A 72,089-nucleotide genomic window follows, 5' to 3' on the forward strand; every position below is an offset into this window, starting at 1 on the left:
TAGGTGTATCCCCTTGATCCTTTCCATGGCTTCATTGTACAGTTGATGACCCTGGATGGGCCATCAAACAGGCTAGGCAGTGCTGATACCAATAGATCTGGGGGTGTCACCAAGAAACAGAGTCCACAGTCTGGAATACAGATATACCCTATGTATCTATATCTCACACTACAAAGGTGATACAAACAAACAAAATGATCATACTTGGAAAATTATAACATCTTCCCTGACACTTAACATGGCATATCTAGTACAATTCATTGCAATTTTATCATATTGGTATTAATAATAAAGTAATAATAATATAAAGTGTCTCACAATTCCAGACAGTGTCACACTTAGTAAACCAGTGAATTCCCAGAACCAGCTGCCCAGGTCCTTGAAGATGCAGAACACTCTGCTTAGGAGGGATTGAAATAGCCACATATTTGCTGGGAACACACACAGACAGGCCCTGTGTCAGTCTGTAATCCTATGTTCACTCTTCTGGAAAATTATAATCAATTTTGTACACAGTATGGTTTGTGAAGCATCATTTGAAATTGCATAATTACTGAATATTATCCTCCTGTTAAAATGTGTAACAACACTGTATGTAAAGTGATGAGATTTTACTGTATGATATTACAAAAAGTTACAATTCTGGGGAACACCCACAGACCAGTTGCTCAGAGACAGCAAGGCAAACAGCTGGTCAAACAGCCCTTCGCTGGCAGGGGGAAGGTGTGAAGAAAACATTTACATTCCATCACATGAAACTCATATCTACAGCAGACAGCCTGGCACCATCACTCAGCTGAGAACTGAAGTTGTTTCTAACAGAAAGGACTGAATTATAAAAAGAGGTGAGGAAAGTCTCTCTCTCTCTGAAGAACTGAACTTGGGCAGCAGGGGCAGGGTAGAGGGAGTCCTGGCTGAAAGGAAAGCCAGCCTGTCTCAGCACATTTGCTTTGAATCCATTTTAGCTTGTTAACTTAGACGTTAGTTTGTGTTTTCTCTTGCATTTCTTTTGTAAACAATTCTGATTTTATGCCTCATTACCCACAGTCACTGAAAAGATTTTTTTTCCAACAGTTAATTTTGTTTTATTGTTTTACCTAACCAGTGTGTTTGGATTCAAGTGTGTTGGAAACTCCATTTGGGATAACAAGGCTGGTGCATGTCATTTTCCACTGATGAAATGACAGATATCATATGAGCTCCCATTGTTCAGTAGTGTGCTGGACAGGACAAGATGCACATGTCTGGGAGCAGAGAATTTTCTGGAGTTCTCTGGTGGGTACTGTCATTCGGGAGTCACTGACTAGCAGCACCCAACACTGTGTAGCTGGCAGTAAGTTACATGCTGGAGACTGCGTGTTAACTGCCCTGGAGTGGCTGCTCTCACAGTGGAGCAGTGTAAAAGGCACTCCAGCCTGGGGAACTGAGGGGACACAGCTGTTCAACACTCCAGATTGTATTGTGCTTAATGTCACAGACACTCAATTTCAAAGTCTCCTAAAATACAGAGCAAGTAAATCCACGTCCCAGAAATCCAAGACTCCAGAGAGAGGGCAAGTCTCCTTGGCTCTGCTTCTTGCTGACAGAGAGGTCCAGAGACAAAGAGAGAGTCCCAGGGAAGCTGGAAATAGTAACCATGGGCTGGTGGGGTTCAGTGGAGAAAGGAAGGGCAGGGATATTACTGAATTCAGAATCTCAGCAGTACTAGATGTCAGGATAGCACATTGTTTTCCAATGGGCTGCACTATCTCAATTATACATATAAAACAGTGGGGTCTAAATTATCTGTTTCCACTCAAGAGAGATCTTGGAGTCACTGTGGATAGTTCTCTGAAAACATCCACTCAGTGTTCAGTGGCTGTCAAAAAGCAAACAAAAAGTTGAGAATCATTAAGAAAGGGATAGATAATAAGACAGAAAACATCATATTGTCTTCTCTATGAAACCATGGTATGCCCACATCTTGAATACTGCATGCAGATGTGGTCTCCCCATCTCAAAGAAGGTATATTGGAATTGGAAAAGGTTCAGAAAAGGACAAAAAATGATTAGGGGTATGGAACAACTTCTGTATGAGGTGAGATTAAAAAGACTGGGACTTTTCAGCTTGGAAAAGAGACAAAGGGGGGATATGAGAGAGGTCTATAAAATCATGACTGGCATGGAGAAAGTGAATAAGTGTTATTTACTCCTCATAACACAGAGACTAGGAATCACCCAATGAAATTAATAGGAGGCAGGTTTAGAACAAACAAAAGGAAGTATTTCTTCACACAACTCACAGTCAACCTGTGGGACTCCTTGCCTGAGGAGGTTGTGAGGGCTAGGAATATAACAGGGTTTAAAAGAGAACTGGATAAATTCATGCAGGTTAACTCTATTAATAGCTATTAGCCAGGACGGGTAAGGAATGGTGTCCTTAGCCTCTGTTTGTCAGAGGGGGGTGATGGATGGCAGGAGAGAGATCGCCTGTTGGGTCCACACACTCCGGGGCACCTGGAGTTGGCCACAGTCAGTGGACAGGATACTGGGGTAGATGGACCTTTGCTCTGACCTAGTATGGACATTCTTATGTTCTTACGTTATATTGGACCTAAGCCCCAGTTTTACTTGAGCAAACAGGAGATATTTGACACTGTGAGATACTGCTCCTGCGTGCTGTTCCCAAAGTGTTCTGCAGCAGGGAAGGGTCTCTGGTAGTGTATGTGTCACTGGCTTATTGCAGGGATGCAGAAACAGGGCAGAGTAGGGATGGCATTGGGGGGTGGCATGAATCATCTCTCTTCATTTCCCCTTCCAAGAATCAAGGGGATGGGAATCCTTACCCAGCGAGGTCACATTCTCATGGTTCTCCTGCATGACGTCTCTGTCGAGGGCTCTCTGAGTGGGGTCCAGCAGAGCCCACTCTTCCCTGGTGAAATACACAGCCACCTCCTCGAAGGTCACTGGCCCCCGAAAGAGCAAGAGTCCAACACTCAGTACCTACTGCCCCACTCACACTTTCAATCAAATGGAAGCTCTGGTGGATGACAGTCAGAGTCCCACCCCAGCCCAATCAGAGAATCCTGGAAACACCAGGGTGAGGGGATGAACAAAGAGCCCCTTGTCTCTCCCAGCAAATCCATCACACACCTACTAGCCACAGACAGATAGAGGAGAGGGAGGCCCTAGCAGGGACCAGGGAGAGATCCCTGGTAGGAAGCCCAAAAGCCTCCTCATTGTGAGGAGCTGGATATGAAGGGAGGGGAATCTCCCCTACATCTGACTGGTGGGTGCCCCCTTCATATCTCACAGCAGCCAGTGGTTAGTCGGGTCAGGCTCCAGCACCAGGAGACTGGTCAGTTTTCCTAGCCCCATGTAGGTGGGTTATTTTCTGTTCCAGAATTAAGGGCATTTCTACCTCCTAATCTCATGGGTCTGCTCCTACAGTCTAGGATCCTTATTAAACAACTCCCAGCAGGTTTGTCACACTCTGTCCTCCTCCCTTCCCCATCCTGTGCATTTCCTGCCCTGCTCCAACCTCCAAACCAGACTGTGCAAACCTTCCCATCTCTGCTGTATTTGCTGTCCCTCTGCCACCAGCAGGAGCCCACCAGCAACCCCCCAATAATCCCTATCTGAGCTGGCTCCACTGCAGCCATTTCTCCTCCCTGTGTCATGGGAGGATGGGATGAGCTGGAGCAAAACATGGACGTCATTCTGCAGCCTGGCAGGGCGAGAAGGGCAGTTGTGGAGGTTTCAGAACAGGTTTTAGTTAGTTTCACATCACAATTCCCCCAGGCCCTTTCCCTGCAGACAGACATCCTAGATTCTGCCATCCTGGGAAAATGCTTGATCTCTTGATTATAGTGTAGACCTGACCCCTCCTGCCAGGCTAAGCCCAGAGAGAGATTTCTAATCTTCCATCTCCGTCCCTCCATCCCATAACAAAACCCTGGTCTACACTGGAGGTGGAGGTTGATCTAAGATACGCAACTTCAGCTATGAAAATAGCATAGCTGAAGTCGGCTTACTTAGATCGATTTACTGCAGCATCCGACTGCTGCTGCTAACCCATTGAGTCCGCATTCGCCCCTTGATGCAGTGGAGTACTGGAGTTGATGGGAGAGCACCACCTGCAGATCTGGTGGTAGGATAGACCTGCCCTTTGTCTCTGAACACAAGGCTAGAAAAGAGCAGAACCAAAGGAGTCACTCTGGGGGATTCCCTCAGACACTGACCCCAGGGCACTCACACCCCAGCAGGGGGAATATCCAGTAAGGAACTGGTTTTTCCTCTGTCTGATCCTTTTTTTGTTCACTGGAAATCTCCCCACCGACTCATTTCTCCCACTGCCCCTTTCAGTCTCTCCTTCCCCTGTCCTCTCTCTCTGCCCCTCTGGCTGGGAAAGTTCCATTCCTGGGGGCTTTGCTCTTCCATGGCTGGATTTTCTCCTGGCAATTGCTAATGGGAGGAGAAGCTGTTTATGCAGAGTCACTTTCTTGCTAGTCTCCAGCACTTTCTCAGAGGTCTTTCAGTTACCTGGAGTCTATGGTAGAATTTGTATTAACAGGGACCAGGTCTGCCCCAAGGGGCTAGTACAAGCTGGAGAAAGTCATCACCTGGGTCAGGCAGAGAAAAAGCTTTAATTAAGGTCACTTCCCAGCACAGAACCCCTGCTGGGGGAGCAGCAGCTACTAAGTCTGGTCTCCCAGATCACAATGGAGGCTGCAGTGTCTAACCCAGGAAACTGAACCCCAATATCCTGAGCAGAGAGGGACAGAGCGTTTGAGCAGCTTCCCTCCTTTAGCTCTCTGGGGAGAGCAGCTAATGAGAGCCCCTCCTCACAGAGAGAATTGAGGATCTCATTTGCCCCACTGTCTATCTGGAGTCACTCCTTGTCTTTCCATACAGTGACTCTGGATTATCATGGTCTCAATGAAACCAGATTTCAAAAAGAATGAGTCCAGAATGCTGTGGAAGAGACCATTGTATGGCAGTGCTGACCCCCTTCCCACCTCCCTCACCCCCCAGATCTAGGACAAAGACTTGGAGGGGGGAGGGGCACGAATTTTCCCAGTGGAATCAGAAGTTCCTGCAGTTTTCAAAAGGGGAGAAAAAAAATCTGTGATTTCACCTCACAGTGTTTGATAAGTGGATAGAAAGTTATCACGGTGACTGGGCCTGGCTGGGGAATGCTGGGCAGTGCTTGGAGCCAGGATTCTGGCACAAGCTGATGAGATAGAAGGAACATGGTTAGTAGCAACCCCCAGAGCCTCCATCCAGGGGCCCCCAAACATCCCCAGTACCCAGAACCCAGACCCCCCAGCCAGGGTCCCACCAGATATTCCCTGGGACCCAACCACCAGAATTCCTGGCCAGAGACCCCAGATACCCTTCAGAGCCCCACCAGCCAGAGAACCCCCTCCAGATTTTCACTGCCAGGCTAGGAATCCCAAAGGGTTCCCCCCACCAAGAGCCTCCAACAGCCAGGGACCTCCCCAAGGGGACTCCAATTGGGAACTCCCTGCCTGCCTGGGATTCCTGCCTGCCCTTCAGCAGAAAGATAAGACATGTCCATGCTCTGTCATTAGCAAATAGTGTTCACCATGGATCCATCCCAAGGTGGCTACATCTTAGCAATGTGGTGTGCGTCGCTATTGGTGGGATGTTCCCCTCTCAGCCAATCCCTGCAAACTGGAGGCTCCCACGGCCCGTGGCTGGGAGCTGGCGGCAGGTGTCACCCCCCGCGGAGTTCTCGGGTTGCAGGGCCGGGTCCATGTGCCAATTCTTGCCGCGCTGCAGGGCAGAGACCGGGAATGGCCCTGGTGCTGCGCCTGCTGCTGCTGGGGGCGGTAGCCCTGCGGGGGGGGCCGCTCCCGTGAGTATCGGGGTGAGACCCCGGAGGGGGAAGGATGTGGGCAGCCGGGCCGGAGGGAGGGCAGAGCTGGGTGTCGGGGGGCAGCCAGGCCGGGGGTGCAGGGAGGGGGCAGCCGGGCCAGGGGGTGTGGGGAGGAGGGAGCTGGGTGTCGGGGGGCAGCCAGGCTGGGGGTGCAGGGAGGGGGGAGCCAGGCTGGGGGCTGCGAGGAGGGAGGAGCTGGGACAGGGGGTGTTTGGGGTGCCAGGTGCTGCCAGGGGCGCTGCTGGGACAATGTGTGTAGTGGGTGGAGGGGGTGCTGAGAGCCACTGAACTGTAACCCCTTCATCTAATGCCAACCACTCCCAGCCAGGGGGTGCGGCACCATTAGGACCAGCACCTGTGGGTGCTGCACATGGTGACAAGCCCATAGCGGCCCTGTGAAGCTCCCAGGCTACAGGGAAATCCCCGGTTCCAGGCACTGCCCAGGCTGTTTCATTCCCAGCGTCTCAGGGCAGGGGATTCCTGTGTGCAGAGCTCAGGCTGCTGGCTACTGAGAGGAAGTAAATCACCCTCTTAGATAGACCAGGGTTAGGGTGCAGGGATGGTCTGTTGTTCGCCGTCCTGTCCCTGGATCAGGAGAAGGCGTTCGACAGGGTGGATCACGGGTATCTCCTGGGCACTCTGAGAGCATTTTGCTTCGGACCCCAGTTTGTGGGTTTTCTCCAGGTGCTGTATGCTTCCGCAGAGTGTCTAGTCAGGCTCAACTGGACCCTGACCGAGCCGGTCAGCTTCGGGCAGGGAGTGCGGCAGGGATGCCCCATCTCAGGCCAGCTGTACTCTCTGGCGATCAAGCCCTTCCTCTGTCTCCTCCGCAAGAGGTTGATGGGGTTGGTGCTTCGGGAGCTGGGGCTGCAGCTGGTCCTGTCGGCGTACGCTGACGATGTGCTCCTCGTGGTCCAGGACCCGGGCGACCTGGCACGGGTGGAGGCTTGCCAGGCTGTGTACTCGGCAGCCTCCTCCGCCTGGGTCATCTGGGTCAAGAGCTCTGGCCTGGTGGTTGGGGACGGGTGGAAGGCGAGCTCCCTCCCATTCGCGCTTCAGGCCATCCGGTGGAGCGTGGGTCCGCTGCTCTATCTCGACATCTACCTTTCTGCCACGCATCCGTCTCTGCTAAAGAACTGGCAAGGTTTTCAGGGCAGGGTGACTGAGTGGCTCCAGAAATGGACAGGACTCCTCTGGTGCCTTTCCCTTCGAGAGAGGGCACTGGTGCTCAATCAGCTAGTCCTGTCCATGCTCTGGTTCCGGCTCAACACCCTGGCCCTGGCCCCGGGTTTCCTGGCCGACCTCCTGAAGATGGTTCTGGAGTTCTTTTGGCCAGGACTGCACTGGGTCCCCGCAGGGGTACTCCACCTGTCCCTGGAGGAGGGAGGGCAGGGCCTGAAGTGCCTACGCACTCAGGTCCACGTCTTCCGCCTCCAGGCCCTGCAGAGGCTTCTTTATGGTGCGGGTAGTCCAGCGTGGAGATCACTGGCACGTGCCTTTCTGCACCACTTCCGAGGGCTCCGATATGACCGGCATCTCCTTTACCTCGATCCGAGGGGTCTTCCGTGACACCTTTCCAGTCTGCCGGTCTTCTACCAGGACCTCCTCTGGACTTGGAAGCTGTTCTCTGCGACCAGGTCCATGGCGGCCACCGAGGGGGCAGATCTCCTCGCGTAGCCCCTGCTACACAACCCCCAGCTCCATGTGCAGGTGGCAGAGTCCCCTTCGATGCGCCAGAGGTTGGTCCTGGCAGAAGCTACCAGGGTCAGAGACCTCCTGGACTACGACCGGGGAGACTGGCTGGATCCCCTGACGTTCGCTCAGTGTATGAGGCTCTCCAGACCTTGTACTCCCCAGCACGTACTACAGGAGGTGAAGGCCGCTGTGCCGCCCGCTGCTCAGACCTACCTCGATCGGGTCCTGCATGAGGGCACGCCCCGCCCACTCTCCGTACCGAGCCCTCCGGACCTTTTCATCGGGCCCCTGCCCCGTGGACCCGACCGGCCCCCCCCCCGCCCCTTCTTTGCAAGCCGGCTGCACAATCTGCAGCCGGTCAACTTCCAAACCGCGCCAAGGAAACATCACTACACGGTCGTACTCCACACCCTTCACTTCCTCACCCTCGTGTCCTGCCCTGACACAAAGTGATGGGACCTCCTGCCACCTCTGGAGGATGAGGAGCCCTGGTGGGCCAGCCTATATTCTACCCTGGTTCCAAGGCCCGCCGGGGATTTCAGTTGGCGGCTCCTTCATGGGGCCATGAGCACGGGTGTGTATTTGGCGAGGTTTACCCCTGTCCCAGACACCTGCCCCTTCAGCGGCATGAGGGAGACCCTGGCGCATGTTTACTTAGAGCGCTCCAGGTTGCACCCCTATACCGGCTCCTCACCACTCTCCTGTTGTGTTTCTGGCTGCACTTTTCCCCTCACCTCCTTCTCTATGCACTCCCTATCCGTGACCCCACAAAGTCGCGGGACCTCCTGGTCAACCTCCTCCTTGCCCCGGCTGAAATGGCCATCTACGCAACCAGGGAGAGGAGGTTGGCCAATGGAGATTCCTGTGACTGTGGGTCTTGTTTCCGATCATTAGTCCGTTCACGTATCCGGGCAGAGTTTCTCTGGGCAGCGTCCACTGGCTCCCTTGACACCTTCGAGGAGCAATGAGCGCTGTCTGAGGTTTTCTGCTCGGTGTCCCCGTCAGGCTCCCTTCTTATGACACTCTGACCGCAGTCCTGACCCTGTTCTTTTATTAGTTGTCCCCCAAAATCAGTTGGGTTCTGAGGTCCTGTAGATCCTCCTCTTAGGCTGGGGGGGACCCTTTAGCATTGGGCGGGCTTCTGCCTGCCCAGTTCCCAGAAACCCAATAGGTAGATAGACCTGGGTTAACTGAAGGGAAAAGGCTTCTTGGATCTCTGACCTTTAATGGCTCCCAGAAGGTTCTTCACGCTGGGTTTCAGCCCAGTGCCTGGAACTCCTGAGTGTGGCTTGACCTTGGCTACATAGGGCTGAGCTGTGACAGCCCCAGTCTAGTCGCACCCACTGTCAGCAATGGGTCATATTTGTAGTGGAAGCAGGTCATTAGAGGTGTCATCCTAGGGAGGTAGCAAAGAGTCCTGTGGCACCTTATAGACTAACAGAGGTATTTGAGCATGAGCTTTTGTGGGTGAATACCCACTTCGTCGGATGCATGTAGTGGAAATTTCCAGAGGCAGGTGTATATATGCAAGCAAGAATCAGGCTGGAGATAACGAGGTTGTTTTAACCTTATTCCCAGATTCTGGACCTTAGCGTCCAAAATATGGGGGTTAGCATGAAAACCTCCAAGCTTAGTTACCAGCTTGGACCTGGTACTGCTGCCACCACCCAAAAAATTAGAGTGTTTTGGGGCACTCTGGTCCCACTGAAAAACCTTCCCTGGGGACCCCAAGACCCAAATCCCTTGAGTCTCACAACAAAGGGAAATAATCCTTTTTCCCTTCCCCCCTCCAGATGCTCCTGGAGAGATACACAGACACAAGCTCTGTGAAACTACGCAGAGTGATTCCCCCTCTCCGTTCCCAATCCTGGAACAAAAGCACTTTCCTCTTCACCCAGAGGAAATGCCAAATCAGGCTAGCAATCCAACACACAGCTCTCCCCTTGATTTCTTCCTCCCACCAATTCCCTGGTGAGTACAGACTTAATTTCCCTGAAGTAAAGAAAAACTCCAACAGGTCTTAAAAGAAAACTTTATATAAAAAAGAAAGAAAAAATACAAATGTTCTCTCTGTATTAAGATGATACAACACAGGGTCAATTGCTTAAAAGAATATTGAATAAACAGCCTTATTCAAAAAGAATACAAATCAAAGCACTCCAGCACTTATATTCATGCAAATACCAAAGAAAAGGAACCATAGAACTTACTATCTGATCTCTTTGTCCTTACACTTAGAAACAGCAGACTAGAAAGTAGAAAGTACTTCTCCAAAGCTCAGAGGAAACAGGCAGACAGACAAAAGACTCAGACACACACTTCCCTCCACCCAAAGTTGAAAAAATCCGGTTTCCTGATTGGTTTTCTGGTCAGGTGTTTCAGGTGAAAGAGACATTAACCCTTAGCTATCTGTTTATGACACGCCCCCCAAATTGCAGACAGTGGGGAAGCTCACTGGCGGCAATTTCCTTCTAGAACTTGAAAATAAACAGATTAATACAACACATGCACCTTTACATATACTACTAAGTATATAACTAACAGACTTTTACATTTTAAGAACACTTTTTAACTACTGGATTCTGGGAAACTCTCACGGGAGAGTGCATCAGCAACTTTGTTAGAAGCTCCTGTGATGTGTTGAATTTCAAAATCAAAATCTTGGAGAGCTAAACTCCAACGAAGAAGTTTCTTGTTGTTCCCCTTGGCAGTATGAAGCCACTTTAGTGCAGCATGGTCAGTTTGTAGTTGGAACCGCCATCCCCAAACATATGGGCGTAGCTTTTCCAGGGCGTACACAATGGCATAGCATTCCTTTTCACTGACTGACCAGTGACTTTCCCTCTCAGACAGTTTCTTGCTGAGAAACACGACAGGATGGAAGTTGTGATCTGTTGCTTCCTGCATGAGCACTGCTCCTATACCACGCTCAGATGCATCTGTGGTTACTAGGAATGGTTTGTCAAAATCCGGGGCCCTGAGTACAGGGTCAGACATGAGCGTTGCCTTAAGCTGGGTAAAGGCTTTTTGACACTCATTAGTCCACTTAACGGCATTTGGCTGGGTCTTTTTGGTTAGGTCGGTCAATGGGGCAGCGATTTGGCTGTAGTGTGGTACAAATCGCCTGTAGTATCCGGCCAAGCCTAAGAAGGATTGGACCTGTTTCTTTGACCTTGGGACAGGCCACTTTTGGATAGCATCCACCTTGGCCTGTAGGGGGTTTATGGTTCCTCGACCCACCTGGTGCCCCAGGTAAGTCACTCTGTTTTGGCCTATTTGACACTTTTTGGCCTTAACAGTTAGTCCTGCCTGCCTGATGCGCTCAAAGACCTTTTCCAGGTGGAGTAGGTGTTCGGGCCAGGAGTCGGAAAAAATGGCCACATCATCGAGGTAGGCAACTGCAAATTCTCCCAGTCCAGCTAGTAGACCGTCTACCAGCCTCTGGAAGGTGGCGGGTGCATTTCGAAGGCCGAAAGGAAGGACATTGAATTCATACACCCCCGTATGGGTGACGAATGCTGACCTCTCCTTGGCAGGTTCATCTAGCGGTACTTGCCAGTACCCCTTGGTTAAGTCTATGGTAGAGATGAACTGGGCACGTCCCAACTTTTCCAATAGCTCATCAGTACGTGGCATTGGATAGTTGTCCGGACGAGTTACAGCATTTAGCTTACGGTAGTCCACGCAGAAGCGTATTTCCCCATCTGGTTTGGGTACCAGAACCACTGAGGATGCCCATGCACTGGTAGATGGGCGGATTATACCCATCTGTAGCATGTTCTGGATCTCCCGTTCTATAGCAGCTTGGGCATGAGGAGACACCCGGTAGGGTGGGGTTCTGATTGGGTGAGCATTACCTGTATCAATGGAGTGGTATGCCCGTTCAGTCCGTCCTGGGGTGGCTGAGAACAATGGGGCGAAGCTAGTGCACAGCTCCTTGATTTGTTGCCGCTGCAGACGTTTCAGGGTGGTTGAGAGGTTCACCTCTTCCACGCCACCGTCTTTTTTCCCGTCGTAGTAGACACCGTCAGGCCACTCAGCATCATCTCCCTGGACTGTAAACTGACAAACCTGTAAGTCTCTGGAATAGAAAGGCTTGAGAGAATTAACATGGTACACTTTAGGCTTTAGTGAGGAATTGGGAAATGCTATGAGGTAGTTTACAGCTCCCAGGCGCTCTTGGACCGTGAATGGCCCTTCCCATGATGCTTCCATCTTATGGGCCTGTTGCGCCTTCAAGACCATAACCTGGTCTCCTACCTTGAAGGAACGTTCTCTGGCATGTCTGTCATACCAGGCCTTTTGCTCTTCCTGAGCATCCTTTAGGTTCTCTCTAGCAAGGGCTAAAGAGTGTCGGAGGGTGCTTTGTAGGTTGCTTACAAAGTCCAGAATGTTAGTTCCTGGAGAAGGCGTAAACCCCTCCCATTGCTGCTTCACCAACTGTAATGGCCCCTTAACCTCGTGACCATACACAAGTTCAAATGGTGAAAACCCTAAACTGGGATGTGGTACAGCCCTGTAGGCAAACAGCAACTGCTGCAACACTAGGTCCCAATTATTGGAGAATTCGTTGATGAATTTTCTTATCATGGCCCCCAAAGTTCCATTGAACCTTTCCACCAGGCCATTGGTTTGATGGTGGTACGGGGTGGCAACCAAGTGATTCACCCCATGAGTTTCCCACAGTTTTTCCATGGTCCCTGCCAGGAAATTAGACCCTGAATCTGTAAGGATGTCAGAGGGCCAACCTACCCTGGCAAAGATGTCTGTTAGGGCCAGGCACACAGTGTTAGCCCTGGTGTTGCCTAGAGCTACTGCTTCTGGCCATCGGGTAGCAAAGTCCACTAAAGTCAGTACGTACTGCTTTCCTCTGGGCGTCTTTTTTGGGAAAGTGCCCAGAATATCCACAGCTACTCGCTGAAATGGGACCTCAATTATGGGGAGTGGCTGGAGAGGGGCCTTGACCTGGTCTTGAGGCTTACCCACTCTTTGGCATACCTCACAAGACCGGACATACTTGGCAACATCCTTGCCCATCCCTTCCCAGTGGAAGGACTTCCCCAACCGGTCCTTGGTTCTGTTCACCCCAGCATGGCCACTGGGATGATCATGGGCTAAGCTTAAGAGCTTCTCCCGGTACTTAGTTGGAACCACCAACTGTTTTTGCGGCTGCCATTCTTCCCGGTGTCCACCAGAAAGAATTTCCTTGTATAAAAGTCCTTGGTCTATAACAAACCGGGATCGATTAGAAGAGCTGAGAGGCGGTGGGGTGCTCCGTGCCGCCGCCCACGCTTTCTGAAGGCTGTCATCTGCTTCCTGCTCAGCCTGGAACTGTTCCCTTGAGGCTGGGGTCACCAGTTCTTCCTCAGACTGTGGACTTGGGCTTGGTCCCTCTGGAAGCGATGTAGGTGATGGGGTTGTTTCCGTTGCTGGTGAACCGCTCTCCGCTGGTGCACCTGAGGGTATTTCAGGCTCTGGCTGAGCCTTTTGGGTATGGCTGTCTTTTGCTTCTGCCAGTTCTGGCTTGCTGGCGCCCTCTGGCGTTGAGTTTGAAGATGTGGTTGCACTTGCTGGTGCTGGTTGCTGTTCCAGTTCCGGGCCTGGGACTGGAGATGCTGTGGCTGTTTCAGTGGTAGGCATGGAATCCGGGTCCACTACCTCTGTCTGGGTCTCTGGTAACACAGACGGGGCCTCTGTGGACGGCTCAGGAACAGGAATAGGTCTGGAAGCTTGCCTGGTTTGGCTACGTGTAACCATTCCCACTCTCTTGGCCCGCCTCACCTGGTTGGCCAAGTCTTCCCCCAGTAGCATGGGGATAGGATAATTGTCATAGACTGCAAAAGTCCACATTCCTGACCAGCCTTTGTACTGGACAGGCAGTTGAGCTGTAGGCAAGTCTACAGCTTGTGACATGAAGGGGTAAATTGTAACTTTAGCCTTTGGGTTGATGAATTTGGGGTCAACGAAGGATTGGTGGATAGCTGACACTTGTGCCCCCGTGTCTCTCCACGCAGTAACCTTCTTTTCGCCCACTCTCAAATTTTCCCTTCGCTCCAAGGGTATTTGAGAGGCATCTGGGCCTGGGGATCTTTGGGGTGATGGTGGTGTAATGAATTGCACTCGCATGGTGTTCTTGGGACAGTTGGCCTTGATATGTCCCAGTTCATTACACTTAAAGCATCTTCCATCTGATGGGTCACTGGGCCGAGGTGAGTTACTGGAGACTGGTGAGGTTGAAGAGTAGGGTATCTGTGGCTTTACTTGGGTGGTATGTAGGGTCTTTGGCTGTCCTCGGTTGTAGGGTTTATGGTCTGTGTGCCCCCTGAGGTAATCGTTCCCCTTGACAGTAGCTTTTTTGCTTTCTGCCAGTTCCATCCATTTGGCTCCAATCTCCCCCGCCTCAGCGATAGTTTTGGGATTTCTATCTTGTATGTACCGTGTGATGTCTTCAGGAACACCATCCAAGAACTGCTCCATTTGTATGAGGAGGTTCAGTTCTTCCAAGGTTTGAATGTTGTTTCCTGTTAGCCAGGCCTCATAGTTTTTTGCAATGTAGTAGGCGTGTTTGGGAAATGACACCTCTGGTTTCCACTTTTGGGTTCTGAAGCGCCGACGGGCATGATCTGGGGTTATCCCCATCCTGTATCTGGCCTTGGTTTGAAAAAGTTTATAGTCATTCATTTGCAGCTTAGGCATTTCAGCTGCCACCTCTGCTAAAGGTCCACTGAGCTGTGACCTCAATTCTACCATGTACTGGTCTTCGGGGATGTTGTACCCAAGACAAGCTCTTTCAAAATTTTCCAAGAAGGCCTCGGTGTCATCACCTGCCTTGTAGGTGGGAAATTTCCTGTGCTGTGGAGCAATACTTGGCGCCGGGTTGTTAGGGTTGGCTGGCACATGCAGCCCAGCTTTTGCCATCTCCAGTTCATGTTTTCTCTGTTTTTCCTTCTCTTCCATTTCCTTTTGTTGTTTTTCCATTTCTCGGCGGTGGGCCACCTCTTCTTCCTCTAGTTTTCTTTTGTGTGCTGCCTCTTGGGCTGCCTGTTCTCTTTGGAAGGCTGCCAGTTTGATGCTTTCTTCCTTTTCTTTTATCTCCATCTCTTTTTGTTTTATTTCCAGTTGTCGCCTGTGTTCAGCTTCTTTGAATTGGTCTTCGGCCTCCATTTTTGTCCTAGTAGACATGGTTCCTGTTTTCTTGTGTTGGGGTGCCCTCCGGTGTTTCTCTGTTGAACTGCAGGCTCTGTTGCCTCCTGAAGTCTGCCTAGCAACAGTGCTTTTTTCCCTTTCTCTCTCTAGCTAATGTTCAATGAAGGGAAACCAGAAAAACCACTTTATTTGCATGCATATAAGTGCTGGTACTTGCCTCCTAATGGGAGGGCTATTGCATGACAAAAGACCCTCAACAGTCTTCTCGCTTAACATGCAAACCACAAACTGCTAGAGAGAGCAGAAAAAAAAAATTCTCTCTGGTTCCCTTTTAAAACCAAACTGTTTCTCTCTGCTAAAAAGCCCTTAGCAGAGAAAAGAAAAATATAATATTCCTACTGGCTTCTGGATTCTGTCTATATCCCGCCGCTGCCACCAATGTTATAACCTTATTCCCAGATTCTGGACCTTAGCGTCCAAAATATGGGGGTTAGCATGAAAACCTCCAAGCTTTGTTACCAGCTTGGACCTGGTACTGCTGCCACCACCCAAAAAATTAGAGTGTTTTGGGGCACTCTGGTCCCACTGAAAAACCTTCCCTGGGGACCCCAAGACCCAAATCCCTTGAGTCTCACAACAAAGGGAAATAATCCTTTTTCCCTTCCCCCCTCCAGATGCTCCTGGAGAGATACACAGACACAAGCTCTGTGAAACTACGCAGAGTGATTCCCCCTCTCCGTTCCCAATCCTGGAACAAAAGCACTTTCCTCTTCACCCAGAGGAAATGCCAAATCAGGCTAGCAATCCAACACACAGCTCTCCCCTTGATTTCTTCCTCCCACCAATTCCCTGGTGAGTACAGACTTAATTTCCCTGAAGTAAAGAAAAACTCCAACAGGTCTTAAAAGAAAACTTTATATAAAAAAGAAAGAAAAAATACAAATGTTCTCTCTGTATTAAGATGATACAACACAGGGTCAATTGCTTAAAAGAATATTGAATAAACAGCCTTATTCAAAAAGAATACAAATCAAAGCACTCCAGCACTTATATTCATGCAAATACCAAAGAAAAGGAACCATAGAACTTACTATCTGATCTCTTTGTCCTTACACTTAGAAACAGCAGACTAGAAAGTAGAAAGTACTTCTCCAAAGCTCAGAGGAAACAGGCAGACAGACAAAAGACTCAGACACACACTTCCCTCCACCCAAAGTTGAAAAAATCCGGTTTCCTGATTGGTTTTCTGGTCAGGTGTTTCAGGTGAAAGAGACATTAACCCTTAGCTATCTGTTTATGACAGAGGTAAGTTCAATTAGGGAGGATGAGGCCCTCTTCTAGCAGTTGAGGTGTGAACACCAAGGGAGGAGAAACTGCTTTTGTAGTTGGCAAGCCATTCACAGTCTTTGTTTAATCCTGAGCTGATGGTGTCAAATTTGCAGATGAACTGAAGCTCAGCAGTTTCTCTTTGAAGTCTGGTCCTGAAGCTTTTTTGCTGCAGGATGGCTACCTTTAAATCTGCTATTGTGTGTCCAGGGAGATTGAAGTGTTCTCCTACAGGTTTTTGTATGTTGCCATTCCTAATATCTGATTTGTGTCCATATATCCTTTTACGTAGGCACTGTCCAGTTTGGCCGATGTACATAGCAGAGGGGCATTGCTGGCACATGATGGCGTATATTACATTGGTGGGCGTGCAGGTGAATGAACCGGTGACGGTGTGACTGATCTGGTTAGGTCCTGTGATGATGTTGCTGGTGTAGATATGTGGGCAGAGGTTTGTTGCCTGGATTGGTTCCTGAGTTAGAGTTACTGTGATGCGGTGTGTAGTTACTGGTGAGGATATGCTTCAGGTTGGCGGGTTGTCTGTGGGTGAGGATTGGCCTGCCACCCAAGGCCTGTGAAAGTGTGGGATCATTGTCCAGGATGGGGAGCCCTGTCCAAGTGAAATAGTTCTTCTTAATATCCAACCTAGACCTCCCCCGCTGCAACTTGAGACCATTACTCCTTGTTCTGTCATCAGGTACCACTGAGAACAGTCTAGATCCAACCTCTTTAGAACCCCCTTTCAGGTAGTTGAAAGCAGCGATTAAATCCCCTCTCACTCTTCTCTTCTGCAGACTAAACAATCCCAGTTCCCTCAGTCTCTCCTCGTAGGTCGTGTGCTCCAGCCTCCTAATCATTTTTGTTGCCCTCCACTGGTCTCTCTCCAATTTGTCCACATCCCTTCTGTAGTGGGGGGACCAAAACTGGACGCAGTACTCCAAATGAGGTCTTATCAGTGCCGAATAGAGGAGAATAATCACTTCCCTCGATCTGCTGGCAGTGCTCCTACTAATACAACCCAATATGCTGTTGGCCTTCTTGGCAACAAGGGGACACTGTCAACTCATATCCAGCTTCTCGTCCACTGTAATCCCCAGGTCCTTTTCTGCAGAACTGCTGCTTAGCCAGTCAGTCCCCAGCCATAGCAGTGCATGGGATTCTTCTGTGCTAAATGCAGGCCTCTGCACTTGTCCTTGTTGAATCTCATCAGATTTCTTTTGGCCCAATCCTCCAATTTGTCTGGGTCACTCTGGATCCTATCCCTACCCTCCAGCACATCTACCTCTCCCCATAGCTTAGAGTCATCTGAGGGTGCAATCCATCCCATCATCCAGATCATTAATAAAGATGCTGAACAAAACTGGGCCCAGGACTGACCCCTGAGGCACTCCTCTTGATACTGGTTGTCAGGTAGACATCAAGCTGTTGATCACTATCCACTGAGCCCAACAATCTAGCCAGCTTTCTATCCACCTTATTGTCTGTTCATCCAGCGCATACGTCTTTAACATGCTGGCAAGAATACTGTGGGAGACCATATTAAGAGCTTTGCTGAAGTCAGCATATATCACGTCTACCATTTTCCCCATATCGAGCGAGCCAGTTATATCATCGTAGAAGGCAATCAGGTTGGTCAGGTATGACTTGCCCTAGGTGAATCCATGTTGACTGTTCCTGATCACCTTTCTCTCCTCCAAGTGCTTAAAAATGGATTCCATATTTACCTTTTCCCAGTCATCCGGCACCTCCATTGATGGCCATGAATTTTCAAAGATAATGGCCAATGACTCTGCAATCACATCAGCCAACTCCCTCAGCACCCTTGGATGTATTAGCTCCAGCTCCATGGACTTATGCACATCAAGCTTTTTTAAATAGTCCTTAACCCATTCTTTTCACCACTGAGAGCTGCTCACCTCCTCCCCATATTGTGCTGCCCAGTGCAGCAGTCTGGGAGCTGACCTTGTCTGTGATGATCGAAGCAGAAAAAGCCTTGAGTACTTCAGCTTTTTCCTCATCATCTGTCACTAGGTTTCCTCCCCCATTCATTAAAGGTCCCACACTTACCCTGACCACCACCTCGTTGCTCACATACCTGTAGAAACCCTTCTTGTTACCCTTCACATCGCTTGCTAGCTTCAATTCCAATTGTGCTTTGGCCTTCCTGATTACACCCCTGCATGCTCAAGCAGTATTATACTCCTCTCTAGTCCTCTGTCCAAGTTTCCACTTCTTGTAAGCTTTCTTTTTGTATTTAAGCTCACTGAAGATTTTCACCTTTAAGTCAAGCTGGTCGCCTGCCATATTTGCTATTCTTTCTGCACATCGGGATGGTTTGTTCCTGTGCCGTCAATAAGTCTTCTTCAAAATAGAGCCAGCTCTCCTGGACCCCATTCCCCCTCATATTAGCCTCTCAGGGGATCCTGCCCATCAGTTTCCTGAGGAAGTCAAAGTCTGCTTTTCTGAAGTCCAGGGTCTGTATTCTGCTGCTCTCCTTTCTTCCTTATGTCAGGATCCTGAAGTCGACCATCTCATGGTCACTGCTGCTCAGGTTGCCACCCACTTCTACTTCCCCTACCAATTCTTCCCTGTTGGTGAGCAGGTCAAGAGGAGCACGGCCCCTGGATTGTCTGTGCACTGCTGTATTGCTCTCCCAGCACGTCAGGGTGATTGAAGTCTCCTATAAAAACCAGGGCCTGTGATCTGGAAACTTGTTAGTTGTCTGAAGAAAGCCTTGTCTACCTCATCCTCCTGGTCTGGTGGTCTATAGCAGACGCCCACCATGACATCACCTTTATTGTTCTCTCCTCTAAACTTAACCTAAAGACTCTCAACAGGCTTTTCATTAGAGAATGGAAAGTTACAGCAAAGTTCATCTGGGTCCATCCTGAACCCAGAACTTTCTCTTTTGTCCCAGTCCAGAAACTTCTCCTCCCTCCAACAGCCCGGACTTAGCCCCAAGGGGCCCCTCTTTAGTCATTTGTTCTTGTTCCTGCCAAACATTGTCTCCTGGCCTTGTCCTCAGCTCTTTGTTTTCCAGCTGGTCACAGCTTGCTGGCTTTCTGCAGAGGATGGGTCATCATGGTCATTAGTTGCAAGGTGCCAAATGTCTGGGCTGTTGTCTTCTGGGACTCCCCATCAGCATGGGGCCCAGACCCCAGATAGTGAGGCATCAGTCACACCTGGATCTCTGCAGAGCCATTAATCTTTTTCACCACCTTGTTAACCATGCAGCTCATAGTGGAAACCAAGGCACACACAATATTCATTCTAAAACATGGGGAGAGGTGGCTGATGGGTGATGCAGAGAGAGACCTGGTGATGATCGGAGAGGGGGAATCAGCACCAGAGAGCTCAGAGAGCAGGGCTTAGTTAACATAAGTCTAGTGCATGGCCCTTTTGGAGAGTGGGGGAGCTGACTCAGGGAGGCCAGGTGAATGTAGAGGGGAGGGTGAGGAGATGGGGAGCAGAGGGTTGGATGGGCCATTACCTTGGAAGCTGAAGTTCCCAAGGATGGGTGTGGGAGGCTGGAAGGGATAGCCAGTTGTGGGGATCAGACAGGGTGTGTGTAACTTCCCTGAGCTGTGTCTGATGTCAGTGGGACGCTCACTGGAGTGAAGGGAACAGGGGTTCAGTCTCTGCAGCACCAGGCCCTTTGTCTGGGAGCCATCACCCTTCCCTACCCCCTGCTTTGGCCCTGATCTTGCCTGTGGATGTGTGGTGTGAACCTGACTGTAGGGACGGGTGATCAGCATGTGAGCTCCATAGGGCAGGGCCTGTGCAGTGACTGGCACAAGAGGGGGCCTGGTCCCTACCGGGGACCTAGGTTCAGCCACAGCAAGAATAAGTGAAGTCTGAAGCAGACTGCGGAGCGTTACAAAGGGATCTCACAAAACTGGGTGACTGAGCAACAAAATGGCAGGTGAAATTCAGTGTGGATAAATGCAAAGTAATGCACATTGGAAAACATAATCCCAACTATACATATCAAATGATGGGGTCTAAATTAGCTGTTATCACTCAAGAAAGATCTTGGAGTCATTGTGGATAGTTCTCTGAAAACATCCACTCAAAAAAGCGAACAGAATGCTGGGAATCAGTAGGAAAGGGATAGATAAGAAAATATCATATTGCCTCTGTATAAATCCATGAGATGCCCACATCATGGATACTGTGTGCGGATATGGTCACCCTGTTAGAAGAAAAGCTCTATTGGAACTGGAAAAGGTACAGCAAAGGGCAACAAAGATGGTATGGAGTATGGAACAGCTTCAATAGGAGGAGAGATTAATAAGACTGGAACTTTTCATCTTGGAAAAGAAATGACTAAGGGGGTTCTAGCTGAGGTCTATAAAGTCATGGAGAAAATGAATAAGGAAATGTTACCCTCTTAACATAATGCAAGAACTAGGGGTCACCAGATGAAATTAATAGGCACCAGGTTTAAAACAAACAAAAGGAAGTATTTCTTCACACAGCGCACAGTCAGCCTGTGGAACTCCTTGTCAGAGGATGTTGTGAAGGCCAAGATTATAACAGGGTTCAAAAAAGAATTAGCTAAGTTCATGGAGGATAGGTCCATCAGTGGCTATTAGCTGGGATGGGCAGGGATGGTGTCCCTAGCCTCTGTTTGCCAGAGGCTGGGAGTGGGCGATGGGATGATCGCTTGATGATTACCTGGTCTAGTCATTCCCTCTGGGGCACCTGGCGTTGGCCACTGTTGGAAGATAGGACACTAGGCAAGATAGACCTTTGGTCTGACCATAGGTGCCAACTTCTCTTGGCGCCAGTGGGTGCTCAACTGCCCCCGTCCCTGTCCCAATTCCACCCCTGCCCCCCCTCTCCCAGCCGTGACCCTCCCCTATTCCAACCCTTTCCTCAAAGTCCCCGCTGCAGCTCCGTCCCCTCCCTACCCGTATTGGACTCCTGCCCTGGCTCCGCCTGCTCCCCTGAGCGCGCCGCGTTCCCATTCCTCCTCCCTCCTTCTCACAGCTTGTTTTGCGAGGGCAAGTGCTGGGAGGAGAAGTGGGGACGTGGAACGCTCGGGGAGGAAGCAGAGGTGAGCTGGGGCGGGGAGCTTGGCTGCCGTTGGGTGCAGACCACCCAACAGTTTTTCCCTGTGGGTGCTCCAGCCCCAGAGCACCCACGGAGTTGGCACCTATGGGTCTGACCCAGTATGGCCATTCTTATGTGCTTAATAAATTACAGAAAATGTGTGTGCACAGCTGGGGCCCTGGCTCCCACCTGAAGTTTGGACACATTCCCCCTGCCCCCCCCCCTTGTGCCCCCAGGTGCAGCCCTTCTCCTGCTCCGCCCTCCCCCATAACATCCCCCTCCAGCTCTGCCCTTCCTCCTGAGCCCCCTTTCCTTCTTCACACTCTTCAGCTTGTGTACCCAATACACTCCCCCGTCTGCTCCCCTACCCCTCACACGCTCCAGACCCCCTACCATCTCCCCCTCATTCCTCCTGTCCATCCTTGTCCCCCTTCTCCTACTACCCCAATCTCTCTTTCTCCCTGGTCAGGCCATTCTGTGAGCCCTTTCCCAGGTCTCCCTCCAACAGGAGCGCTCCTGAGGGCCAGCACCGCCTCTCGTGTATTGCCAGGGGGTCCATGGCAGGGTTGGTGCTGGTCTGACCTTCCTTCCCCAATCTCCCCCCCTCAGGCTTGCACTCTCGGCACGTATTGGACACGGTGGTGTCGGAGCCCGGCCTGGGGCTGCCCTGGTACAGCCGTGTTGGGTATGTGGACAATCAGATCATCTACATCTACACCAGTGAGAAGCAGAGGGTGGAGCCCCGCCCAGTGTGGATGGCGCAGAACGAAGGTTTGGAGTTCTGGCACGAGAGGACTTGGTGGGTACAGCACCACTAAAAATGGTACAACGCAAGTCTGGACACCCTGCGTGAGCTCTACAACCAGAGTGAGGGTGAGTGTGGGACCCGACCCAGGGCCATGGGGACACAGGGACGGAGCGGGGGATGGTGGTATCAGTGTGAGCGGGGGGAGGGGACGGAGGGGCTTACAGGGGCATTTTCTCACAGAGGGACATGTGAAGGGGAGGGGCTGCAGGATGGAGGGTCCATGCGAAAGCATTTTTAACACCCTCCAAAATGGGACTGTCATGCTGTTCCCTCCCCAAACACCCCAGTTTTCTGCTACCAGTCCCACTTGCAGCTGCCTCTGCCACCCTTCTGGGGACCCCCCTGCCCCTCATGTGTGGTCATTTCCCGGGCAGAGAAGCAGAGGTGCATAGGCCAGAAGGTCCCAAAGACCCTATAGCTAGAGCAGGGCTCTAAGATGTCTTGTCTCAACCCCGAGATGCCAAGTGATGTGGAATCCCAATATCGACAGCCCCAAGTGTTCAGACATGAGTCAGGCCCCCAAAATCCCGAGTTTGGCTTAAATGTTGTGAGTATTTTGGGAACAATACTGGAGGTTATTTTTATTTGCCTTCTGGTTTGAGCCTTTAGGGGACACATTTCCAGGGTTTCCCCTGCTCCTAGAAGGACAAGAAGTTACTGCTGTAAGAAAAGAGAGCTGACTCTCCTCTAATCCCATGAATCCAGGAACTGGGTATTTAATAAAGCTCCCCGCTTTCATGAGACACACAGTAAAGTCACAGGATCAGGCAGTGCTGCATTCACCCCAGCCCCGGGGAGAAGCTGCTCACCTGTGAGCCTCCTTCATTGTTCGCTTTGTCTTATTTCCAGAGTGAGTTTATCTAAGGTCTGATTCTTCTTCACTCCACACAGTGAGGATCTGACACTGACTTGGGCTGGAGAGTTAGTGAGAGATTCAGCCCCTCTAACGTGCAGAGACTCCCGGGCTTCCTTACTCCTGGCAGCACAAACCCCAGCACTTGTCCCCGGGTTGGAGCCCCCGGGGTCAGGCAGGTTCCCCTGCACACTATCAATAGATGTGTAAAGAGCCATTCCTCCTGCTCGGTCCCCAGTGTGAAGGGCTGTGGCCAGGCCCCCGATTGTGCTGTTTCACTTAGCTCGGTGATGATCCGAAAGCGTTCAGTGCCTGGCACTGCTGAACTGTTCCTGGCAGGTGAGGGTCTCTTTGATGTAATTGCTCTGCCCTTCCTGACAGGGAACTGGTGAGTGAAAATCCCTTACTCGTCTGTATCAGTGGTACTGGCCTGTCACATTGGTCCTCACCCAGGGGTGTCCCCAGCCCCTTGTTGTAACAGCCCCCCAATCCCTCCTGGCTCCCAGCATTGTGACAGCAGCAGTGAGAATTAATTCCCATCCTGCCCTGGACACTTGGGTTCCTGGTGGCCCTGCCCCAGGACTAAGAGACAGGGCAGAGGGTTGCCAAGTGTCTGCCCCATCCAGCCTGCCCCCTCTGTAGCTAGTTTATCCCTCTCCTGACTAGTCTCACCCATTGGTTCCCTGCTGCAGAGTCTGTCCAGCCTGACCTGCTCACATGGACACTGGCCTCTCCAGTGCTGAGAGAAGGGCTCCGCTTGCCCACTCCTAAGCTTTTCCTGGGGAGCTGCTGTTCTGTCTCCGCCCCCCACCCCCAATCACTGTCCCGCCTGCCCTCCTAACCACATTTACCCCCTCCTTGCAGTCATGGGGCTGCCAGCTTGCTGGAAACTGTCCTGAGTCCTGCAGCTCGGCCACCAACAGTGTTCCCCTCTCTAGCTGTGTCAGCCCCCAACATGCACATGGGGGAATTCGGGGTGTGGTCCCTCTGAGACCCCATCCATGCCCCCATCCTGCTCATCCCTGTAGAGTGCACCATGGAGAAGAGGGGTAGGTGGGGAGGCCTGTTTCACCCCACTCCTCCAGAGTGCCTGGCTTAGGATGTCTGCGTGTTCTGTTACCAGCCGCCCTGCACCTCTTCAGATTCTTGGTTGTTCTCTCATTACTCCATCCATTTTCCCCTCAGCTTTCTCACTTTTTGATTTTAGTTGATTAGTGTAAATAGTTAGTTGGACTCTCGTAGCAGAGTTCCCTCTACTCCTGGAACTAGGCATGATGCCCCAAGCTCCCATTTGGTACTAGTTCCTTGCTCTCTGCTTATGCCGAAGCACGCTTCCCCATCTCAGCACCAATCCCTGGATCCACAGCACCGTCCCTTTGAGCCGACAGGCGCCACACACCCCTCGTTCCCATAGGATGACTCATCATCCAAGTTGTAGTTCGAGTCTTGCACCCAACCAAGGGACTGGTACCAGTACCCCACCAATCAGCCCTGTGCAGTGGTGGATCCCAGGGTGGGGGTTTCTTTGAGCGCCTGTGCTAGTGGGCAGTGGCCCATGCAGATACAATGGCCTTTTTGGAACCCCTGGAGTTCTCCTTCGCTGCCTGGCCTCCTGTGTATGCACTCTTACTCAGTGATGTCTGAGGGAAGGATTCCTCCATCACATCAAACAACACCCAACCCAGGCTACGATACCGAGCCAGGTACTGACTCTCAGAACCTCGAGCTATGGGATCTGGTGGGTGCAGAAGGAGAGGAGGAAGGTCCCATGCTGGTGCAGGCTGCCGCCTCCTCCATCCAGAAGAGGCAGGGGTGGGTGTTTCCCCTCCCCAGGATGTTTCAAGGCTATCCAGGAATTATGGAAGAAGGTGACACCGAACATAGGACTGGAAGTAAAGATAGTTAAAAAATCCTCCTGCAGGCTGGTCAGCATTTGGGCTGCAGTGGCCCCATCAAAGGTAGCTCTGCCTCTCAATGAAGCCATCATGAGTCCAGTTAAAACCCTATGGCAGACCCCTTCCTCACTGCCCTCCACGTCAAAGAAGGCAGATTGGAAATTCTATGTCTCCGCCAAAGGGTAGAACTAATACTCCCATCCCCCTCCCTGATCCTTGGTGGCCTCGGCAGCCAATGAGAGGGAAAGGCCAGGGTTGTAAGGTGCAACATCCAAGGCAAAAGACTTTAAAAAACAAGACCGTTTTGGTAGGAAAATCAATTCTACCAGTGGTCTGTAGCTCCACATCTCCAGCCAACAGGCACTGCTGGGCAGATACAACTTTCACTCCATGTTGAAATTTAAAGACTCACTTCCCCAAGAGTCCAGGGAGGAGATTGTTGCTGTGGTGGAAGGGAAGACGGTGGCCAGGGCGTCCTTACAAGCCACACTTGACACAGCGGATGTGGTGGCTGGGGCTGTGGCGTCAGCAGCAGCCACGCAAAGGGGCTCCTGGCTTCAGTCCTCTGGCCCACAGACAAAAGTCCAGCAGTCTCTTCAAGACCTTCCATTTGAAAGGACTTCACTTTTCTCAGAGCAAATAGACGCCAAACTGCACAGCCTGAAGGACTCCAGAGCAGAACAGAAGTTATAGGTGCAGAGAGCTACCTCCATCTGCCTCAGCCTCATTGCCTGGCCCTCCCGGATACTCAGGGGCTCCAAGCAGAGCTTTTGACCAGGTGCCCAAGGGCGTTACACCAGTCCCCATATCCATATCGCCAAATCCTGCCCCCCTTTTGTTTTGGGACCCTCTCTCCTGCTTCAGCTCAGCAGGTCCCTTATCATCACAGACCATTGGGTGCTGAGTGCGGTGGAGGAGGGTTATACGCTTCAGTTTGTTTCCATGCCTCATTCCTACCCCCCAAACCCCATCCCTCTTCAGGGATCCTTCTCATGAGCAACTTTTAGCCCAGGAGGTGCAAGCCCTTCTCCTGGTAGGAGCTGTGGAGGAGGTGCCTCAGAATTTAAGAGGGAAAGGGTTTCACTCCCATTATTTCCTAAGGCCAAAGGGCATCTCTGACCCACTGGGCCTGCTGAAAAACGAGCAAAAGTCAAGACTCCTCCTGGTTCAGACGGCAGAGTCTATTGGAGTGGTGCACGATTCTACCCAGGCCGGGCCTTCCTCCCAAAAGCCCAGTTCCAGTCAGTGCCGTCACAGGTCAAGGCCCCCTCAGGCTGTTGGGTCACATGGCTGCGTGCATATACGTGGTGCGGTGTGTGAGGTTGCACCTCAGACTCCTTCAGGCTCATCTGGCTTCAGCATACTGGCTAAACTGCCATCATTTGTACTCGGTGCTCACAGTGCCTGCCCATCTGAGGCACCTCGCGACATAATGTCACTGGTCCCAGCTGGAACTCTTGCTACAGATAAACGTCAGAGAGCTCAGGGCAGTCCACCTAGCACATCAGGTGTTCTTACCCCACATCGCAAGCTTGGTGGTGTGAGTTCTTACAGACAACATGGCAGCCATGTTTTACATCAACAGGCAGAGAGTGGCCCGCTCCTCTCCCCCCATGTCAGGAGGCCATTTGCTTGTGGGAGTTCTGCATAAAGCACTTGATCCACCTCAAAGCTTCTCACCTTTCAGGAGCCCAGAACGAGCTGGCAGATCAGCTCTTCTCACCGCGAATGGTCCCTATGCCCTGACATAGCAAGGACCATTTTCCGGTGCTGGCGTACCCCCCTTGTAGACCTGTTCACAACCAGACGGAACAGGAAATGTCAGCAGTTCTGCTGTCTGTGACTGCAACCCGGGCTTGTGCCCAGATGCCTCCTTACTCCCTTGGAGAAATCACCTGTTCTGCGCCTCCCCCCACCCAACATTCCTTTGTGCACAAGGTCTTGCTGAAGGTCAAGGGCGAAGGTTATTCTCATAGCCTCAGCCTAGCCATGTCACCACTAGTTTGGCTTATTTCTAGACCTGTCAGTAGCAACTCCAATGCTGCTCCCTCCGCTTCCAGACCTGATCTCGCAAGATCATGGTCAAATGCTCCATCTGCCTGACAGCTCCATGGTTAAACCTGCAGAACTGGCCTGTTCAGAGCAGGTCTGCTAGGTCTTGCTAGGCAGTAGGAAACCATCTACCAGAGCTACTTACCTGGCCAGGTGGAAGCGTTTCTCCACTTGGTCTCCCCAGTAGGGCCTCTCACCATAGTGCCAGAACCTCCCTGTGAGTGGGGGGCCACCGGTGCTGAAACTGTGACTCCGCCTCTTCCCCTGACACACACACACACACACACTCCGCTCCACCTCTTCTCCTCAGGCTCCACCCTCTTCTCCTTGATCTCACCTGCTGCTAAAGTGGCAGGGCCATGGCTCCTCATTCCCCCTGTTCTGGCACCCCTGCCTCTCACCTGCTGAGTCATCTCTCAGATGAAGCAGATACTCCAGAACAGTCTGGGAACAGCCAGGTCTAGTGATTTTCATCTGTTAAGGCACACCTAGCCGTGATCTGCACATTCTACCCCCTGCTGGCTGGTTGATCAGTTTTTTCACATGAAATGTCCATTCACTTCCTCAACGGCTTTGAAAGGCTGTACCCACAAATCTGAGAACCCACCCCTGGAGGACTTACACCTGGTCCTGTCAGAGCTCACAGGGCCATCCTTTGAGCCACTGGCATTGTGCCCTCTGTTGTACCTTTCCTGGAAGGTCGCATTTCTGGTAGCAATTACTTCAGTCAGGAGGGTCTCGGGGATTAGAGCTCTTATGTCAAAACCTCCATATACAGTGTTCTTTAATGACAAGGCACAATGTCGCCCCCACCCCATGTTCCTCCCGAAGGTAGTCTCGCACTTCATAGCAATCAGGCTATTTTCCTGCCCATTTTTTTCCTGAAGCTGCACAAGAATAGGGAAGAATCTCCATACTCTGGATGTTAGGCAGAGTGTCCTAGTGTTCTGTATAGCAAGGACTGTATAGAAAGTTGATCTGTAAATCCACACAGCTCTTTGTGACAGAAGCTGACAGGATGAAAGCCCTACCCATTTCAGCTCAGAGAATTTCATCCTGGATCACATTGTGCATTCACATATGATATGAGCAGGCAGGTGTCCTATCACCTGCCTTCCTGACATCCCATTCTGTGGGAGCACAATCTTCCTCAGTGGTGTTCATGGCCCAGGCCTGATCCAGGATGTTTGCAGAGCAGCGACCTGGGCGTCGGGACATGCTTTTTCTTTTAACTACACCATCAACCAGCACACTAGACATGCACTGGGTTTGGTTGGGCATTGTTGCAATCCACGTGTCCATGAACTCTGAGCCCACCTCTTATGGTACTGTTTCAGAAACTGAGACGGTGCAGCATCATCCAGTCCCCTCCACTGTGGCATGAGACCGCTGCACTAGGAGGCGCTAGAGCTGACTTGAGGGTATCACCGAGGGAAAAATTTCTGGCAATTGTGCAGGGTATATGCACACCTAGCATGGAATGGACAAAAATTTTGAGACAGGCTTGTATTCTATACAGAAACGAGATTATGAAAATGATGGAGAAGGGAGATGTAGTAGAGAAAGAACCTGGTAAATTCACTGAAATAAAACTGTGCATAGATCCATTCTGGTACATAACACTGGCATCTGTTTGCATGGCTATGTACAGGTTTATGTTTTTGGAGCCTAACACACTAGCTCTTCTTCCTCCAGACAACTATCACAGGTAGAAAAAGAGATATTTGACCCCATCTATTCAGTGGCTGTTGTATATCTCTTACAAAGAAAATATACAAATACGGCATGCTTTACAAGGTGGGGAACTACAGGTAGGCCCCTACTTTTTAGATGGTTATGCCGATGTTGATGGGGTACGCACAGCCTTTGAGTTAATGGATGTTTTTTCCATGGCTGTGTAACCTGTTATTGTGAAAAAGCACAAAATCCTATGATGGGGACATCTTTTGGGTTTCTTTATTACAAGACGCAGCTCAAGGCTGACTATCTGAAATGACTTGGTTTTGTAGTGAGGACTCTTTGGGAGCACGAGTGGGAGGTGATGAAAGAAACAGACAGGGAGTTGGCAGACTTTTTAAACCGAGCCCAGTTACCCCAGCCTCTTGTGCCTAGAGATGCTCTTTTTGGGGGGAGAACAAACGCTATCCGCCTGTATTACAAGCCTAACCCCGGGGAAGAAATCCACTATTATGATTTTACCAGCCTGTACCCTTTCGTAAACAAAACCAAAGAATACCTTATCGGACACCCCGATATACTTTATGACAAATTTGGACCCCTGGAAAATTATTTTGGAATTGCAAAAGTTAAAGTTTACCCCCCACGAGGTCTCTTTTTCCCATTGTTACCCGTCAGAGTGGGTGGCAAGCTTATGTTCCCGCTATGCCAAACGTGTGCGGAAACCAAGCAGCGGGAGATATGCACCCATACTGATGAGGAGCGGGCCATCCTGGGGACTTGGTGCACGGTGGAATTGAACGCAGCTATAGCGAAGGGGTACGTGGTGGCTAAAATCTATGAAATCTGGCATTTTAATGAAAAATCTAATAAACTCTTTTCAGAGTACATAAAATTACACCTCCGCCAGAAACAAGAGGCTTCAGGGTATCCCAGTTGGTGCACAAATGAGGGAAAACAAAAAAATACATTAGCGATTTCTACCAGAAAGAAGGCGTGCGTTTACGCCAACATGAGATCAGATCAAACCCTGCTAAACGCCAAATCGCTAAACTGTTTTTAAATTCTCTGTGGGGTAAATTCGGCCAAAGAACCAACCTACCCAACACCAGCATCATGAGAGACCCTGACGAACTCTTGCAGTACCTATTTTCCCCCAATTACAAGGTTTCATCCTGCGAGTTTATCGATAATGAAACGTGCGTGTCTTGGAAGCACGCAAAAGAATGGTACTCTGTCTCTGGCAATACCAATGTTTTCATTGCCTGTTTCACCACCGCTTATGCCCGCTTAGAACTATACAGTCTCCTAGACGGTTTGCAAGAGTGGTGCCTGTACCACGACACTGACTTGTTGATATTTGTGAAAAGGGAGAGTGCCAGGAATCCCCCTCTGGGGGATTATTTAGGGGAGCTCACAAGAGAGATCCTGCCAGATCAACACATCACCGATTGTGTCGGCAGGCCTGAAAACATATGGGTATAAGCTGTCTGGAGGAAAGGCCTGTATAAAAGTCAAAGGTATTACTCTAAACGTAGCAAACTGTGAAAAGGTCAACTTTGACAGTTTGAAACATCTAGTCCTGGACTACTGCACGGGTCTGCAAGATAACGAAAACACCTCAAAAAAGATAGAGGTACAGCAGCCCTCTATCATAAGAAACAAAAACCAGTGGCAAATAGAGACAAAAACCCTTAAAAAAACACAAAAAGTGGGTCCTAATAAAAGGTTTTAAAACCCCGCCCTACGGCTTTTGAAAAATGGATACGAGGTGGAAACACCCCTTTTCTGCAATTCTTGTGGGGCCTAGCAACTGCGGAAAAAGTTACTGTATAAAAAATGTGTTGAATAATGCCAAACAAACACTGTCTGTTATGCCTGAGAATATCGTGTGGTGTTATAGTTGTTGGCAACCTCTGTATAAAGAACTGCTCTGTAAACATCCCTTTATCAATTTTATGAAATCGAGAAAGCTTTTACCAAGTACGTGCATCACAGAAACCTGAGCATTATGTATATAGTTCAGAACGTATTTTGTCAGGGAAAAAAGAGTCGCACAATTAACCTAAACACCAAGTACATGGTTCTTTTCAAAAACCCCAGGGATAAATTACAGATTGCTACGCTCGCTCCCCAGCAAAGCTCAATTCTTTCTAGAAGCTTTTGAGGATGCTACCAAAAGACCTTATGGCTACCTGCTGGTGGATTTAAATGCTTCCACACCGGAAGCTTATAGACTAAAAACTGGTCTTTTTCCTCCAGACTGGCCAATGGTTTATACTTTAAAAAAAACAACAGCTGGGTATAAAAAGAGATGACTTATCAGCAGGTCCCTTTTTAACAGCTGGGGCTGCTGACTGACAACAAGTCTAGCTGCGTGAAGAGAAACCTGAGCCTTTTAAAATTACTTAGCAAATTGTCCCCGCAGCAAAGGAGGGCTATACTGTGTTCGGCCTCTGACGATCTAGTAGCGGCCATCTCAGAAATAGCTCTCAATACCTTAAAAGGAAACGTACCTTTAACACAGAATCAAGTGCGTGTGTTGAAAAGAAACGCACACTTACAAAAACTTTGTGTAATAAGAGCATTTCACTTAAAAGAAAAAAGCATCTGGTAAAGCAGTCTGGGGGGTTTATCTGTTAAGTTTTGCTATCCCTCTGATAACAGGGCTTTTAACTAATCGATAATGGAGTATGCAGAAAAAATGTACCTGGTGCCCAGCCACCAGTTGGAGCAATTAAGGGCTCCCCCTCCAGCAGAGGAAAATATCAGAACAACAGCAACTCGCTTATTGGACACTGAAATGAAGTCTGTTCTTCAAAGAACTGACCTGGCCGAATACGAAAAGGCTAAACTTTACAGCGCTATGCTTCAATGGTACCTAACATACGTGAAGCAAAGTGATGTGCATAAAGGAAAAATAAGTCTGTTTCTACTGGAACAGGAACAAAGCGTGACTGCCAAATGCCCAGAAACACCAAAGAACTCAGACTCTGTTGCTCAGGAGGTGTTGGATAACATGAATAAGCGTTATAAAAAAAATGCAATAGTATTGCTAAATAAACTAGGCCAGGATAAAAATCTCTCTTCATGGAACAATAAAGGGTCTTTTGTGTACAAAGGCTCTGTGGTTAATGGTTCTAACACATGCTTGACTTAGTCAGGGCCGTCACCCAAACTCGCTCTGTACCTAGCAAACATGTACCTAAAGGATGAGATGTGTTTATGAATGCTATGGCGGAACTGAACATACCATCTTCCGTCATGGGCAACGGGGCCAACAGAGACCTTTTGGAACGCCTCAAGGCCTCGACTGCTGACACTGGAGTGGATCAAGAATCCGTGACCCCTTTTTTGCCATATTAAAAAAAAATGGCTAAAAGAGCCCAATGGTTCAGTGTGTAATGTTTTTCACATTCTAAAAATTTTTAAAATTGTAATGTTTTGCTTTAAATAAAACATTTCTATATTTAAAAAAAATCTGTAATTTTTCTCAATTGGTCATTTAAAAAAACGAACAAACATCAATTTCTTTAAACCCCTAATCTGGGGTGCTTTATTGGGTAACATGGCTATAAAAATCATTACAAGATACACATGTCTGGGCTTGTTGAAACATGTTTTGAGCAAGGCTAGGCATGCGCAAAAATTTAAATTTATTTTTTACAAAATTCATCACCATCTGGTCATTTTGCACTAAGTTGTCAAAATACAATTTTAAAATCCGGTCAAAAGATAAACCCTTGCTAAGATGATGCAAGAAAAACACGCAGTGATAGCCACAGGCAACGAAGCGGGGGTCTTGTAATTGTCTATTGTGAAACACCATGTCTGTGGCATTTTTGTTTAAAAATTTCTTAATGCTTTTAGGAAACAACACGCTGTTCGAGGGGTGCCCATATGAGTCAAAAAACTCTCCACGGTTATGCTCCGCCAGATACAGGGCGAGCCAGTGTTCACCCGGTTGGTTATGTGGATACGTGTTGACCACCAAACCTAGGGGCCTCTGAGACAGCTTGCCTTCAGGGAGCCAATCATAAGGGAACACATCTAAGAACTTCTTTTTCGTGTAAGGATCCATTGATAAGACACGTGAGAGCCGCACAGTGTCCATGTTCACATGTAGTCAAACAGAACGTTTCTTCTCTGATTTATTTCTATGACATTGTCAAAAACCCCATACACAATCATATTGATGGTAACTGTTAAAGCCTGTCCAAAACGTATTTCTGCTCTCAGGTTCCCAGTTTTAATCAGAGAATAGTGAACTGCACATTCCTGGTTGGGAGACAGGTCAGAGGCAAACAAGGTGTACCCCTGTGTAAACTCCTCACGGTCAATTAACAGAGAACAATCTTTCATGTGTTTACCAGCTGTCTGTACCAGATTCATTTATTCTCTCACACAGCGTCCTGCCTTGAAGTCCGGTTGCAGAGGCTTGGTTGGTACCTGTTCACCATCCACATACAAGGCCACAAAATTAATATTGTAATGTTTAGAATGAAAGGGATTTTTAGTGTAACTTCCACTAAAGGCATCATTATCCACAAATCCTAGGACAAGCATTTTGGGTAACTGTCCCAAGAACAGGTTCTCCTGGTTACTGACCCTGCTGCCCGCAGGGAAGATAAACACATTCATTCCCACACGGTCCATGGGGTATTTAGCATTAGCGGCAAGCAGGGCCTCCGCGTGCCCCAAACGGACACCCGGGGCCACCCGTACTTTCTTCACAAAAAGGTACGCTGATACAATGCGCAGTTTAAAGCCTTCAGCCGCACTGCCCATTAAACAGAAAGTGTCTTTACTGCGTGTCAGTTTAATTTTCACATCCACTCCGTTTAACAAAAGCTTTTCTTGAAAAAACAGGTCACTGTGTAGATGGCCCAGCAGCTCTACTGTTCTGCTCTTGGCCGTCAGCTTTGCACGCCTCACAAACCCTAGATTCTCTCCTTTCAAGTCTGTTTCTTCATGTTATCCAGCAGTGTCTTTGTAAAACAGGCCGGCAGAAAATTGCGTGGCGAGGGTGTCGTCGCTGTAATTGAGCACTGATTCTATAAAGGTCCTGTAAGGGTAACAGTTGTTGCTTTGGCTTACAAGGCGGTCTCCCAGAGTAACATCCAACTGACTGAAAATAGAGGCCATGGGGTAATTCACCAGGCCCACTTCGGCGTCCGCAGCAAGTTCAGTTCCATCTCCTTTTACAATCTTGCAACACAGGTAAAGTAGCATGTTGTTTAAATCCATATAATCTGTGCCATTCCCTGCTATAAAAAAGTCAATGGGGGCAGACTCCATAACCGCCGATAGAGGAGGCACCTCGATGTAAATGCTTTTCTCGATGCTGGTCTGCGTAGGGGCTATTTGAAACAAGTCTAGTTCGGATTTGGTGCATTCTTCAGACCTGCAGTGAACAAAAGCCATATTGATTAAAATATGTCTCTTTTACCAGGCGGCACGTGTCTCCTATTTTGCCCAGGCTTCCTCTTGGACTTTCGTTTATGGCCGGCCCTGCATGTCAAAACCCTTCTTTTAAAGGGTTTTGGGGGACCTGTGCGTCGTGAGTATGACATCTTTCTCTTTCTCTTCCTCCTTTTAATGTACATCAGCCATGATCCTTCCTGTGAAGTTGTATCCCCTACCTTCTCCAGAACAGCACGGGAGACATGACCTACCACGTCTTTAGCTATGTTTTGAGTGGCGGTTGTTACGTGGGACTTAATAATCTCTAGCCTCCTCCTCAAAAGCTGTACAGCTTTTCGAAAGAGGCTACGAAATATTCCACCCACACCAGCCCCATACATCACGGGGGCCTCATGATATTCAGGAAGGGCTTATCCAGCCTGGGCTTTGTAATAGTTCCTGTAGATGGTGGGGTCACCATAATTTTTTAGGCTTGCCATAATAGTGTTTTGCTTTTTCAGAAACCTCGCTGTTTCCGCAATCGCAGATGCAGCTTGATGATCACTTTGCCGAAGCGAAATGAGACTTGTCTGTTCTGATCTGTCTTTATTTCAATTGTAATGGTGTCGATGTGGTGTTTACTAGCAGGGACGTAATGAGGTTTATCATAGGTGATGGTAACAAACTCATTGTTCCTTTCTTGGACAGGGACGCAGCGTAACAGGGGAACAGAAAAGTCCCCCACAAACTAGTGTTCTACAATATCCGTGTACAGATACAAGGAGTTAAAACCCCCTGTAATGTCTGCCGAGAAAGGAAATTTTTGGAAGTTGCGTTTTGGGCCCAAACCCAAAATGTTAGCTAGCTCCCCACCAGTAGAAAACCCATGGTTAAAATTGGTAGATTTAAGTCTCACTTTTCTACCTACAGGGTCGTAGTTCATGACCATCTCAGGCAGTCCTTGGTGACCAGCCATGGTGCTGTTCATATGCTCCAGTAATTCAGGTATGGTTGAGTAATAACCTCATCGTAGGATGAAATTCCACATCGTATCTCCAAAGGTAATTTCAAAAGGGGTGTCTTCATTGATAGTATTCCAGCTGTGTGGATATTGTATTTCCACTAACCCCACCTCCCAGGCACCCGGGAGATCTAAGGGCTTAATTAGCCATATTGTAAAGTTTGAGATGGTGTTTTGGGGAAAAACTACAGAGCTGGCATTGCTGGGCAAGTGATGTAAAACCCGCCTTCGCTCATTATTATTTTTTCTTCTCTCTGTCTTTGCAGGAGGAATTGGTTTGTTTGTTTTTTTCTTTTTGGTTCATGTCTAAATGTCACAGAGTTGAGAAGCTTCCACCCAGCTGTTAAACTTCTCAGGCCAACCCAACCATTTTACCAGTAGCTGTTTTTTTCTCCCTTTTCCTTTCTCCGCTAGAATTTTTTCAATCCTGTAAATCCTGTCTCATTTGGAGTTTACTTCCTGTAACTGCCTCACGCTCATAATCTTTTAATCGGTATACAGGTCTTTGGCCCCTGGTTAAGGCTTCATCCACTATGAATATCTCATCAGTAAACGTCTGTTCATAAGCTTTTTCAAAATCGCCTTTGATTTTAGATAGTCTCAGGTGGTCACCTTTTCTAAAAGGGGGAACAACTTGTTTTATTTTAAAACCATCTCCGTAAACCATTTTCCACACTTTCAGAGAATTTGAAGGGTTAACATCAACGGGTCTGGTACGTATAGTTCTGTGAAAGCTCTGGTTATAACTCTTTATAAAGTCAGGTAAGACGTCAATGTAGTGAAAGGTGTTATGGACTGTAAAATATCTCCACATCCTAGTTTTTAAAGTTCTGTTAAATCGCTCCACAACCCCTGCTTTGACTTCATTATTAGTAGCAAAATGGTGAACCCCATGCCCTTTAACAATCCACTTAAAGGTTTGTTTAAAAATTCTTTCCCCCTATAAGTTTGTAATTTTTGAGGCACGCAACCTTTGCTGAAAATAGCTTTAAAGGCCTTGGATACCTCACCACTTGTCTTGTCTTTTAGGCATAAGGCCCAGGCATATTTGGATAAAATGTCTATCATTGTTAAGATGTACTTAAAGCCGCTGTTGTGTTTGGAGAACCGGTGCATATCCACCAAATCTGCCTGCCACTGTGCATCCACATCTGAAACAAAAGTCTTGTTTCTTTTAAAATGTATTCGAGCTGGTTTGTGTAAAGTGTAAGCATCCTGGTCTGAAAGCCAAGCTGTTACCTGTCTTCTATTTAAAGTTTTACTAGGCTTTCTGGGACACTTGAAAAAGAGGGTTCACTCCACCAAAGCTCCCAACTTTTCTGGGATTGTAATATATTTTCTTTAACAGAGCTGTCGGTGTAGACATGACTGTTACTGGTACCGTCTTTTACTACAACAAGTATGAAAGGGGACACTCTCATATTGACATGTGTAAATACATTTTATTAATTGCCTGATTTAACATGATCTTTTACAGCCGCCTGTAAAATGGACGCCATAACCCCAGCATAAGGGAGTCTGAGCTGGTTCATTCTTCCATTTTGTCATTTTCGGCTTGAGATCTGTCTCTCGAAAATTAGAGAAAACAGCTGATGCGCAAGTTCTTAAAGGCCTCTAGAAAGGCATCGTCAAGCTGCTGAAAGATTTTCAGAAAAAGAAACCGTGTAAGTACCCCAGCTGCTTGTTTTTAATTTACACAACCCCCTGGTTCCTAGCCTCATTACCCACCGCCTCCTCTACTATCATTTCTTAATCATTCATTTACCTGAGCACCATCTTTTCTGTTTGCCTTGTCCACCGGTGACTCTTCCAAGCGGCGATCTGAGGAGGTGGACAAAGAGAGGCCATCAGGCTCCTCAGGGTGCCTCACGAGGGTTTTGTGGTCGGGTTCTGAGGTATTCATCAACGGCTGAGCCAAAGGGCTCCCCTCGGTCATTCCCTTCTCCTCCTCAGAACTGTCGCTGGTGTAGTGCCTGCGCCACATAAGTATGGTGCTTGGGTCTAAAACAAAGTCCGAAGTTCTGAAGGGGGTAGTAAAGGAGTCCATGTTTCCTCTCAGCAGCCTCTCCACACTTTCTGAAACATGTGTCCTTGGTAAGAAATGGCCTCCTCTGTCCGGCGCTGGGACTTATGGGGTATTGGTGCTGCACTTAGGTTGGCAGAGGGCCTTGGGAGGAGTTCTTAGAGGGGTCACCCTGATTGGTCAAAATCTCCTCTCAGGGTGGTCCTTTTTGGACGAAACCCCTCCTGATTGGTAGAGGGTGGTGGGAAGAATTCTTAGAGGGGTCACATGACCCACTTCTAGATGGTCACCCACCCCGGAAGTCACACTTGTTGGTCAAAATCTCCTCTCGGGGTGGTCCTTTCGGGACGAAACCCCTCCTGATTGGTAGAGGGTGGTGGGAGGAGTTCTTAGAGGGGTCACGTGACCCACTTTGCTTCCGGACATGTGGCCATCTTGACCCTGGAAGTAATACCCCCATAGGGTGGAACTTCTGGTGACAGGTGGGTGGGACTATAGGGGTCAAAGGGCGGGTTTAGGGTTTGATTGATAGTAAGGCCCTTATACTACTTACAAGAATTCTGGGGCTTCATATCAAACCCACAGATTCCCATGATTTCTATCCTGGTACCCATAATTTGTCTGGTTTTGGCCAGTCTGCACCATTTCTAAATGATGCAGAAGCCAACCACCCTGCTTCCACCACAGGTAGCCTGGTGGAAATACTGCCAAGAATCACAATCCTGGTATCATTGATACAAACAAGGTGCTGCAGATGCATTGTCAATCAAGCAGATAAGCACTTTGGATAAGCTAGGCTGTGGCTGTGATATGACCAATATATTGCTGGAGAAAGAGGGGCACTTTATCCTGGAGCGGCTGCAGTCCCTAGAGCAGTATTGTTGGTCTCGGCAAGCTAGCTGTGACTGGTGATTCAGGACAGCAGTGTGGTAATGGGATAATCAGTAATGTCAGTATGCAGAAGGACACTTCCCCGGGAGATCTGTGCAGAGCTCGTCCTGGAGCTGCAGTGGTGGAACAACAACGTAAGAGCTCCCTTCACTATAGAGAAGTCTATTGCCATCCCATCAGGTGCTCAACACCTCCCGACTCAGACTGGTCAGTAACCAGTATTGGTAGCTCAACTGTCTGGTCTGCTGTCATGGAGGTGTGCGCCACTCTTGAGGTGATGCTGCTGGACCTGGGTCATAAAGCTTGGCAATGTTTGGGAAGTTGTTGATGAATTAGCCCAGCTAGGGTTCTGTTGGGCCTGCAAATTTACCCTAATTGAGAGCTCATTTGTAAAAAGTTCATGAATTATCATGTGATGTTTGTCAGAGAGCAGCTGCTCTTAATGGAGAGTTAGGGCCCAGTCTGCCCAGGACTGACTTATGAAGATCCTGCCTGGGGGTAATTGACTGCCCCAGGTGGCTGATCAGTAAAAGAGCACTTGGACCTAACAAAGGCTACCCAAGCTCAGTTAGCGGGAATCCTAAGAGAGACAGGAATCTCCAGTGATGGGGATCTCCCATGCAATGGCTAAGCTGAGAGCCTCGAAGATGAACTTTCCTGAGGGCCCTGCCAAGATGGGAAGCCTGTAAGGGGAGTTCCTGTAGAGGGGAGTCTCTTAGATGGACTGTGCTTCACCTGGCCCTAAAGTTTTGGGGGCTGCTAGGAACTGTGTGGTACTTGGTGTACATTTATGACAATAACACTGTTTGATACTGTACCTATGAATTTAGTGGCGGTTGCTATACCTCTTTAATTATTACACCATGGTTGCACAGATCCCATAAGGTTTGTTGCTCTGTGAAAGAACTAGTAGTGGGTGCTTTCAGTAGCATGAGACATTCTAATCAGATGTTGTGAAATAATAAAAATACATTATGTTCCCAAAGATAGATTTTTATTGCCTACTAAAACCATCACATGGAAACTATGTGAAATTAAAAAAACAAATGCAATAACAACTTCTGAAATAAACTAAACGAACAGAACTAAGCAAGGTGAAAGAACTTTCCAGTCCATTTTGACTACACATACAGCAAATGTGGCTCTCACAGGTCAATCAGAGTATGTGAAGCTGTGTTTGTCCTTATTGTCCCCCAGGATTGAGGCTGGAGTAGGCCGGCCTCTGAGACCACCTGGAACGTTGAGGGGTGGGGCACAAGGAGGTGCTACAGTGGAGTTCTCCACTGAATGCAAAAGGTGTTGAGCCTGTGATTATTGAACCTATGGAGCAACAAGAGTCGGCAGCATCTGTGTTTATTGCTGGAGATGTCCCCTCATGTCCCAGTGCAGTTCCCGCTCCTCTTTCCAGCGGCAGGGGAAGATTTGAAAAGTCATTGATCATGGGGAGTTTCAGGCTTCTATTTGGGTCACATTATGTCACATAGACCTTTTCCCTGTCTGCCCTTTCCCTCATCAGCTTGTTGGCCATATTCACTCTCCATGCCCACTGTTCACAGGCTGCTGCAGCACTGGCTTGCAGAATCTCACTGAAAGTGTCATTCCGAGTCCTCCTCTTACTCCTTGGTGTCTGGCTCAGGCATTCCACTGGTGCAGAGGTGGAGTCCCCTCCAGGCCGCTACACCAGCAGGTGCAGATAAACCAGCGGTATCACTGTAAGAAGTTGTGCTGCTGTATGATTAAAATATGACCATGTATATCATTTTTGCTAACATTGTTATGTAATTGCAAGAAATCTTATACAAAATATGCCATGTAAGGTATCAATGGAAAAGTACAATCTATCAAACATGATTATTCTGTTTGTATGCATGTATCATCTTTGTATCTGAAGTTATGAATATTGACTATGTGCCAGTATCTCAAATAAAAACAATAAGGAGTTGAGAAATGTGGTTTCTCTTGGGTAACACCCACCAGAAAGTTTACATTCAGCCTAGCCAGCACATTGTGAATGGATCATTCAAGTTGATGGCCCATTAACGAACACAATGGGCCATAGAAGAAGCTTATCCTCACCTACTGGGCCTTCCGGGGACGTTTTAGCCAGAGAACGGGTAATGGCTGCGCCTATGACTTGTTGACTCATGCAAGCACATGTGACTAGCTCATGTGACCCTGGACTCCATCTTGTGTCTGCAATTCCACAAACTGAGAGCAGCCCCATCCCATAGGTGAAGATATAAAAATCCCTGGAAGCATCTCCATTTTGCCTCTTTCTTGCTCTGATCACTGGAATATGAACTTACACCAAAAAGAGCATTTCAGTCAATGGACTAAGGATCTTCCAATCTTTTGGAAATTACCAGAGATTTTACAAGCCAGCAATTTATTCCATCATTGCTACAAATCTGATCCAGAACTTTGCAATGAGAGTGTGTATTTGTTTTCCTTGACCATTTTAACTTGCTCCTCTTTGTTTTCTCTTATAAATAAACCTTTAGATATTAGATACTAAAGGCTTGGCAACAGTGTAACTATTGGGTAAGCTCTGAGTTATATATTGACCTGGCTATGTGGCTGATCTCTTGGGATTAGAAGAATCCTTTGATGAAATTGGTTTGAAATAACCACTCATCCTTAAGTCTAGTGTCTGGGTGGTGAAACAAAGGCTGTGATACCTAAGGAGGCTGCTTTTCAGACTTTGTGTTAGCCAATGTGGTGAGACAGATCTTTACTTTTGTTACTGGTTTGGTATATCTGATGGGAGAATAGCCACCAGTTTTGGGTGGGGAGTCTGCCCCTTTTCTCAGAAGTTTGTCCTGAATCTGGCATCCTCAGCTGTGACCCGCTGGGGCACGATGTTAGAAATATAGTCACCATGTAAACCAAAAGTTTCCCCTCTATGGCTCCCCTAAATTTTTAAAGAAAACATGGTTATTGACACTTCAGCGCTCGAGGGCTTGTACATTGCACTGCTCTGCAGTCCCAGCCATGGTGAGTTTGACCCGCCATAGGTAGGGTGGGGGAATGAGAAGGGAATTGTTCAGTTGCATGAAACAATGTGAGTAGAGGGGAATGTCACTGAATACTGGCACTATTTTGCACAGGCAGGAGTGGTTTGCGAATTGGCCTGCTAAACCCAGGGTTGTGAGGTCTATCGTTGAGGGGGCCATTTAGGGAACTGGGATAAAAAAAAATGTCTGGGGATTTGTCCTGCTTTGAGCAGGGGGTTGGACTAGATGATCTCTTGAGGTCCTTTCCAACCCTGATATTCTATGATTCTCTATGATTTTAGCTGAGATCTCACTCCTGAGGGGAACAAAGGCACAGAAAGCACAGCTGCTGCTGACCTCCTGAAGCCATCCTGTACTATATGCCACTAGCCTGTGTGTGTTTGCTGCCGGGGTAAGTTATAGTCAAGTGGCATGAGAAAGCATCCTACCCGGGAGGAAGAAATCTGGCTGCTGTCCCTAGAAACCATTGAGAGAGGATTGGAGAGTACATCCATGAAATTTTCATCAAGATCACTCAGGAGGACTCAAGGGACTTTAAAGAGGCAGGTGGCTTTCTGTCTCTGTGGTGCCATTCAATGGAGTTAACAATTGTGACTGGAGCAGTCCATGTTGGGCACTGTAGCCCAGCTGCTGAAGGACAGTTAGGACATAAGTAACACAGTGTCTATACTCACAAACTGTCACCCTCAATACATTGACCATGGCTCTATGCCATTCTGGGATGTGGTGGTATCTGCTTTTCATTCGCCTCTAGCGTTAGGCAGGTGAGGGTGAGACAAGCAGAGCTGTTTGTTTATGGACACAGGGGTGTCTCTTGCATCCTCCTGAGTGATCTTGACAAAACTTTCATGGACATACTCTGAAGCTCTCTCTTAAAGTTTTCTAGAGATGGCGGCCTTATTTCTTCTGCCATGATAGGATGCTTTCCCACCATAACTGGCCATTTACATTAGTGAGAGACAAACTGTAGACATATGCACAACTAGTTTGATGCAAGGTTGTTTATGTTACCCTAATTTTGTAGTTTAGACCAGGTCTTAGAATCAAGCTCCTAGATTTAACATTATGGACCAAAGTGCTGAGTAATAGCAAAAAGGACAATACTATTCTAATATATAAATATTTTTGGGAATTCAGTGGGGACCAGGTAGGACAAAAACTCAAAATGTCCCATATAAGTAGGGTACAGAAATGGATAAATGATCTTAATGAAAAGAAAATATGAAGTAACTAAAATTTGTAGCCATGAGAAATCCATTCCTACAGAGAGAGCCATGGAATTATATAGTGAAATAAATAAAAGGAGAATTCTGCTAATTATACAAGATCAAGTGAATCAATGTATTTGTGATACATGAGGACACTACTTCCGAATCATAAATGACTCCAAAAAGGAAGGACCAGGAAGAGGAGGAACAGATTTCTGCCTGCCCTCACTTGGCCTCAGGAAAGCCATATAGCCAGCTGACTTTGTAGTTATCTTCATTACTAGTTTAACAGGAATTATTCTGACACTAAACTAAACTTAATTATATGGTCAGCTGCCATTGTCATCTTTTCTGATTCCTTATCAGGGCTGCAGACAATTAACAATCTGACAGCAGAAATGATATTCTTAGTGAAATATTGCTGCTAACAACTGAATTGGCACAACTGGATATAACCACAGTCCTAGCATGGATCCCAGCACATGATGGGTTAGCAGCCAGACAAACAGTCAAAAAGTGCTCTTAATTCTGAGCAAGCTGACCTAGGGACCCTCTTAAGAAAACTGGAATTTTAACACCTAATCCAAACTATGTTAAGGAAAGAATGGCAAAAACTGTGAGCAAATGAAAGAAAAAGGACCGGGGTGGGGGGCAACTAAAATGATTTGGGGTTTGGAGGGGGTCCCATATGAGGAAAGATTAAAGAGGTTAGGACTCTTCAGCCTGTGAAAGAGGAGACTAAGGGCGGATATGATAGAGGTATATAAAATCATGAGTGATGTGGAGAAAGTGAATAAAGAAAAGTTATTTACTTGTTTCAATAATATAAGAACTAGTGCCACCAAATGAAATTAATAGGTAGCAGGTTTAAAACAAATAAAAGGAAGTTCTTCTTCACACAGCGCATAGTCAACTTGTGGAACTCCTTACGTGAGAAGGTTGTGAAGGCTAGGACTATAACAGCGTTTAAAAAAAGAACTGGATAAAATTCATGGAGGTTAAGTCCATTAAAGGCTATTAGCTGTTTGTCAGAGGGTGGAGATGGATGGCAGGAGAGAGCTCACTTGATAATTACCTGTTAGGTTCTCTCCCTCGGGGGCACCTGGCATTGGCCACTGTCAGTAGACAGGATACCAGACTGGATGGACCTTTGGTCTGACTCAGTACGGCCGTTCTTATGTTCTTATTCCAAGAAGTCTGCCCGACAGTTGAAAATTTTAATATAATCTAAGGCCCTGAGAGGAAGAGCAAAGTGACTCTAGTTAGAATTCTAACAGGACATTGTGGATTAAATAGTAATTTATTTCTTATTAACAAGCATAAAGATGGATTCTGTGTAACATGTAAGGTCCAGGGAATGACAGGTCATATCTTTTGGGACTCTAAAGCCTCTACCAGTGAAAGAAGGGGTTCATATTGAAAACGCAGAGGCCTTAAAGTAACAGAATGTTCATTGCAAAACCTATCAAGATTACAAGGAAAATTAGACCCAATACAAAAAAGCTCTTCTGCAATTCATTAAGAACACTGAGAGAGGGTAGGAAGTACAGTGTATGGTGGTCAGAAACTGAGACCTGGTCTACATTAGCCTGTTATTTCAGAATTAGACGAGTTATTTTGAAAAAAAAAAAAAGATTCAGTCCACATGACCAAACTTTTTTTTTCGATTTAAAGGGCTCTTTAATTTGATTTCTGTACTCCTCCTTGGCAAGTGGAGTAGTACTTAAATCGAGCTCACAATCCCAGGTTCAAGGTATTGTGGACTCAATTTGACGTTATGGGTCTCCGGGAGCTACCCCAGGATGCTCCCTTGTGACTGCTCTGGACAACACTCTCAACTCCAATGCACTAGCCAGGTGGGCAGGAAAAGCCCCAGGAACTTTTGAATTTCATTTCCTGTTTGGTCACCAGCAGCACAGGTGACCACAAGCACAGCCTACCATTACAGGCGACCATGCAGAGTCCACCATCACAGGAGATCACGCAGTCCTGGATTCGCAGCCGAGACCCAGCATGGTCTGAATGGGAGGTACTGGATCTCATCGCATGCTGGGGAGACAAGTCTATTAAGGCAGAACTATGTTCCAAAAAAAGGAACGCAAATACCTACGCTAACGTTTCCAGGGCCATGACGGAAAGAGGCTACTCCAGGGACACAGAGCAGTGTCATACAAAAATCAAGGAGCACAGGCAAACGTACCAAAAAGCCAGGGAGGCAAATGGGCGCGCTAGGTCACAGCCCCATACATTCCGCTTTTACCTTGAGCTCCATGCAATTATGAGGGGTAATGCCACCGCTACCCCACCACTAGCCGTGGACACCTGCAAGGGGGGCATTGCACAGAGCGAGGAGGAAGAGACACTGGAGGATGAAAAGGAGGAGGAGGACAGTGCACAGGCGGCAAGTGGGGAATCTGTTCTCCCCCCCCAGCCAGGAACTAATCTTAACGCTGGATCCAATAGCCTCCCCTCACTCCCAAGGTGGGCTCCTGTTCCATGACCCTGGAGAAGGTACTTCTGGGGAGTGAGAGCCTGATCAGAGCCATGCAGTGGCGGGCATGGGGAGAACCCAGCTATGCTGGGTTGTTCACATTTAGAGTAAATGGCTCATCCCTGCTCTGAGCCTAATTGGAGCCATGCGGTGGGGGGCAGGGTGTGTCTGTGGTTGTGTGCAGTGATCATCCCAGAGAGCCCTCAGGCCCTCCTTTTATATGGCAAACCCACCAGGCATTGCTTGCTATGGGAAAGGGGGCTCAGCAGTTTGAAAGCATTGAAATGAATGTAGAAGAAGCAGAACCCTGCGTGCCCCTAGCGGCTGCCTGAAAGCTGAATTCTGTTGCCCGGCTGTGTGTGATGGCTTACGCACACCAAAGTGTTCCCTTTGTTCTCTGAAATGGATCTTCTAAAATACTACCCTCCCTTTTTCTTCTCCCCCAGGTGCAAATGTTTCAATGCGGTCTCTATCTACTCTGTGCCAGAGGCTGATCCAGATTAGAAGGCAGAAAAAACGAACTCAGGACAACATGTTCGCTGAGCTCATGCAGTCCTCCCGCACTGATAGGGCCCAGCTGAATGCATGGAGGCAAACAATTGCAGAGTCCCGTAAAGCATTACAGGAACACGAAGAGAGGGGGGACGCACGCAATGAGAGCAGGTAGGATGCTATGGTCAAGTTCATGGGGGAGCAAACTGACCTGCTCCGCTGTATTGTGGATCTAATGCAGGAAAGGCAGCAAGACCACAGACTTCCGCTGCAGCCCCTGTATAATCAAACTCCCTCCTCCCCAAGTTCCATAGCCTCCTCACCCAGATGCCCAAGAACACAAGGGGGAGACTACGGGGACCCACACACTTAACCCCAGAGGACTGCCCAAGCACCAGAAAGCTGGCATATGTGAACTTTTGATTTGGTTTCTTGACTTGTCCTTCCTTCCTCCTTCCCCCCCAACCCAACCCCCCCTCCCCGGTCTACCTTCTAATTTCACTCAAAGCGTTGTGCATCAAATAATAAAGAACAGTTTTTAAACAATTTTGACTTTATTTCCTTTCATATATATAGGGTGTGGGTAACTTCAAGAGAAACAAACAACTGTCACTCCGTGCCCTGGCCAGTCATGAAACTGGCTTTCAAAGCTTCTCTGTTGCGCAGCGTGCCCTGGTGTGCTCTTCTAATTGCCCTGTTGTCTGACTGTGCGAAATTGGCAGCCAGGCAAGTTGCCTCAACCTTCCACCCTGCCATAAAAGTCTCCCCCTTACTCTCACAGATACTGTGGAGCACACAACAAGCAGCAATTACAATTGGAATATTGGTTGTGCTGAGATCTCAGCAAGCCAGTAAACTGCGCCAGCGTGCTTTCAAACATCCAAAAGCACACTCCACCACCATTCTGCACTTGCTCAGCCTGTAGTTGAACAACTGCTGACTATTGTCCAGCCTGCCTGTGTATGGCTTCATGAGCCATGGCATTAAGGGGTAGGCTGGGTCCCCAAGGATATAGGCATTTCAACATCCCCAACAGTAATTTTCTGGTCTGGGAAGTAAGTCCCTTCCTGCAGCTGTTCAAACAGACCAGAGTTCCTGAAGATATGAGCTTCATGTACTTTTCCTGGCCATTGCACATTGATGTCAGTGAAATGTCCCTTGTGATCCACCAGTGCTTGCAGCACCATGGAAAAGTACCCCTTGTGGTTTACGTACTGGCCACCACGGTGTGCTGGGGACAAGATAGGGATATGCGTTTCATCTATGGCCCCGCTGCAGTTAGGGAACCCCAGCGCATTAAAGCCATCCACAGTGGTCTGCACGTGTCCCAAAGTCATTACCCTTGATAGCAGCTGGTCAATGATTGCATTGGCTACTTGCAGCACAGCAGCCCCTACAGTAGATTTGCTCACTCCAAACTGATTCCTGACTGACCGGTAACTGTCGGGCATTGCAAGCTCCCACAGTGCTAGGGTCACTCACTTCTCAACAGTGAGGGCTGCTCTCATTTTGGTGTCTTTGCACTTCAGGGCAGGGGACAGCAAGTCACAAAGTTCCATGAAAGTGGCCCTATGCATACGAAAGTTTCGCAGCCACTGGGAATCACCCCAGACCTGCAACACTATGTGGTCCAATGCCACCATGATCTCCCAATTGCACATGCCATCTAAGAATGTCTGTGTCCATGTCTTCATCAGTATAGTAATCGCACTGTCGCTGCTTTCTCGCCCGGTTTTGCAGGTACTGAACATACTGCTGGATAATGCATGAGGTATTTACAATGGTCAAAACTGCAGCAGAGAGCTGAGCAGGCTCCATGTTTGCCATGTAATGGCGCCTGCATGGGTAATATTTGAAAAAGGGCATGAAATGAGCTGTTTGGTTCAAGATGGCTGATAAAAAGGCGGTAAATGGTTGTTTTCTGTAGCTTCCATGGGAGCCCAGGACTGACAACTTGGAAAATGTGGCGAGAGCAGAGTTTGCGACCAAAGCATTGTTGCCTTCTGTAGCTTCCATGGGAGCCCAGGACATTAATGGACTTAACCACCATGAATTTATCCAGCTCTCTTTTAAACGCTGTTATAGTCCTAGCCTTCATAACCTCCTCAGGGAAGGAGTTCCACAGGTTGACTGTGCGCTGTGTGAAGAAGAACTTCCTTTTATTTGTTTTAAACCTGCTGCCCAATAATTTCATTTGGTGGCTCCTAGTTCTTGTATTATGGAAATAAGTAAATAACTTTTCCTTATCCACTTTCTCAACATCACTCATGATTTTATAGACCTCTATCATATCCCCCCTTAGTCTTCTCTTTTCCAAGCTGAAAAATCCTAACCTCTTTAATCTCTCCTCATATGGGACCCTCTCCAAATCCCTAATCATTTCAGTTGCCCTTCTCTGAACCTTTTCTAGTGCCAGTATGTCTTTTTTGAGATGAGATGACCACATCTGTACGCAGTATTCGAGATGTGGGCATACCATCGATTTATAGAAGGGCAATAATATATCCTCCGTCTTATTCTCTATCCCTTTTTTAATGATTCCTAACATCCTGTTTGCTTTTTTGACCGCCTCTGCACACTGCGTGGACATCTTCAGAGAACTATCCACGATGACGCCACGATCTTTTTCCTGATTTGTTGTAGCTAAATTAGCCCCCATCATATTGTATGTATAGTTGGGATTATTTTTTCCAGTGTGCATTACTTTACATTTATCCACATTAAATTTCATTTGCCATTTTGTTGCCCAATCAGTTAGTTTTGTGAGATCTTTTTGAAGTTCTTCGCAGTCTGCTTTGGTCTTAACTATCCTGAGCAGTTTTGTACCATCTGCAAACTTTGCCATTTCACTGTTTACCCCTTTCTCCAGATCATTTATGAATAAGTTGAATAGAATTGGTCCTAGGACTGACCCTTGGGGAACACCACTAGTTACCTCTCTCCATTCTGAGAATTTACCATTAATTTCTACCCTTTGTTCCCTGTCTTTTAACCAGTTCTCAATCCATGAAAGGACCTTCCCTTTTATCCCATGACAGCTTAATTTACATAAGAGCCTTTGGTGAGGGACCTTGTCAAAGGCTTTCTGGAAATCTAAGTACACTATGGCCGCTGGATCTCCCTTGTCCACGTTTGTTAACCCCTTCAAAGAACTCTAATAGGTTAGTAAGACACGATTTCCCTTTACAGAAACCAGTTGACTATTGCTCAACAATTTATGTTTTTCTATGTGTCTGACAATTTTATTCTTAACTATTGTTTCAACTAATTTGCCCCATACCAACTTTGGACTTACCAGTCTGTAGTTTCCGGGATCACCTCTAGAGCCCTTTTTAAATGTTGGTGTTACATTAGCTAACTTCCAGTCTTTGAGTACTGAAGCCGATTTAAAGGACAGGCTACAAACCCTAGTTAATAGTTCCGCAATTTCACATTTGAGTTCTTTCAGAACTCTTGGGTGAATGTCATCTGGTCCCGGTGACTTGTTAATGTTGAGTTTATCAATTAATTCCAAAACCTTCTCTAGTGACACTTCAGTCTGTGACAGTTCCTCAGATTTGTCGTCTACAAAAGCCAGCTCAGGTTTGGGAATCTCCCTAACATCCTCAGCCGTGAAGACTGAAGCAATTACAAGCTGGTAAAGCCTGACTTCAGTACCTGGCAAACTGGTTTAAAATATAATAAAGAACAGTACTGTCATACGCATGAACATAATTTGTTGAGGAAGAGTCAACATGGTTTTTGTAAAGGGAAATCATGCCTCAGCAATCTATTAGAATTCTTTGAGGGGGTCAACAAGCATGTGGACAAGGGGAATCCAGTGGACATAGTGTACTTAGATTTTCAGAAAGCCTTTGACATGGTCCCTCACCTGCCACGGGATAAGAGGGAAGGTGCTCTCAGGGATTGGCAACTAGTTAAGATAGGAAACAAAGGGTAGGTATAAATGGCTAGTTTTCAGAATGGAGAGAGGTAAATATTGGTGTCCCCCAGGGGTCTGTAGTGGGACCAATTCTATTCAACATATTCATAAATGATCTGGGGAAAGGGGTAAACAGTGAGGTGGCAAAATTTGCAGATGGTACAAAACTGTTCAAGATAGTTAAGACCAAAGTAGACTGTGAAGAACTTCAAAAAGATCTCACAAAACTAAGTGATTGGGCAACAAAATGGGAGATGAAATTTAATGTTGATAACTGAAAAGTAATGCACATCGGAAAACACAATCCCAACTATAGATATAAAATGATGGTATCTAAATTAGCTGCTACCACTCAAGAAAGAGATCTTGGAGTCATTGTGGATAGTTCTCTGAAAAAATTCACTCAATGTGCAGTGGCAGTCAAAAAAGCAAACAAAATGTTGGGAATCATTAAGAAGGGGATAGATAATAAGACAAAAAAAATCATATTGCCTCTCTATAAATCTATGGTATGCCCACATCTTGAATATTGCATGCAAATGTGGTCTCCCCATCTCAAAAAAAGATATATTGGAATTGGAAAAAGTTCAGAAAAGGGCAACAAAAATGATTAGGGGGATGGAACAGCTCCTGTATGAGGAGAGAGTAATAAGACAGGTACTTTTCAGTTTGGAAAAGAAATACTAAGGAGGGATATGATAGAAGTGTATAAAATCATGACTGGTGTATAGAAAGTAAATAAGGAAGTGTTATTTACTCCTTCTCATAACACAGGAATGAGGGGTCATCAAATGAAATTAATAGGCAGCAGAATTTCTTCACACAATGCAGTCAACCTGTGGAACTCCTTGCCAGAGGATGTTGTGAAGGTCAAGACTATAACGAGGTTCAAAAAAGAAGTAGATAAAATCATGGAGGATTAATCCATCAATGACTATTAGCCAGGATGGGCGGAGATGGTGTTCCTAGCCTCTATTTGCCAGAAGGTGGGAATGGATTACAGGGGATGGATCACCTGATGATTCCCTGTTCAGTTCATTCCCTCTGGGCACCTGACACTGGCCATTGTCGGTAGATAGGATCCTGGGCTAGAGGGACCTTTGGTCTGACTCAGTATGGCCGTTCTTATGTTCAGATCACGCCAAGCAAACAAGAAAAGTGGGGGTCAGGGAATCAATGGACTAAAATTGCTGTTCTGAAATGAGGCCTAATTGGTGGACCAAATATTGAGGGGAGAGGCTATTCCACCCAATACTCACCTTTCAATGTTCTCAGAGAGACTTTAGGGGAAAATCTGGCTGCCACAATGCTGGCTGAGTCTGACTGAAGGGGGAGAGAGCAAGCTTCACCACCATGACTGCCACACCCACCGTCTCCGAGACTCCAGGCCTTTCTCGGCCTAATCCTGAGAGATGTGCTGAACAGACCATGCCAGAAAAAGGGAGCTCCATGACTTTGTCACCCTCACTAGTTCTAGCAGAATCCCAAACATCACCTGGGATGTGTGACTAAGGGCTTGTCTACACTTAAAATACTACGGCAGCACAGCTGTAGTGCTTCTGTGTAGACACTTCCCGACCTATTTCTTTTTCCTTTCCCTCTCCTTTTGCTTCCATTCAATAAGAGTCTGACTTAGCTGGCCAAGACTGCATATTTTGCAGCACTGCTGTAAGCCTGTGACCAGAAAGGCAGCTAAATGCAATGCCCCAAGCAGCCTGATGGTAAGTTTGCCAGGTCTCCAGGTGGCTGACAAGACCCTTGTGCTAGGCCTGTGTTTCTCAGGCAGTGAAGCTGCAGGGGAAAGCGAACACCTGAGCCAGAAGCTGCATATTCTATCTTTGCTGTGCTTTTCTTTCCCCGTTTGTGTGTGTTTGCCTTATCTTACCACCTAGGAAATGGGATTGGACTTTAACAAGAAATGCAACAAATGCCAGCTCCCTCCCATCTCAGCTAACTTCTATTTTCCCCAGAAGGACAGCCGTTACCATCTTAAATACCATCTAAGAGATGTCATGCATCTGACAAAGTGCGTATTGTCACAACATTTCTTCCCAGATCTGGACCTTAGCGTCCAAAATAGGGGGGGTTAGCATGAAAACCTCCAAGCTTAGTTACCAGCTTGGACCTGGTATCGCTGCCACCACCTAGGAATTATACAGTGCCTAGCTCACTGTGGTCTCCCCAAAACCTTCCCTGGGGGACCCCCAGAGTCAGATGCCTTGAGTCTTACAACAAAGGGAAATAACCCCCTCCCCTTGTTTCCTTGTTACTTCCTCCCAGGCTCCCCTCCCTTGGCGACCCTAGGAGATTCCCTGCTTCCAGTCCTGGAAACACAAGTACTGAGAGAGCTAATCTCTCTCCCTCCCTCACCCAGAGGGTATGCAAAGTCAGGCTTAGTAAATCTAACACAAAAAGATTTTCCCCCGACTTCTTCCTCCCACCAATTCCCTAGTGAGCTGCAGACTCAATTCCCTGGAGTCCCCACTAAAGAAAAACTCCAACAGGTCTTAAAAAGAAAGCTTTATATAAAAAGAATGAAAAAGACATTAAAAATGGTCTCTGTACTATGGTGACAATATACAGGGTCAATTGCTTAAAGGAAAAAATGAATGAACAGCCTTATCCAAAAAGAATTCAATTTAACACATTCCAGCATCTACACACATGTAAATACAAAAAAAAAATATAAACCTATTGTCTTACTATCCTTGTACTTACAACTTGGAAACAGAAGATTAGAAAGTCTGGAGATAGAAAAATCACTCTCAGAGACAAGAGGGCACAGAACCAAGACAAAGAACAAAGAACTCACACCCAAAACTTCCCTCCACCCAGATTTGAAAAAGTCTTGTTTCCTGATTGGTCCTCTGGTCAGGTGTTTCAGGTTACTGGTGTTACCCCTTTACAGGTAAAAGAACATTAACCCTTAGCTATCTGTTTATGACAGGTATTCACCCATGAAAGCTCATGCTCCAATACTTCTGTTAGTATATAAGGTGCCACAGGACTCTTTGTCGCTTTTTACAGATCCAGACTAACATGGCTACCCCTCTGATACTTGACATCTAAGAGACTGTCACACAAGGAATTTTCCTTCTAAAAACTCTCCAGCTAAAGAGAAAGAGTACAAATGAAGCTGTTAAAATAGAAGTCTTATTGAATATTTTACATTCCTAGTCTCCTCGGCCAGGAGCTCAGGGTCCAGGCAGGACAGTCCCATGGGCTAGACATGGCCCGCGGGCCATAGTTTGCCCACATCTGGGTTAAGGTGTTGGACTTGAAAGCCAATAAGGTTTCCCTGTGCTGGTTGAAGTCCTGCTCACACCCAGGGCTATGTTTTAGCCACGCTTGCTAGCCAGGGCTGTCATTCCCACTCTGAACTCTAGGGCACAGATGTGGGGACCTGCATGAGAACCTCTAAGCTTAATTACCAGCTTAGATCTGGTTTTGCTGCCACCACCCAAATTACTTACGAGTCATTTGGGAAATTCTGCCTACCTCCCCACCCAGAATATCTCCCTCCCAAGTACTATAACACTTCCCTGGATAGCTTTGAGAGACTTCTCCACCAAATTCCTGGTGAACACCGATCCAAACCCTCGGATCTTAAAACAAGGAGAAATTAACCATTCCCCCTCCTTTCCCCCCACCAATTCCTGATGAGTGCAGATCCAACGCCCTTGGATCTTAAAACAAGGAAAAATCAATCAGGTTCTTAAAAAGAAGGCTTTTAATTAAAGAAAGAAAGGTAAAAATCATCTCTTTAAAATCAGGATGGAAAATAACTTTACAGGATAATCAGATTCAAAGAGCCCAGAGGAACCCCCTCTAGCCTTAGTTTCAAAGTTACAACAAACAGAGGTAAACCCTCTAGCAAAAGGAACATTTACAAGTTGAGAAAACAAAGATAAAACTAACACGCCTTGCCTGGCTATTCCAAGTTTGAAATATGAGAGACTGATTCAGAAAGATTTGGAGAGCCTGGATTCATGTCTGGTCCCATTAAGTCCCAAGAGCGAACAACCTCCAAAACAAAGAGCACACAAACAAAAGCCTTCCTCCCACCAAGATTTGAAAGTCTCTTGTCTCCTTATTGGTCCCCTGCTCAGGTGTCAGCCAGGTTACCTGAGTTTCTTAACCTTAGAAGTAAAAGGATTTTGGTGCCTCTGGCCAGGAAGGATTTTATAGTACTGTACACAGGAGGGCTGTTACCCTTCCCTTTATAGTTATGACAAAGGTAATACATCTCTACAAATCCAAGATGCTCTCAATACACTCCCCACCCCAAGTAAATCCTGTTCTGCTCCTTTCATAGAGATGTCTGGAATGGTGCCTCAGGATGTGTCCCTGAGATCTCAGACAAACTCTCAGCTCCCGGAGCCTCTGCCACTTACCCAGTGCCCCTGGCTCAGCCCTACCCCTGGGTGCTGCTCCTCTCCAGAGTGTGGAAGGAGCTGAGCACGGGCCGCATGTGTAAGAGGCTGAGCCTCCCCCAAGAACTCATCCATGCAGGGGGGAAACTCTGGGGATGTGGACTGGGTCACCCCTCCAGTGGCATGCGGGCCACCTTTCTAGTGTTGTAAGTCAAGCTCCAGAATGGTGGGGGCCCTGCCTGTGCCCTGCTCCGTTCTGCCTCTTAACCCCATGCCCTGCTCTTGCTCTGCCTTTTCCCATCCCCCCTCCGCCTCTTCCTTCAAGGCTTGCACCCCACCATCTTTCAGCCTTTTCCCCCAAGGCCTCTTCCAGTCCCTGCTCTGTCCCCTTCCCGAAGGACCCCTCCACGCCATGCTCACCTAAGGCAGAAAAAAGTGATGGGTGCCTGACCCCATGGGCTCCCAGTAGCCCCCCTTATAGGAAAGGGGAAGAGAGGAGTAAGCAGCGGGTGAGTGGAGTCTTTGAGAGAAGAGTCAGAGAGGAGTGAGGGGCAGGTAGGGGGATCTTGGGGGAGGGGGATGGTAAGCATCAGAGTGGGGGGGGGGCCTTGAGGGAAGACGATGAAGGGGATGTGGCCCTCAGTGGTTAGATCATGGTGTAAGTGGCCCCCCAACTTTTAGAGAGCTTCTGGCATTTGTGTGTGAGCCTCCCCAAACAGAGACTCATGTTCCCCCCTGTGCCCTGAGTGTATTAAATGCTTCCAGAGCACTGGATGGAACAAGAATTCTGCAGCTGATTTTCAGAAGTGCTGGACACCAGCAAGTCCCACTGACTTCAGTTAGAGCCGTGAGTGCTCAGAGCCTTGGAAAAAAGGACCCTGGGTGTGCAGAGGGGTCATTTGACACCTAGGATGAAAGTGACATAGGGTCTGAGTCTTGTTTGCGCTCAGGCTACATAACACTTTTACCTTCAGGGCAGTGTGAAGGGGGTCTACAGGGACATAAAGTCCTCTAGACACGCCCAAAGACAGGTAAAGTCTCCTCAGTGCAGAAGAGAATCAGGCCCAGAGTAATACAAGGTGTGCAAAGAATATTCTTGATTCTGTTTAGTTACATTTTGCCTTTGCTAGAAATTCTTCCTGTATTTTCTCCATTTCACCCCCTGACTCTGTATCTCTGCCTCTTTCCTGTTTGTTCCTCAGAAATAGCACATTCTGTCAACTAAGAGCAGCAATCCTGCCATAAACACAACAGCCTGATATCTCAGCCCTCTCTCCCTGCCCTCACTCTAGACTTTCTGCCAGCTGAACTGGAGAAAGAGTGGGGAGCGTCTCTGGCAGAGGATGTGAAAAAGACACACGGAAAGGGTGATTTTTCACAGGGATTTCCTCAAGTGAGGAGAAAATTGGGGTCCCAATTAGTGCCCAGAAAACCCTTCAGGGATCAAACAAATCAGAGGCCCAGCTCACCCCGACCTGGGCTCCAGAGCCATAACTAGGTATTTTTGCACCCAAGGCAAGAATATAAAATTGCGCCCTCCCCCAGGGCTGGATCTTTGGCGGCGGGTCCCTCAGTCCCTGTCGGAGGGAAGGGCCTGGTGCCAAATTGCCACTGAAGAATGAATGAAGGGGCAGTGGTAGAGCCTGTGCTTTTGGGGAGTCAACTCATGATTTTTGACTGCTTGAGCTGGTAATGTTGCTTCCAAGATGGTCTTTGGTTCCAGTTCAGTTCCAATCCAGAGAGGGATTCACAGGTTAAGAGAGGAGGGAGGTGCTGGATATCAGCATGTGTCCTGAGAATGCTGGGAATTCAGGTTTGCAGGGCAGGATCAGGGGTGGCAGGTTTGTAGACATTTTGATGGTGCCCAGAACCCACCCCCACTCAAACTCTGCCCTCCCACCTGCCCAAGGCTCTGGGAGGGAGTTTGGGTAGGGGAGGAGGCCTGGGGTGCAGGCCCTAGACTGGGGCAGGGGATTGGGATGCAGGCTCTGGGATGGAGTTTGGGGATGGGAGGGGTGCAGAGGGAGGGGATGCAGGGGTGAGGGCTGTGGGTTGTGGCTGCAGATGAGGGGTTTGGAGCCTGGGGGCGAGGGCTCAGGGCTCTGTCTGGGACTGGGAATGGAAGGTTTGAGGTGCCGGAGGGGCTCAGGGCTGGGTCAGAGGATTGGGGTAGGGGTGATGAGAGCTCTGGCTGGGACTGAGGATAAGGTGTTTGGGGTGTTGGAGGGGCTCAGGGCTGGGGCAGAGGATTGGGGTGGGGGTGATGAGGGCTCTGGCTGGGACTGAGGATAAGGTGTTTGGGGTGTTGGAGGGGCTCAGGGCTGGAGCAGAGGATTGGGGTGGGGGTGATGAGGGCTCTGGCTGGGACTGAGGATAAGGTGTTTGGGGTGTTGGAGGGGCTCAGGGCTGGAGCAGAGGATTGGGGTGGGGGTGATGAGGGCTCTGGTTGGGACTGAGGATAAGGTGTTTGGGGTGTTGGAGGGGCTCAGGGCTAGGGTAGAGGGTTGAGGGTGCGGTGGGGGGCTGAAAGCTCTGGCTGAGGGTGTGGGCTCTGGGGTGGGGCAGGCCTGGGGATGAGCTTGAGGCAGGCTGCTCTGGGACAGGGGCCAGAGAGGAGGAATCCCCCCAGCCCTTGCCCTGCCAGCAGCAGCAAGCTCTGGGGGAGAAGCTCCCCTTTCCTGCCCCCTCAGCAGCACACTCACCCCCACCACTCTCACTGTATGAGCTCCCTAGGGCCTCTCTCGCGTCCAGGAATCTCCCTCGCCTCCCCCGTGGTGGGTGCGGGGGGGTGCTGTGTGCGCCTCCTCCCCTGCTGTTGCCCCTGACTGTAGCCTCACTGGGGGTAGGGAATGGGGCTGCCTCCTTGCCCAGCATGGGGCAGGAGTGATGACTGCAGGCGAGGTGGGGGGGCATGCTGGTGGAGGTCCCACCGGAAAAGGGAAGGGTCTGAGGTGGGAGGGCAGGCTCAGAGTCAGTCTGCCCTGGCAGTGAGATGGGGGTCACTAGGACTCTGTGGCAGCAGTTGCTGCAGGGAGGCAGCGTGAAGCTGCTCTGCTCTGTGCCGGGGAAGGAGCGGGGAGCAAGTCAGAGCCAGGGGACACTCGGGGGAGGTGTGGTGGGGCAGCAGGTGGGGCCGGGGGGAGATCACCCTTGTTATAAATATCTCTCTGCCTGCCAGCCGCTTTTTTTTTTCACTCCACCACTTTTTGTGCCCCCGAGGCAAGTGCCTCACTCGCTTTGCCTTGTTAGGACTGCTTCAGAGCCACCTTCCCCACTGCCCACACAGCTGCCTCGCTCTGCACGGGGCTGCCGGGGGCCAACAGGGTGCTGCTCCTCAGCACCCCCTTCCCCCCACTGCACTGAGGGGGTTGTGCTGCTGCCCCTTCCCCCCCCTTAGGGAGCCGGGCAGCTAGGGGCAGGAGCGAGCCTCGTCCTCCTCCCCCGGGGAGCCCGGCAACCAGCTGACGCTGTGTGCAGCCCCAGAGTGAGCGAGCAGGGCTGGGGATGCAGCGGGGTGGTGTGGAGCTCAGAGCCAGCCTGCGGCTGCACGCAAAACCCAGCTCCGGACTTCGAGTCTGGAGCCCAGTGCTGGCTGCATGGAAAGGTGCCACTTTTGGGAAATGTGCTCGGGGGGGAGCGGCCGCGCCCCCTGCTCCCCCACCCCCCAGCTATGCTACTGGGTATGACCCACCCACTTGGCGTTCAGAGTGTGGGCCACCTTTTTTAGCTTTTGCAACATTATCTTCTTTTTAATTTGCCATTTCCGAATGTTTCTAACGACGATCATTTTTTGCTTAGCCCTTTTTGTACTTAAAGCAGCCTTTAGCACTCTCAACAGATCTTGGGAGACAGGCCAGTCCTCGCTTATAGACAGCCTCCCAACCTAATGCAAATACTCACCAGCAACCGCACACCATACAACATAAACACTAACCCAGGAATCTATCCTTGCAACAAAGCCCGATGCCAGTTCTGTCCACATATCTATTCAAGTGACACTATTATAGGAACTAACCACATCAGCCACGCCATCAGGGGCTCTTTCACCTGCACATCTACCAATGTGATATACGCCAGCAATGCCCCTCTGCCATGTACATTGGCCAAACCAGACAGTCTCTACGCAAAAGAATAAATGGACACAAATCTGACATCAGGAATCATAACATTCAAAAACCAGTGGGAGAACACTTCAACCTCTCTAACCACTCACTGACAGACCTGAAGGTGGCAATTTTGCAACAAAAGAAACTTCGAAAACAGACTCCAAAGAGAGACTGCTGAACTAGAATTAATATGCAAATTAGATACAATTAACTCAGGCCTAAACAGAGACTGGGAATGGTTGGGTCATTACATTAATTGAATCTATCTCCCTATGTTAAGTTCTCCTCACATTTTCTATGGGTCAACTTAATTATCACTTCAAAAGTTTTTTTCCTCCTGCTGATGATAGCTCATCTCAATTGATTAGACTCTTCCTGTTGGTATGCATACTTCCACCTTTTCATGTTCTCTGTTTGTATAAATATCTCCTGTCTGTGTGTTCCATTCTGTGCATCCGAAGAAGTGGGCTGTAGCTCACAAAAGCTCATGCTGAAATAAACGTGTTAGTCTCTAAGGTGCCACAAGGACTCCTGTTCTTTTTGCAGATACAGACTAACACGGCTGCTACTCTGAAACCTTTAGGGCTTTGTGGGTTTTACATAGCATTTTTTTTTAACTGGGCAAAGCTGAGACTTTTTCGGCTGTGACAAATAGTTAATGTGATTGTTGGTAAACACAGTACTTACATTACATTTACATTTGTTTACTAGTGGGTTGCTAACACTTATTTTTTTTAACACATTTTTTTAGGAATTAACACATACAGATTGCCCATTATATAGTACTTTGGTTTTATTACTTAATTTTTTTAGCTGGGGTAGCCAGAAAGATTTTGTGTGTCATATGAGGAGTGGGCTAACTTATTATATTTTTGCTTTTAGAGCTTATTGGCATGTGTTTTTAACAACATTTTTTTAATTAAAAGTTTTGGCCTCACTATGCTAGAAACATACTGCATTTATTTGTATTGATAAGTATTAAACAGTGAGGGTTGGGGGGGGTTATTTTTATTTTTTTTTGTTGCTTTAGCAAGTGTATTGAAACCTTAGTTTTTTTTATATTACCCAAAATATTTTGTGTTTTAAGGTAGACACAGCAGGTATTTGCATTTTAGTACATTTTATAGCTATAACAGTATGATTTTTTATTTTTATTTGTTTTTGTATTAGGCTGTTTTGTAGCTGGGACAGAGAACTTAATTTATTTTTAATTACCTTTAGGTTTACAGTATTTATAATTTTTGCTTTAAAACCAATTTTTTTTAATATGGTGTTTACAACCTGAGGATGTTTTTTTGAGGTATTATTTTTAATACACAAGAGTGCTAGCAACAAGACAAAGAACACAAGACAAAACAGAGAACACAAAATGATTTTTACTGTGACCTTAGATTTATGGTATTTTGGGTTGCTGTTTAGCTGGTATTAGCTTTTTTTGAAAGACAAAAAGAACATGTTTTTACCTCATTGGGGGTGGCAGATTCTTGCTTTATATATATATATATATATATATATATATATATATATATATATATTACACATACCGTTGCTGATTGCTGGCAACACAGAGGAATTATCCCCATTTTTTGTGTGTTTGTTTTCTAGGCAGGCCAGGTTTTAATGGCTTTTACCTTTATTAGTTAGGTAATTTGCATTAACCCAGACACTTTTTGGCTTGCTTTTGGATTTAAAGCTGTTAGCAGCTTACAGACTTTGTTTTAAAAGGGACACAATTAACTTTTTTACCAGAGTTTTGATTACTTTTACAACATACTGTGACAAAGTTTCTCCTCCACCTTGATGGGCCCTGCACTTATTGGCGGATTTGTTCACCTCAGTGATCTTCCCCTGTGATGGAACTCACCTTCTTGGTCAGCTCCTCCTGTGTGTGATAATGCTTGTACTCCTCAATCCTCCAGTAGCACACCCTCTCACCCTTGGCTACACTGGAGAGTTGCAGTGCTGGTAGTGGCTTTACAGCGCGGCAACTTACTCCCTGTCCACACTGGCAAGGCACATACAGAGCTGTATCTCCCTGGCTAGAGCGCTGGTTGTACTCCACATGGACGAGAGGAATAAAGAGAACAGCGCTGGTGCTGCAGCGCTGGGGTGCCAGTGTAAACAGCGATTAATCTTACTACGCTGTAACTGACCTCCGGAAACTTCCCATAATGCTTTTAACTAAAGAACTCTCTTTGTTTTGTTATGATGCCTCTCTGTTTTGTTGTGAACTCGGGGCTCCGGGAGCTGATTATCTAAAAAACAAACACAGCTACTGTTTGCTCAAGCAGAGGCAGGCAGGGAATGTCCACAGCTAGTGTTTGCTTGAGGAGAGAAACAGCGGGGGGGGGGAGGGGCAGGGAGTCTGTCGGAGCAGCTGCTTATCTGATCTAAAGGCTATTTGCATTTAAGAGTGAATGAGAGAGGGGTGGGGGAAGTGGTCGGAACTTGCAAGGCAGGGAACTGACACAGTGTCGGCTCCAAAAATCCACTCTCTCTCTCTCCCCCCCACGCTCCCTGTCACACTCCACCCCACCCCCTCTTTTGAAAAGCACGTTGCAGTCACTTGAACGCTGGGATAGCTGCCCATAATGCACTGCTCCCAGTGCCGCTGCAGATGCTGCAAACGTGGCCACACTGCAGCACTGGTAGCTGTCAGTGTGGCCAGACTGCAGCGCTTTCCCTACACAGCTGTACGAAGACAGCTTTAACTCCCAGCGCTGTACAGCTGCAAGTGTAGCCATACCCCTTGCGTCTCTTGATCCCAGCTCCTCACACATGCCCCTCACTGACTAACCGGGAGGCTTTTAATTAGTTCCAGCCAGCCCTTGATTGGCTTCAGGTGTCCCAATCAATGTAGCTATCTCCACTGCCTTCTAGAAAGATCTTAATTGGCCCCAGGTGTCTTGATTAACCTGGAGCAACTGCCATTTGGTTATCACAGTACCAGGGATTTGTTTAGCCTGAGGCCAACATACCTGTTCCTCAGTACTTTACCTATTGGGTTTCTAGGAAGTGGGCGGGAGGAAGCCCACTCACTGCTAAAGGATCCCCCCCCACCCAGCCTAAGGGGAGGATCTACAGGACCTCAAAAACCCAACTGAGTTCGGGGGACAACTAATAAAAGAACAGGGACAGGAGTGAGGTCAAAGGGTCATAAGAAGGGAACCGGACGGGGACACCGAGCAGAGAACCCCAGAGAGCGCCCACTGCTCCTCGAAGGCGTCAAGGGAGCTAGTGGACGCCACCTAGAGGAACTCTGCCCGGATACGTGAACGGACTAAGGATTGGAAACAAGCCCCACAGTCACAGGAGTCTCCATTGGCCAACCTCCTCTCCCTGGTTGTGTAAATGGCCGTTCTTCTTCGAGTGCTTGCTCATGTCCATTCCAGTTAGTTAGGTGTGCGTGCACTGTGTGCACGTTCGTTGGAACATTATTACCCTAGCAACACTCGGTGGGTCGGCTGGGCTCCTCCTGGAGTGGCGCCGCTATGGCACCGGATATATACCCCTGCAGACCCAGCCACCCTTCAGTTCCTTCTTACCGCCCGTGTCGGTCATTGGAACAGTGGAGCACGGCTTAGCTGACCTCCACTTCCCTAGCTACTCGTAGTTCTCATGTATATAGTTATACAGTTATAATCCTTTTATATATATATTTATATAGTTATATGTTTTTTCTTTACTAGCATAGTTAATTTACTAATAGTTAGCGGGGTTTGGGGAGTAGCCCCTTCCCCGCATCCGGTGCCAGAGCCCATGCCTGGCTCACTGGGTTTTAAACCATGCTCGGCCTGCCACAAGCCGATGCCGACAGGAGATCTGCACGACTCCTGTTTGAAGTGCCTCGGGGAATCGCACTTGACAGCTAAGTGCCTCATTTGCAAGGCTTTTTAGCCAAGAACAAAAAGGAGCGGGACTTTCACTTACCCCTCTGCCTTCGGCAATGAGCACTGGTCAATCGGTGGGCAGAAGCACCTCCTCGGCACCAGACCCCGCTGGTACTGCCAAGGCCTCTCAGCACTGGCCGTCGCCAGCACCGAAGTCGACTCAGCACCGCTCCCTCTCTCTGAGATCGAGAGAGCCTACAACTCCTCCTGCCAGTGCCTGACAGCTCCCCGGCGCACGCCGTGGTTGAGCTCCCTGCTCCTGCTGCTTCCGTGCCAACTGCACCGCAGCCAGAGAGCTCAGTCTAAGTTGGATCGCCCGGCACCGACACCTGCCGAGGCACCGACGACGTCGGCACCATCGATCCCGGTCCCACGAGGGCCGCCGAATCCAGTGCCTGACGGCTCCCTGGTACACGCCGTGGTTGAGCTCCCTGCTCCTGCTGTTTCCGTGCCAACTGCACCGCAGCCAGAGAGCCAGTCTAAGTTGGATCGCCCGGCACCGACACCTGCAGAGACACCAACGACGTCATCACCGTCGATCCTGGTCCCACGAGGGCCGTCGAATCTGGTGCCTGACAGCTCCCCGGTACGTGCTGTGGTTGAGCCTACTGTTTCCACGCCGGAGACATTCCCAACGGCGAGGGATCTCATTGCCATGACAGAGTCGATGCTGCCTGAACCCCCGGCACCACCGGTGCGGGTAATACAGTCTCTTGGCAAGCCTCCCTTGATGTGACCATCCTCTGTCGGCACAGCAGAGCGGCACCATTCATGATCACGGTCCCGCAGACACTCCAGGTCCCATCGGCACTCCCGCTCCCGACACCACTTGCAGTCCCTTTGCTGTTCTCCTCCTCGATACTGGTCGCATTCGCCGCACCGGTCGGTATCTTGTTCACCAACCCGCTACTCGGTACCATTCCAGCTCCCGGCACCGCTACAGGCACCGTGACTCCCGTAGTCGCTCCCGACGTCGAACCTCAAGATCTCGGTCGACCTCCCAGCATCGCTCTGGTCGCAGGTCTGGATCTCGTTCCAGGTACCGGTACACCTCCCGGTACCGGTCCCTGGTGCCAAGTTGGGCAAGGTCCAATAGAGTCAGAGACTCTGCCCATGGTTTTCAGCACCTCCATGGCCATCCAGACACGCATCAGTGTCATCCCACGCGGACAGCTCTTATGCTCAGCACCGCGATTCTGATGTGCCCACCAACAACCTGAGAGCCCATCAGGACCTCCTAAGGAGGGTAGCACTCAACATGAACCTCCAGGTGGAGGAGGTCCCAGAGGTAGAGGACCCGGTAGTGGGCATTCTATCTGTGGTTGCCCCACCAGAGGGGCCCCACCCGTTTATTCAGACCATCCAGGCGAATGCCGATACTATATAGCAGTTCCCAGCCTCTATCCCTCCTGCGGCCAGGGGAGTCGAGCGTAAATATATGGTGCCCTCTAAGGGGTACGACTACTTGTATGTCCGTCCTCCTCCCTGCTCACTAGTTGTTCAGTCTGTTAAGGAGAGGGCCAGCCCCAGCAGGCGCCAGCCCCAAAATCGAAGGAGGCTAGGAGAATGAACCTACTCGGCTGCAAGGTGTACCCTGCAGGGGCCTTACAGCTCTGGGTGGCAAATCAACAAGCCTTGCTTAGCTGCTATAATTATAACACCTGGGTGGCGGTGGGTAAGTTTATGGCACTTCTCTCTCAAGACTCCCGCCAAGAGTTCGCTGCCCTCTTGGAGGAAGGGAAAAAGGTGGCCAGAACTTCCCTCCAGGCCTCGTTGGATGCAGCAGACTCAGCAGCCAGGACTCTGGCCTTGGGTGTTACCATGAGGCACATCTCATGGCTTCAGGTTTCAAACCTCTGGCCAGAGCTGCAGTATACCATTCACGACTTACCATTTGATGGTAAAGGCCTCCTCGCGGAAAAGATAGCCCCAGGCTGCAAAGCCTGAAGGACAACAGGGTCCTAATGCGCTCTCTCAGTGTGCATACTCCAGCGACCAAACGCAGGCCTTTCCGTCCCCAGCCACACCGCCGTACTCTGTGCCTAGCCAGAGATAGGACTTTGGCAGATGGCGTGGCCGAGGTGGTCACAGACAACCGTCAGGACTCCTAGAGGGCCAAGATCAAGGTCCCTCACAATCACCACCGGGACCAAAGACGAACTTTTGAAGGTGCGCCTGAGGGCAGCGTATCAGTTACAGGCCAGGATCCCGCTCCTACTTCCTCCTGGCGTGGTCCCAGTTAACTTCAGATCCCTGGGTCCTACGCACGGTGGAGTATGGATACCACATCCAATTTGTTCCAGTCCTGTCCCCCTTCAGGGATCCCTCTCACGAGCAATTCCTCTTACAAGAGGTGCAGACACCGATGGACAAAAGGGGCAAGGGGTTTTACTCCGGTTATTCCCTAATCCCTAACTCGAACGGAGGTCTCAGACCTATCCTAGACCTGCGAGGACTCAACCAGTTTATGATAAGGTTGAAGTTCCGCATGGTATCCCTGGGAACCATTATCCCATCCTTGGATCCTGGAGACTGGTATGCCGCCCTTGATGTGAAGGAAGTGTACTTTCACAACGCCATCTTCCCTCCGCACAGGAGATACCTCCTCTTTCTAGCCAACCGTCAGTACTTCCAGTTTACAGTCCTGCTGTTTGGCCTTTCTACAGCCCCATGGGTATTGACCAAGTGTATGGCCTTAGTTGCCTCCTACCTCCGCCGACGTTGGATATGCGTTTTTCTGTATCTGGACGATTGGCTTATCCGAGGAGACTCCAAGACACAAATCACTCAGCATGTGGGCATCGTCAAGGACCTATTCACACGTCTAGGCCTGATGATTACTATAGAAAAATCCACTCTGGTTCCCATGCAGAGGTTAGATTTCCTAGGAGTTATCCTGGACTCCGACCTAGCCGGAGCCTGCTTACCACAGCCGTGGTTTCAGGCAATGGCAACAATCATCCGAGGTCTGCAGACTTTCCCAATGACCTCGGCTCACACTTATCTCGGGCTCCTGGGTCCCATGGCTGCCTGCAAGTTTGTAACCAAACACGCCAACCTCCGTCTCCATCCTCTCCAAGTTTGGCTCAACTCGGCGTACCGCCCAGACAGGGACCCAATGGTCACGATAATCACCATTCCCTCGAGCACCCTAGGCTCTCTAGAATGGTGGCTAACTCCCTCCCTGGTGTGGGCAGGGATGCCGTTCCATCTGCCCCAGCCCTCACTGTCCCAGACGACGGACACGTCATCTCTCGGCTCGGGTGCTCACCTCGGTCACCTTCGAGCTTAAGGCCTTTGGTCTTCTCAGGAGCTGGCATTCCACATCAATGTCCAAAAATGAGAGCAGTCTGCCTGGCATGCCAGGGGTTCCAGCAGCAGCTGCAAGGCCATGGTGTCTCAGTGTTTACAGCCAACACAACGGCCATGTGCTACATAAACAACCAGGGGGGGACATGGTCCTCGCCCTTTTGTCAGGAGGCCATCCATCTCTGGGACTTTTGCATAGCCCACTCGATAAATCTGGTAGTGTCCTTTCTCCCAGGCGTTCGGAACGCCTTGGCACTTCGACTCAGCAGGTCTTTCCTGTCTCACGAGTGGTCGCTCTGCCCCGATGTGATGCATTCTGTTTTCCAGAAGTGGAGACTTTTCCTCACATAGACCTATTCACTTACCGCGAGAACAGGAAATGCCAGATGTTCTGCTCCTTCCAAGGTCTCTTGCTGGGATCGATCTCGGACGCTTTCCTGATGCCGTGGAAGGGCCAACTCCTTTATGCCTTCCCATCATTCCCGCTGGTTCATTGGGTCCTGCTCAAACTCCGCAGGGGCAGAGCGCGCATCATCATGATCACTCCAGCGTGGTCCAGGCAGCACTGATACACCATGTTGCTCGACCTGTCAATAGCCAACCCAATTACCCTGCCACTCCACCCAGACCTCATAACTCAGGACCATGGCAGGCTTCGCCACCCGGACCTGCAGTCTCTTCACCTCATGATGTGGCTGCTGCGTGACTAAACCGGGGTAGCAGGAAGCCTTCCACCTGGTTAACGTACCTGGCCGAGTGGAAGCGTTTCTCCTACAGGTGCGAAACGCTTCATCTTACTCCTACTGAGGTCTTGATCCCCTCTATTTTGGACTACCTCTGGCCTACAACAGCAGGGCCTAGCAGTGTCATCGCTGAGGGTACACTTGGCAGCCATCTCTACCTTCCACCCAGGCTAAGGTGGGCGTTCCATGTTCTCACACTCTATGGTTTCGAGGTTCCTCAAGGGCTTGGAACGCTTACACCCTCAAGTACGCCGCCCAGCCCCAACCTGGGACCTCAACCTGGTTTTAACCAGACTTATGTCTCCCCCATTCGAGCCGTTAGCGACCTGCTCACTGCTATACCTGTCTTGGAAGACAGCTTTCCTCGTAGCCGTTACATCAGCCAGATGAGTCTCCGAGTTCAGGGCTCTTACGGTGGTTCTGCCGTACACTATGTTTCACAAAGACAAGGTGCAGTTACGACCACACCCGGCTTTCCTCCCTAAGGTGGTTTCGGCCTTTCATGGTACCCACACTCAACGCAATGGGAGCAACAATTGCACTCCCTAGACATCTGTAGAGCGCTCGCATTTATACTGAGTGGACAAAATCATTTCGTAAAACGCCCCAACTCTCTGTCGCGGTAGCAGACTGAAGGAAAGGCCTACCTGTTTCCTCTCAGAGGATCTCACCTTGGGTGATGGCGTGCATCTGCACTTGTTATGATTTAGCTCATATTTCCCCAAGCCACATCACCATGCATTCTACCAGGGCTCAGGCTTCTTCTGCCACCTTGCTGGCTCGTGTACCTACCCACGAGATCTGTCGCGCAGCTCCATGGTCCTCGGTCCATACCTTTGCTTCACATTATGCTCTGGTTCAACAGTCAAGAGATGCTGCAGCCTCTGGCTCAGCACTTTTACATTCTGCCACATTTCACTCCGACCCCACCGCCTACGTAAGGCTTGGGAATCACCTAACTGGAATGGATATGAGCAAGCACTCGAAGAAGAAAAGACGGTTACTCACCTTTGTAACTGTTGTTCTTCGTGATGTGTTTCTCATATCCATTCCAAACCCACCCTCCTTCCCCTCTGTCGGAGTAGCCGGCAAGAAGGAACTGAAGGGTGGCTGGGTCAGCAGGGATATATATCTGGCGCCATAGCAGCGCCACTCCAGGGGGTACCCAGCCGACCCACCGAGTGTTGCTAGGGTAAAAATCTTCCGACGAACGTGCACGCAGCGCGCGCACACCTAACTAACTGGAATGGATATGAGCAACACGTCTCAAAGAACAACAGTTACAAAGGTGAGTAATCGTCTTTTTTAGCCAGGGTGAGGAGGAGGTTGACTAGGAGGTCCCATGACTTTGTGGCGTGACGGATAGGCAGTGCATAGAGAAGGAGGTGAGGGGAAAAGTGCAGCCAGAAACACAACAGTATATTCGTGAGGAGCCGGTATAGGGGCTGCAACCTGGCGCACTCTAAGTAAATGTGCGCCAGGGTCTCCCTCACACCGCAGAAGGGGCAGGTGTCTGGGGCAGAGGTAAACTGCACCAAATACATGCCCGTGCTCACGGCTCCATGAAGGAGCTGCCAACTGATATCCCCGGCGGGTGTCGGGACCAGGGTAGAGTACAGGCTGGCCCACCGGGGCTCCTCACCCTCCAGAGGTGGCAGGAGGTCCCACCACTTTGTGTCAGGATGGGACACGAGGGTGAGGAAGTGAAGAGTGTGGAGCACGAGCATGTAGAGATGTTTCCTTGGCGCGATTTGGAAGTTGACCGGCTGCAGATCGTGCAGCCGGCTTGCAGAGAAGGGGCGGGGGGGCCAGTTGGGTCCACGGGGTAGGGGCCCGATGAAAAGGTCTGAAGGTCCCAGGGTAGAGGGTGTGGGGGCGTGCCCTCGTGCAGGACCCAGTTGAGGTAGGCCCGAGAAGCGGGCAGCAAAGCGGCCTTCACCTCCTGAAGTACACGCTGGGGAGTATGAGGTCTGGAGAGCCCCATGCGCTGAGCAAGCATCAGGGATCCAGCCAGTCTTCCCAGTCATAATCCAGAAGGTCTCCGACCCTGGTAGATTCTACCAGGACCAACCTCTGGTGCACCGCAGAAGACTCCGCCACCTGCACACAGAGCTGGGGATTGTGTAGCAGGGCTCCATGAGGAGATCTGCCCCCTTGGTGGCCACCACAGGCCTGGTTGCAGAGAACAGCTTCCAAGTCCGGAGGAGGTTCTGGTAGAAAACCAGCAGCCCGGAGAGGTCTCGAGGAAGACCTCTTGGATCAAGATAAAGGAGCTGCCGGTCATATTGGAGCCCTCGGAAGCGGCGCAGGAAGGTGTATGCCAGTACTCTCCACGCCGGACTACCCGCACCATAAAGAAGCCTCTGCAGGGCCTGGAGGTGGAAGACGTGGACCTGAGTGCATAGGCACTCCAGGCCCTGCCCTCCCTTCTCCAGGGGCAGGTGGAGGACCCCTGCAGAGACCCAGTGCAGTCCTGGCCAAAAGAACTCCAGAACCACCTTCCGGAGTTCGACCAGGAAATCTGGGGCTGGGATCAGGGTGTTGAGCTGGTACCAGAGCATGGACAGGACTAGTTGATTGAGCACCAGTGCCCTCCCTCGAAGGGAAAGGCACCAAAGGAGTCCTGTCCATTTCCAGAGCTGCTCCGTCACCCTGCCCTGTAAACCGTGCCAGTTCTTCGGTGGAGACGGATGCGTGGCAAAAAGGTAAACGCCGAGATAGAGCAGCGGACCTGTGCTCCACTGGATGACCTGAAGCATGGGTGAGAGGGAGCTCGCCTGCCACCTATCCCTGACCACCAAGCCAGAGGTCTTGACGCAGTTGACCTGGGCAGAGGAGGCTGCTGAGTACACGGTCTGGCAAGCCTCCACCCACGCCAAGTCGCCCGGGTCCTGGATTATGAGGAGCACATAGTCACATTATGAGGAGTACGCCGACAGGACCAGTCACAGCTCCAGCTCCCGAAGCACCAACCCTGTCAACCTCCTGCGGAGGAGGAGACAGAGGAAGGGCTCAATCGCCAGAGCACACAGCTGGCCCGAGAGGGGGCACCTCTGCCGTACTCCCTGCCCAAAGCTGACCGGCTCAGTCAGGGTCCAGTTGAGCCTGACCAGACACTCTGCAGAAGCGTACAGCACCTGGAGAAAACCCACAAACTGGGGTCCAAAGCCTAATGCTCGCAGAGTGCCCAGGAGATACCCGTGGTCCACCCTGTCGAACGCCTTCTCCTGATCCAGGGACAGGAGGGCGAACGACAGACCATCCCTGCTCCCAAACTCCAAGAGATCCCAGACCAGGTACAGGTTATCAAAGATGCTACGGCCTGGGATGGTGTAGGTCTGGTGTGGGTGGATCACGTCCTCCAGCACGGACCCCAGCTGCAGAGAAATGGCCTTGGCTACTATTTTGTAGTCCTTGCTGAGGAGCGAGATGGGATGCCAATTCCATAAGTCGCGGAGGTCCCCCTTCTTCGGCAATAAGGCAAGCACGACTCGCATGCACAAGAGAGGGAGAACCCTGTTCTGCAAGGACTCGGCCCAGACGGTGACCAGGTCCGGGCCAAGGATGTCCCAGAACACGCAGTAGAACTCCATGATCAGCTCGTCCATGCCCGGAGATTTATTGGTGGGCATGTGGCAGAGGGCTTCCAAGAACTCGGCCAGAGAGAGTGGCAGCTCTAGTCAGTCACGGTCACCTGCACTGACCGTCGGGAGCCCGTCCCAGAGCACTCTGCAAGCAGTAGGATCGATCGGATCCGGGGAGAAAAGGTGTGCATAGAAGGTCCTGGCTCTCTTGCACATCTCCGCCGGATCTGTGAGGGGATGCCGTCCTCCACCAGGAGGCAGGTGATGTGTTTCTTGGCCCCCCTCTTTTTCTCCAGGGCGTAGAAGAAGCGGGAGCTGCGATCCATTTCCTGAAGGAGGCGGATGCGGGATCGAACAAAAGCACCCCCGGGCCCGATGGTCTTCGAGGACCTGGAGCTCCTCTCGCTTCTCCCGGCACGCTCCGCATAGAGATGGAGCCTCAGGACTGGCAGCCGGACACCTCTCCAGCTCTAAGACCTCCCATTCCAACTGCTCTATTGCTGCATCCCTCCATCGGCTGGCACCCCGGGTGTTCAACATTGCAAAGGTGATGAGTGCCATGAGGAGGGCTGCGGGGGATCCTCACCAGCAGGGATGCTCATGGCCCTCAGTGGGCCACGCAGCAAACCGTGACCCACCCCGAAGGTGAGCAAGGAGTCACGGAAGCTGTGGACCCACCGGTAAGCCGTGGAGCCCTGCTTCCCGGTCCTTTTACCCTCCCCCATGAGGGCCCTCGTGGCCCGGAGCATCTGATGAAAATCCCCTTATTGCTGGAGAGCAAGCGGTACCTTATTCATAGACTAGAATCATAGACTATTAGGGTTAGAAGGGACCTCAGGAGGTCATCTAGTCCAACCCCCCTGCTCCAAGCAGGACCATCCCCAGATTTTTACCCTAGTTCCCTTAATGGCCCCCTCAGGGATTGAACTCACAACCCTGGGTTTAGTAGGCCAATGCTCAAACCCCTGAGCTATCCCTCCCCCCCATGTTATTGCGGGAGCCATGGACATCTTCTAATAACTCCCACAGCAATTCTTGCAGCATATGGGGGAGTGGGGTCACTGGCCTCCAGTAAGCCACCAACGGGACCTCTGGCACAGCCCCATGGCCCACCGAGACTGGCAGGCAAGGGGCAGACCCTTGACATGGTGCCCGATGGGCTGGTGCCACATGGCCCGCCTCAGACCCCGGCTTAATAGGGGGCGGCAGGGGGAAGAGTGAAGCCTCTAGTGGGTCGAGATGGGGAAACACAAAGGCCGCTCCCTGGGGGTCATCCTCCAGGAAAGGGAAGAAGACGGTCCCAGGGGCAGCAATAACATCGCGGTAGGTGGATGGGATAGGGACAGGGTCAGTAGTAAGGGCAGGGCCGGGGTCAGGAGTAGGGTCTGGAGGAGGGACAGAGATGGGATCCTGGGCTACAGGAGCTGGACTGCCGGGAGGTGGCTCATCTCAGCCAGGCTCAGGGGTCTGAGGGGTAGGGAGGGGGTCCCCAGTGATGCCAGGCCCAGGCTCAACAGCAGGTGTGACAGCCATGGCATCAGGAGATGGATAACCTTCAGTGGGGCCCCTGCCCGGGAAGGAACTTGGTTGCCTCACACCAGCGAGGGATACCCCTGTCAACTTGGGTTCCGGCCGCGAGGCACCGGCCGTCACCTCAGAAGGCTTGGCGGCCGTCAGCGGGGTGCCACCCGCAGCCAGGCAGGTCGAAGAGTCCAGGGGGCCTCGGAGGCGGGAGCGGAAGCAGCAGTTAGGGAGATGGAACACAGAGAAAGGGGGGCTGGGGTGAAGTCGACCAGGTTGAGGCCCACTGGCAAAGGATCGTCCTTCCCTTGGGTGACTGGGGTCAGACCCAGGGCCTCAATCTCCTTGTAGATGGAAGGGAGCTCACTTCCCACCACCCCAGGGTCCTCCCCACTAGCGCCCGAGGCGACGCTCACCTCGAGTATTGCAGGGGGCATAGGTGGCAAGGGAACAGGAGCGGCCTCATTGGGAGCCTCCATGGGGAGGGACTGCGGAGGATGGATGGTGGTACCCTCCAGTGTTGCCACGTCTTCCCCAGCCAGCACTGGCAGATGACCTGAACCTGTAGGCAAAGTGGAAGGCTCGGCATCTGTGGTCCCATTTCTGGTCCTCTGGGGGGCTTCCACATCGGATGGTAGGAGCGGAGCTCGAGCCTTCCGCTTGCCCCGCTTACCAGTGTAACCCTCAAGGAGATTACCTAGATTCCTGGGCTCTGTCTGCTGGCAGCTCAGGGAGGAGGAGTCAAGGCAAACTCAGAGTCTGCCCGGCAACCACGAGGGAGTGGAGATGCCCTCCCAGGGAGTTCAGGAGAGGAGAGAGGCCATTTTTTGAGGAGAGGCTGGAGCCAGCCAGGGCAAGGGCAGGACTGACTGTGTGGGGAGCTGGTGAGTTCCAGGCCTGCAAGCATGGTTCCCCCTGAGAACTGGCCTCTAGGGGCCTAACCACAGATCCCCCAGCTGGATTTTCCTTCTCCACGGATGATTCCCAATTGGTAGCGTTTGCTGAAAAATTTCCCCAGCCAGGCTGGGTTCACCTCCAGCTCCCCTGGTGAGACCAGTCCCCACATGGTCAGCACTGCTAGTCCAGGGCTGCTGCCTGCTGGGTGTGTGACTGGAGGATGGGCAGGAGGCTACAGTCTGGATGTGAGGGTAGTTGTATAACCTGCACCTTGAGCCCTGCACCCTTTTGTGATGAGGAGAGATCCTGGGACCGACGCAGCCTGATTCCTGCTTGAGGAGGATCCCTGACAGCAGACAGCAGCCCCTCTGCAGTGACTGAGGAGTCCAGTGTCATCTTCAAACCTGAGCCTCATTCATGGAGTTTGTGAGTGCACTGTCTTTAGTTAGTCAGGGAATTTGTTTTTGGGACCCCCTACTCCCTGAACCGTGTCCTCAAGACAGGGAGTGAGGGTTTGAGGATTTTATAACGGGCTGTTTATTACACCTGTGGAGGGATTCACCACCTCCACCCACTTGTGGGTCCTTTGGGATGTACTGAACCCAGTCACCTGCACTGCTAAACCTCTGCAGAGAATTTTATAGGTCATCGAGGGCCCCAGCAAAGTACGCGTACCAACAAGACACTAATTTTACACTTGTTACATCAAGTCAGGGGTATTTTAAGTGTGGGCACCGGTGACCCTAAAAATAGTGTTTCATCCTGTTATGTTGTATATGTTGCCTGTTTAATATAATTATTGTGTTGAATATA

Source organism: Gopherus evgoodei, chromosome 6 (assembly GCF_007399415.2).
Source record: "Gopherus evgoodei ecotype Sinaloan lineage chromosome 6, rGopEvg1_v1.p, whole genome shotgun sequence".
Taxonomy (NCBI): Eukaryota; Metazoa; Chordata; order Testudines; family Testudinidae; genus Gopherus; species Gopherus evgoodei.